The 71,580-nt window shown below is 48.4% G+C and overlaps 1 protein-coding gene across 1 annotated transcript; it reads right to left on the reverse strand.

Annotated features, from left to right (window-relative positions):
• Positions 1-3,747: 3,747 nt before the first annotated feature.
• Positions 3,748-38,383, reverse strand: Tmem154 (transmembrane protein 154). The gene is made up of 7 exons (XM_038347897.2): positions 38,259-38,383; positions 22,963-23,217; positions 22,832-22,870; positions 15,137-15,164; positions 14,141-14,226; positions 12,670-12,727; positions 3,748-6,390 (listed from the first exon to the last, which is right to left on the reverse strand). Exons 1-7 carry the CDS (start codon positions 38,320-38,322, stop codon positions 6,375-6,377), a joined length of 546 nt encoding a protein of 181 aa, XP_038203825.2. The 5' UTR covers positions 38,323-38,383; the 3' UTR covers positions 3,748-6,374.
• Positions 38,384-71,580: the final 33,197 nt, after the last annotated feature.

Consider the following 71,580-nt stretch of genomic DNA (forward strand, 5'->3'; position numbering starts at 1 on the left):
GCCTTCATCTCATCTACACCTTATGAGTCTGTCAATTCAGTCTCGTTCAGTTACAACATCAAGGTGTGGAAGACAGAGTTGGGATGAAGCCATGAAGAAGAGTCAATCATTAAGAGAGGTTTGATCTCTAGTATTCTTTTTGTTTTTACTAAAAATATTTTAAATTACATTTCTATAAACAGGGTTCCTTCATTCATATACAGATGTTTAGAAAAAAAGGATAAAGACAAGAATAATGTTATCTTACAGAGATGTAGAAAAACGAGTTTGGGAGCTAGGTGACTTTAGATAAAGCAGATTCGGTTCTGAAAGAATGCTTAGGACTGGGATTGTCTCATTTATTAAAGAGGTGCATGGATCAAAGCAGTGCGATCCTGAGGGTAGCCGTTTCATTTACAGCCACAAGATCGTATGAATTTTCCTTAGCAAGATGCACAATGAGCCCTTTACCTCTTGCAAGCAGCACATTTTGTAAACATGGTGTTAGCCCGTATGTTGATACCCATCAGCGGGTGTGGAAGCAAAGCCGTGACAAGCATCCCTTCTCCTATTTCATAGTTCTTCATTATTAAATTAATTTAGAAATCCTTTTCAACCCATCACTGCTGAGTGAGCAACTTAGCCTACAAACCCATGTGCTCTTATTTACTTTAAATAAAGTATTAAATGCCCCTGAAGGTGGCTGGAGAGATGGCTCAGTGCATAAGAGTGCTGAGTGCCTTTCAAGAGGACCCAGGTTTGATTCCCAGAACCTACATGGGAGCTTTCAACTCTGTCTGTGATTCTGGTGTTCGAAGACCTCATGCCCACTTCCGGTGTCTGTGGGCACCTCACTCTTGGTGCACAGACAAACGTGTAGGCAAGACCCTCATGCCCATAAAATCAAAATCACCTAAAAAAAAAGGTTTTAAAAATGAACGTGAGAAGAGAATGATACACACACACACACACACACACCCGACACTGATAAAGCCTCAATCATAAAAAGTGTTACTATGTATCATTCTGACATGTAAGACAAGAGAAGACCTAATTTCAATTCATCTTAAAACATTGATGAAGCCGGGCGGTGGTGGTGCACGCCTTTAATCCCAGCACTCGGGAGGCAGAGGCAGGCGGATCTCTGTGAGTTCGAGACCAGCCTGGTCTACAAGAGCTAGTTCCAGGTCAGGCTCCAAAGCTACAGAGAAACCCTGTCTCGAAAAATCAAAAAAAAAAAAAAAAGTTGATGAATTTACAAATCAGTTCTAATCATTAGCCATGGGGCAATTTTCCTGTCCTTGCTGCCATTTTCCTGCAGTGCTAGCGTTGATCCTCTGGCTGTGCTCATGCCAGGCAAGTGCTTTGCCGCTGACCCACATCTTCAAGTGGGCAATCCTTTAAACAAAAGCCTTTCTTATTTATGTGTGTGTGTGCGCGCACATGCGCAAGCACTGCGGTACATATGTGGAGGTCAGAGAACAACTTTCAGGACTCAGTTCTGAACCTCCTCCCACAGGTGGGTCCCAGGAACTGAACTCAGATAGTCAGAGCTGGTGTCAAGGGCTTTGACACTCCTCCCAGCCACCCCACCAGCACTGGACAGTTCTCATGTAAGGGCTAGAACATAGAATATGTACATTGCTAGGACAGAGGCAGGTGAGACTCTTCTCTTACAGCCATCTGACCTAACTGACCTCCTAAAGAACCAGTTTAGCTGCTTGTAAAATGAAGGAGCTGAACACAGCTCTTTCTAATGAACCATAAGTTCAAGATATATGTGGATATGCACTGATGGGTTAAATTACCACTGATGTACTGTATTATTATTATTATTATTATTATTATTATTATTATTATTATTGAATGCCTACAATCCCTGTGATTCCAAAAGCCAGCCTTTTAATCATGCACCCTTCAGGCTTCTGATACTATTTTATAATTTTGATGATTTCTTCTGAGAATAATGCAATGATTACTTTCCTCTGAAACAGACACTATTTCGTGGTAGCTGCACGTTGTCCATTCTTCACATGCAAACCCAAGGAGGGAAATGGAAGAATGTGCTCTGGTGGCTTTCACATATCCACTTATAAAGCACCAAAGAAAGCAGTGAGATGGGCTGAGAAGGACGAGCCCGCCTGCGTCTGCTCGTCAATCCAAGTTCAATCATAAAGAAACAAACACACTCCACCTTCGGCTGTGTTCAAGAGTTCTAAATCATCCTTCTGATCTCAGACAATATCAAGTACTTTGGTTTAGGTGTTTAATTTCTCAACCTACTTTAGAGTTTAGAGTATTACAGAGGTCATGGTTTTGTACAGTTATATTGATTACTATCTCCCAAGAACGGCGTGTTGTTGAGAAAAGGTAACAGGATTAACAGCATCCCTAAATGAAACACCAGGAGTGTAGAAGCAGTAAGTATCAGGAGGGAAGTCAGATTTCAGCATCAGACAGTAAGAGCCACAGCAATGAAAGGGGAACCTGAAAAGACCAATGGCTCGGGCAGCTGGTTGTCTAGGTTTTGCAGTTGCCGGCAGGTTAGACTGATGCCAGTCCTCAGTAGGCTACAGGTGCTCCTCCGGCCGTTGTGGTTGTAGCCATGTCTGTAAGGGGAGCTGCTCCTAACTGCTTATTGTAGCTATTAAAAGAAAACCCCAGCATGCTCCCTGAGTGTCTTCAGAATGTGAAGAGTCATGTGTGCTAATTGAATTCAGTATAAAATGCCAATGTTTTCCCCACAACATGACTTCAGCATTGTCTTCCCAGTGGGAAACCGTGTCTTATCACCACAAGGCTTAGAGTTTGCACTAATTCTCACAGAAGATGAAACTAGCACCCACAATTTGTTTACTCAACATAAGGCCTTTTTCCAGAGATGGTGCCAATTGTTGTTTCTTATAACCCAATTGCAAGATCACACTGAAGGCTTTTTGTTTAACTTTCCCAGTTATTTTGGTATTATTCCGACTGCCAGAGCTCTGTAAGTCAAGGAAAGTGCATGCCACCCGTGGAGGCCAGGGCTGATCCGGACTATCCATGCATGTGGGTAGTAATGCCCGTCCTGGAGAGAGGAGTCACGGCACTGAGAGCCACAGTGGTTAGGGTGGAGCACTCAACTGCCACTTATTCTCAGCACCGTGAACAGCCGTGGGTCTCTGCATTCAGTGCCAGCCACTGCTGAGAGAAGCCTCTCTGATTAAGGCTAATAGTAACATTTGTTTCTGCAGATGCTCCAGGTCAGACACCTGTAGAGGAAAGAAGTCTTGCGGGAGAGGGGGCAGAAAAACTGTTAGAGCCAGAAGACTGGGAGAGGGTTGTGAAATCCTATCTTTTTTGACTTGGCACAGCAGTACGGCCATGACCTCACGGTGCCTATGACTGCCTACACAAGACAGCCAATTAACAGACAATCAGAGACTGAAGAACTATTGACTACCTACGAATCCTTGGGGACAGTCGTTGTTTTTAATTATATGCCCACTTAATAACCCACATGTTCCAAACCCTGGGTCCCACAGACAATCCCGGTTAAACACAAGGTGTCTCGAAACAAACAAACGGCAAGTGTGGGCAGGGGACGTGGGGAGAGTGATGGGGTGGGGAAGGATTAGAGAGGGTGAGGGTCACAGTAACCAGAATGCACTTCTTCATATAGGGATGTGTCAAAGAACAAATTCAATACATTTTTTTTTAAAAAAGAGTCACAAATGGAAATTTTTTACATATTTATTGAAACAAGTTTCCAAAGGAATTCTCCCAGGCAATGCCATCAACCTACTCAACGAAACAAAACACCAAAGCATGTGTCTTTAAAATGGTTCTTTGTTTTTGGTTTTGGGGTTTTTAGACTGTCCAGGCTGACCACAAACTCCCTCTGTGGTGGAGAATGACCTTGAACTTATAGGAATGACCTTCCTGCAGCCACACCGAGATTATGCTAAGAACTGAACCAACCCAGGGCTTTGTGTGTGTGAGGCAAACAACCCCCAACTGGGATATATTCCCTGCCCATCTTTATTTTAAAATTTGATTTGTTCTGATTGGCTATCCAGCTTGGACAAACTGATGAGGTTTTTTTTTCTATTAATAATGTAAAAGATAAGTATTTTGTTTTAAGAATCCTTGGAGGGCTGGAGAGAGTGGTTAAGGGCACTGGCTATCCTTCCTGAAGTCCTGAGTTCAATTCCCAGCAACCATGTAGCGGCCCACAATCATCCATAATGAGATCTGATGCCCTCTTCTGGCATGCAGACATAGAAGCAAATGGAGCAGTCGTATACATAGGTAAATAAGTTTTTTTTAAAAAAAGAATTCTTGAAATTGTCATATACATATGCTGTGCTCTGATTGCCTAATAATAAAGATTCAGGATCCTAGGGTTAACGTGACAGCTTGACCCATGCTAACATTATGAGTCTTGCCAGAGCAAACTAGCTTTGTAGAAAGTTCCTGTGCACTGTGCAGCTAGAGAAGCCAACACAGTTCTTAGTTGTAAACCCAACATCTTGCAGGTCAATTGGTTTCTTTGGGAGTTTGAGGTTATTTAGCAGGTTGGATGAGAATTTAATTATCATCTCACAAAACACCACTTTATGCAGAGTAACAGTCCAAGACCTCGGACACTTCTGAGGACTTCCGAAGTTAGATATTGGACAGAATTAGACCAAGGTCAAAGGCCTAGGTAGTCAGCAAGGATCTTAGACAGCCTGAGAAAGAAGGAACCAGACTTTTCAGAGAAAGAGAAGCAAATTTCAAGGAACAGTCATGAGCAGAAGAAAGGACGAGCAAAGATGACTCGGAAGGCAGCATTTGCTGGGTGAATGTCTGAGAATCAGGACAGGTTACAAATTGATTGTGAATGTCCAGGGGCAGGGACTGAGCCATGCCAGAACGCTGAGGGCGTGACAGACCAATCTGTTGAGGATGCACTGTCGAACACTGTCCTTTGTCAGAGCACTGCAAAGTCCCAGGACAGCGGGACAGCCAGGATCCAATGCAACCAGAGTTGTCTTCCACCCTAGCCTGCAGTTCTGCCTATAAAATTATCTGCAGCACTCAGAAGGCAAGAGCTCGATGAAGGGGCCTCAAGGAGGCAGAAGGCACCCTGTGGAGCATGAAGGTAGCCTTTCAAACACAGACTCCAAATTCAGCAGCAAAAAAGTTCAGTTAGCTTCATCTCCCCTCGGTTTATACGTGGTTAGCAGAATAAAAATTCTCATTCTTTGTTTCTTTCCTGGAATAAAATACCAAGCATCCCAGGAGAGCTAAGGACTCGATTTGCTACGGCCTTTCAAAGGTCGGAGCTAGAAAGCTGAGGATTAAATGGGGCTGGCATGGTGGAGGAGAAGATATTAGTGGGCCCTTCTGCGTTTCACACCACAGTTTTTAGCACATGGATGTCCAGGAATCTCATGGAGAATGTCTTCTCTGATGGCCTAATAGCCACCTCCCGGAGTGTTGTGTTGAGGGCTGGGGACTCTTCCCAGCCCTACAGGAAGGGCCATAGCGTGCAGAAGAGACTGCAGAGCAGAGCAAGCCGCAGCTGCCACAGGTACAGATCTATCTTGTTCACCCTTGAGAATCTCCACGATGATCTCAGGCTGCACGCATTCCATGCCGCGTGCCCGTACAGGACAGGCCTGTGGCATGAGACAAGATCAAAACAACAGCTTTGAGATGTTGCAAGGTGATCTTGGTAGAGAAGGAAAATGTTGCCTCTCTCAATAAAGACGGCTTATTTCTTCTACATCGTTTTCAAAGGTGACTGAGATGTGGCTGAGTGTGGCTGGGTGCGAGTCTGTGAGCCACTCGAGGTTCTCCCGTGAGGGCTGTGCCCTTCCTTGTTGTATTTCCTTAGCAGGTGGAAAACAAGCTCAACAGCCCCCCTGGGGTGGTGTGGATATGAAACACTTGCTTCGTTCGGTGTCTTCTCTGTGACGTGGCATGACGTGAGGAAAGTCCCAGAAGAACGGAGTTGACCTGTCAGAGGACATGAATAACGAGACGATGTCATCCAAAGCCGGTAGGTAGTGAGGTGACCCGGAAGAAGACCAGCTTCCTTATTCAAATCCTCAGGGGTGAAGCCGACCAGTGATGGCGGCTTAAAGGTGATCAGAATGAATGAGGAGGGGACGCCCACTGATCAGTTGTGCCCCTTCTGCACCCCGAGTTCCACGCAGACGGTTACTCTGGCGGGCCGCCAGGCCTTTCCTAGGACTAGTCCCCGGGTGTCATTGTCTGAAGAGGGGGTGTGGAAGAAACAGTAAAATGGGTCTCGTGTCTACACTGATTTGAAACGGATGGAACCTGTCTCCTCTTCATCTTCCCGTGTCAGGCCCAGCAGGTGCCCTCAGGGAGTGTGCTCTTGGAGAACATCAACACCGCTCAGATTAGGACTCACTGTCGCTGGAAGAGAGAGAAACACAGGACAGAATGGTAGCACATCTCCAAGAAGCCAGAGAAAGGCGACCCCCTCGATTGCACAGGTGACTCGGGAGTCTAAACAATCAGAAAGCCAGCACTGTTTACCTTACAACTTCCCAAATAAAGGGCAGCTTGAATATTATATTTGATTCTTAAAAAAGAAATCCATGTACATCAAGAGACAATCCCTAGCTCTCCCAAACCCCTCCCCAGTGACGGAAGAACCAGATGGAGTTGGGGGTTCTCTCGTTTAATTAAATCTAATCCAATTCCCCATGAATAGATGCCAAATGTCTTTTCAAAAACAAACAAACAGACAAACAAATAAAAAACATGTGGTTTTCCCTTAAGAGTTTTCAACAGTGCGTCTTGTTCACGCCCACAGAGGGGCCAGGGCATGATCTCTGCACCATGTAGATAGAAATCCATCATAGGTATTTTGGGGTGTGAATAGTGGTAAGATATGGACCTGGTCATTGAACATAACCGTGCTGTTGGCTAACTAACTCGTGCTTCTTTGGTTTGCTGGTTTCTAGTTTGGCTATCTTTGTGCAATATCTGACTTCACAGCTTTTCCCCAGTATGGCAGGAGGCCACTTGATTATCCTGGAGAGCAGGCAGAGCCCCGCTTCTTGCTTCCTGCTTCTCCTCTGGGTTTGGTGTCCTCTCTACTACATTCCAGTGCATCTCTAGGTTGGCCAACTCTACTTCCAAGGAAGGGCATGAATGACCACAGTGGGCAGCTGTGTTCTCCCTTCTTGGCCCTCAGGTGTGTACATTCTACTGTAGTCTTCTAACTCAGTCTACAGATGCACAGCCTCATGTAAAATATAGCTAGCACTGCAGCACTTATGCTCCCAAATATTTTTTCTATTCTAAAGATATTTTCTTCTTTGATCAAAAATAGGATCTTGATATGCGCATTGTTCTGTAATCTATCTTTTCCACTCCTGGTCACACAGGGTGGGGTATGGTTCAGGGGTGTGGCTTCTCAGCATAGAAAGAACACTCAATCTGACTGGAGTTTGAATCAGGGCCCAGGTACTTCCTGGTTGTGTGACCATGAGCGAGTTAACCTTTCTTAGCTCTAATTCCCTTGTCTGCTCTCATCTGCAAAACGCACCTAATAATTATACAGCTTATAGGGCTGTTGTGAAGAATAAATGAGGGGCTGAGGTGTAGCCCAGAGGTAAAGCATGAGAGAGGCTCTGGCCGCAGTCCTGAGCACCACACACTTAAAGGAAAAAAAGAGAGAAAATGCAGGTAAACCCCATGCTACAGGCCTGGCACTTAGATCCATGCCTACTGCTAATGCTTATTCTGCAGACTGAGCTCTGGCTCTCCAGTTATCTGGAACATTGCCACAGAGTCTCAAAGGCTTTAAAATGTCTGTGGAAGCGCACTTTGAATTTCTAAGGAGAAGCGTTTTGTTTAGCAGTAGCGTTTACTTAACTCCTCAAAAGCAAAGTACTCATGACCTCTGGAACATCATAGAGGGCTGACAGAGTCCCAGCACAGACACAAGCTGCTTCTGCTTTGATGAGACATCAGGCCATTCCCAGAGAGCAGCTGCCCTCCCGGCGTTCTGTGTGGTACGATGTTCACCAGGTCAGCGAGTTAGTCAGAAACTTCCTCCCCACAGCCGACCCCCACAGCCCCACACCTCTACAGCCCCACACCCCACACCTCCACAGCCCCCCACAACTCCCACACCTCCACACTCCCACAGCCCCCCACACTCCCACACCCCCACACTTCCACACCCCACCGTCCCCCACATTCCCCACACCCCCACAGCCCCCCACACCCCCACAGCCCCCATACCTCCACAGCCCCCCAACTCCCATACCCCCACATTTCCACACCCCACCATCCCCCACACTCCCACAGCCCCTCACAACTCCCCACAGCCCCCACACCCTCACAGCCCCCACACCTCCAGAGCCCCCCACACAGCCCCTCCAGCCCCTCACAGCCCAGCACTGTGGCCCAGGGCACCCCCCCCCACACACACACACACAGGCTCAGTCTTTTATTTAGTTCGATACGCTCGCTGCTGCCTCTGGTTGTTCGTCATCGCTGGGAACCGATCAAATAAGGCATGCATTTTTAACTCTAGCAAACCCTGGAGTTCCCTGTTAAAAATACCTTGGCGAGCTGCCACCGAGCCTCAGCAGCAAACACAATAGCGGCTCCGCGCTCAGCCGTCCCTGCTTGCCGTCATGCGCACACGTGCAGTTTTAGCAACTTATTTCTGACAGCGACATTAACGAGCAATTTGTGTAGGAGTGTTGCGTAAACACGCGAAGAACACGGAACACCTTTCCACAGCACACACAGGAACAGAAGGGACAAGACTGTCAAACAGTCTTCAAGAAGGTACTTGACTGGCGTACTGCCAGCAGAATTGGGGCAGATTCGGCTCGAGTACCTCACTAGTAGCCGCGACTCTGGTTGTCCAGACTGGACAGCCACCCTGTTGCCCTGACAGTCTATCTGGCAGCAGTCCCGCCTTTGAAGATGGCACTTTGCCATCACTAAGCCCTTCCGAGGCCTTGATGCTCTGACTCAGTTTCAGGGAGTGCAGCGATCAGTTTGGCACGAAGTCACGGAACAATTAGATCGAGCTCCTTTCTCATCAATATAAAGTCCCTTCTTCCCGACAGAGGCCTGGCCTGGGTGGAGTTACAGAGATGAGGCTAGGAATCAGCCCAAGACACAAAGATTGTGCCTGCTGTGGAGACGTAATCTGGTACACACACACACACACACACACACACTTACACTCCTGTCTTTAACATTGCCCTGTCTGTCTGGAGGGCACAAACTATTATTTTGTATCCCTCATGATACTAGACCTAGATTTGAGCAAAACTAGTTCAATGTATATATTGAGACGGGGCTTCTCTGTGTAGCCTTGGCTGTCCTGGAACTTGCTCTGTAGACCAGGCTAGATTTGACCTCAAAGATCTCCCTGCCTCTGCCTCTCGAGTGTGTGTGCAACTACACCTAGCTAGTTCACTTTTCATAGTTGTGCACTTGAAGGATGCTGTTATTGGTTTTTAAAGGGACTAGATGGGGGGAAAAGGGAAGAAATTACCAAAGAAACATTGAAAGTGACCACAGACATCTCTTAATACCTTATTGTCTCTGTATTGCTGCACAAAATAAACCCCACCTATGGACAGAGATGCAGAGCAGACAATGGGCACCTCCCTGTCTGTGTTCACGTCGTCCTAGGTGCAGACGGAAGCACTAACTGTCTGCCTAGTGACTCAGGAGAAAGGAGCATGCTGTGAGCCCGGATAAGCCAGAACCAGGCGGACTCTGTAGGGATTGGACCACTCTCTCGTGGCATTTGGGAGATGGGTGTTGTACGGGTGGGGCCAGACAATGGAGGAGTACGCCTTCTCTAGAGATCTGAACAGTGGACTGTAAGACTCACCAAATGGATCTGTTCTTATCATCGCGTGCTGGCAGAACCCAACAAGGCTGGCGATGGAATTCTTTCCACTCTGGGTTATCCCTGTCCCCCTTCTAGACTGAATACCACTGAAAGGGCTTCTTTGTCTGATGCAAGTCACACAACAGGGGATTATGGGGAAAGGCCACTAAGGTGGGAAATAAGAATAGAGATCCCCCAACTCCTTTGCTTTCTTTTCCTATCATTATTTTGTTTTTGTTTTGGCCATGACAACCTCGCTGCAAAGGTCTTGACGTGTTCTGTATAGATCTGGTCCTTGCGGAAATCCTATTTGGGGGCTGAGCATGTGCACAGTAGCAGAACACTGGCCCTGCAGGTACAAGGTCCAGGTTCCATTCCTAGACCAGAAACTAGATTCCATAGTTCAAGAAAAATGTCCACTCTCAGGTAAAGGGCTAAGAGATGGTCAATGGGCGACTTGATCAAAGTAAACTAGAGGGATATATGAAAATATAATGACATCTATTATCTTGTGACATTAATGTATCCTAAAAGTAACAAATCTATATATTTAAAAAGTCAGTGTGTGTCAATACATCACAATATTCAGAAAGCTGAGGAAGGAAGATTATGAGTCCAAGGCCAGCCTGGGCTACGTAGTAAGATCCCAACTCAAGACAGAGGCAGAGATGGGGGGACTACGGGGCAGGAGAAAGGAAGGGAGGAGAAAGAGAAGGGGGAGCGTGAAAGGGGAGCAGGAAAGTACGGTCAGCGAGAACGGGGAAGTGAAAGTCAAGGGCTGGAATGGGCTCTGATGGAGCTGCCTTTCCTAGAAGCTCAGAGGACATCTGACAGACCCTGCAAACGGATTCCAGAAGTCTTCTTTCATCAGGGGGATGAAATTCACCCCTTATCTGCTGTCCCTCCCCTGCTTTCTGAAGCATTAAGGTCACCTTATGGGGGGGGGTGTCTCAGGGGTCAATGCCAACAGCTACTTGACAAAGACATATCAATTGATTGTACCAAGTGTGTCACCGGTGGGGAGGTGGTGACGGTGAGCTGGGCTGTGTGTGACAGTCCCTGTAAATTCATTCTGCTTTCAATATCATCTGCCTGTGGAAGTCGGCAGACAGGATGTGGTCAAGAGCTGGGATTGGCTTGCTAGAACTCCAGGACAGGCTTCTGGGAATGGGTGAAGCCCTGGCAGGTGTCCTGTGAGTCAAAGCCCCACGGTTCCAGACCCACAGCAGAGTTCAGACACTCACTTGCAAAACGATCAGTTCACATAGAACAACTCTCCGAACAGATAAGGGCTGCTTTGTCTTACAGGCAGCTTATTTCAAGACAAACCTCTCTATGGTTTAAAAAGAAAACCAAGATTTTTTAAATAGAATTTCTTTATAGTACAATCCTGTAAGAGCAGGTTTCTTCAGCGAAGGTGGTAATCGCGAAGAGTGAGATCCTGGTGCCTAAAACTACTGACATTTCTCAACACCGAGGGTGCAGCGATGATGTTAATAGTTTGAGGGTGATTGGTACTGACCTACACAGCGTCTTGTTAGGAGGGGAAGGTTAAAATATGTGAAAAAGCTATTCCTCTGGGATGTCCCTTGTCATACAACAGTGGCATTATTTTCCTTTCTTTTACCTTCCTCTTACTATTTGGAATCTCATTTTAAGTGAGATAGAATATTTTCCGAACTACAGATGAATTGGAACATATAAACACCCTAGGAGATAACACTGACTTAATCTCTAAGAGTGGACTTTAGGTTGAGGTGGGCCTGGGTAGGACTGTGTTAGTTCATGACTGAGAGAGACGCAGGCTGGTGAACTGTTAGGTAGCACCCTGGGATTCTAGGGGAATAGCTGCAGAGAGACAAAGACCCCGAAGGAAAACCTAATAACATCTTTGTGTGCAGTACTGTGGCCTTGGGAACGGCCTGGTGACGGGCAGCTGCATTCTGGAAGCATCTAAGACAAGTGCATTGATAACTCGTGTATTCACGGCCATCCACCACGCTCTCAAGCTTCACTCTGTGTTCTGACACAAGCGCTCTGTCTGTCACCATCACCGCTCAGCTCTGCTGCCTGCCCATCTTCCTGTCACCCAGCAGACAAATTGGTGACCCCCCCCCCAAACTATAGCCATGCTCTGAAAAGCTTGCCTCCTCCTTAATCCCTTCTAGCTTTCTCCACCTACTTAGCAAACAACTCTCTGTAAATCCCTCAAACTCACTAATTTCCCTCCTCACAAAGATGGTATCATTTAAATGATACCATCCAAGGGCTAATAAATTACACCTGGCCCCAAGGCACTAAAATTTTCTATCAAGCAGAGCCACCTAGTGGCAGAATGGAATACGTTTTTAATTTTCATTGAATTTCTCTCTGATAGTAATCCAGACTGGGTGGGTTAGGGTCCTTTGTTTGTTGGCTCGCTTTTCTAAATGTTCCTCCTAATCACGATTATTGAAAGCCACCTCCTTTGGGCCTGTCCTCTCCACCTGTTTCCTTACCAAACACCTATCCATCCAAGGCAAACAACCTCACAGTTCAATTTGCTATAACCAGCAAATTTTAGGACTAAAACGGAAGCCGGCTCAATAGTGTCTCTTTGAAACATCAAGGACACGTCAATACTAATTTATATCCAAGGACAAAGAGCTACTGGGACATTTTGTAGTTTCCAAAACACGCTTCCTGACCACACAATCCTCCATGTAAGCTGACAAATTAAATTGCCAGGCATAGGGAAGACGAACAAAACACCGTACTGTGGTTGTGGCCCGCTTCTACCCTCCATGACCCCCGAGAGAAAGCAGATGTAGACATACCTTGGGCTGAGGTTTGGCTCCTTTTCTTCCTTCAAAGTAGGTAAACATTCATGGTCGGCTAAAACGGAAGAAAAACAAGTCCATTGTTAGTCACCAGAATTGCTTTTCTGTCCACAAAACTGACACCGTTGGGCATGGGCTATACCCTCTATTTGGCTACCCGTGAAGAAACACCCCCGCTAGAGAGTTCTGGAGGTTCAAAGATTAATGATGCTGAGACTCTCGAAATGATAAGTGCCTGAGTCACACAGACACGAAGCCGCAATGTTCTGTGCCCCTGTTGAAAAGGGCACAATCCATCACGGCTTGCTTAGTTGGTCCCCTGAAGCCCACTTTGTTCTGAAAGCCAGAATATGCCTCCTGGAAGCCAGATACGGGAATAAGACAGCTGTGCCTCAGGTCCTGAAGTGTCTGCAGAACAACTTTACAGTAGGAGCATCAGGAAGGTGGGGAGTGGCCACCTCCCAGGGAGCTCCTTTCTTCTCTAACACACACACACACACACACACGCACACGCACACGCACACTCACACAGTGGCGTGGTGTATCGCATGCATACCCGTGTATGCCCACGTGGAGGGCAGAGTTTGGCACTGGGTGCCCTAACTTATGGCTCTTCACCTTATTGTTTGAGGCAGGGTTTCTCACTGAATACACAATACCCTCTTCTGGGCATCATGCACGTGCACAAATGCTCCTGCTTACACACAGATATGGACATACACACACATAAGTTAGTAGCTAACTAGGTAGCTAAAATAGATCTAATAAGTTAGACCTATTTTAAAAAATAGAAATGAGTGAAATGAAGAGATCATCCAGGGGGCAAAATGTCTCCTTAGTGCACAAGCATGGAGTGCTTGAGTTCAAATCCCCAGCACCCATGCAAAACCTCGGTGTGGCTATACATACCCGTAAGTGCACGCACGGTGTGTGTGTGTGTTCATGCACCTGTGTGTATGTGGGGGGAACACATGGGCAGAGACATCTTGCTGTCTGGACCGTCTAACCAAAAAGCAACAAATTCCAGGTTCAGTGAAAAATTCTCAAAGGAATATGAATGGAGTGTGTTAGAAGGCAGCTTTCCTCTGCACACACGCACACACACACACACACACAACTACACCACAATACACCACACACACACACCACATACACTACACACAAACACCACACACACAAACACCACACACACACATGAACATCACACACACGCACACACAAGCACAAACTCAGAAAGAAACAACTACGCCATCTCCCTTTGAAAAGTCCCATTTCAACTTGTACACAATTAAAAACAAGTGCTAACCACAGATGCAAAGATGATGATTAAGCTGGACACTTAAGGACCACTCAGACCTGTGCCAGACGGAGCATGGCTTCAGAACTCCTGAGCTGCTACTGAAGCCGAGGCAGCCTGCTAACCTTCCATCGCCAGAGAGGCAAACAAGCACTCCGGGTTTCCACGTACCATTTCTAGTCATGCTGCTCATCCACTTGTCCAGCTCTTCCACCTCTATTTCCATCACGGAGGGTGTGTCCTCTTCAAAAATAGGGCTAGACGGAGGGCAGAAATGCACGTTTTAAAAAAGAACAAGCCCCGCCGATGGAATTTCATCGGGGGAAGAGTCTAGCACATTGCCTAGTTAGAAACAACCTGATTCAGTGTGTGATGCCCCAGTCCCGCCAAAGGTCTGTCCTCAACAAAGGAGTATCAAACTAACAGCAAGAAAGGCAAAATCTGCAAGAACCCCTCATCTGTCACTCAGGCCAAACCGGATGGCATAGAGGCCAGGGGTGAACTCAAAGAGAAACTGCTCTCTGGAGACCAAAGCCACGGTTGCCAGGGTGCTCAGAGGCTGCCTCATTCAGCTTCCCTGCCTCGCCTAGTGACACTTCTCTTTTCTTGGAATTTTGATCAACGACCCAGATCAAGAGGCCAGTGGTCGGGCTACTTTTATCTGGTCTCTTTCAATGCCCAGGCTTTTCCAGCTAGGAGCAATGGAACTGCCGCTCTCAGAAATGCCCTGGCCCCATGTCCCAGGTTTCGAGGGTATGAATAGGGGACTGATGGAACCATCAGGATGGATGGAGCCAGGGAGGAAAGACTGCAGCTCTGAATGCATTGCAGACATCGCGCTGGGAAATGAAGCAGGTCATGTCCACTCCAGGAAAGACAATGGGAGGGGCAGGAGAGGCGTTGCTCCATGCTTTTGGTGTTCACCCGGGACCAGAATATTTACTGCTATGAATCAGGCACTGGTAACACCCAGACAAAAATTCCTTTCTGGCAGGTGACAACAGCAGAGACCACTGGGCAAGGTTTGGAGACTAAGACGCATCTCCCATGTGACTCTGGAGGCTGTCCGGGGGTACTGGCCCACAAGAGAACCACCCAGATGGTTAACGGCTCGGTCCTCGTCCACACAGCAGGGGAACTGAGGCCTGGTGGGGAGGGCTCACTCACACTTTCAGGTTTTCGCCAATGGGTTCGCCTGAAAGAGAACACACGGGGGTCATGTCAACGCTGACTGTCTGCAGGGATTACGGCAACAACCCCGAGTCTCCTTTACAATGGGAAGGAGACAGCCGTGAGCGAATCATCATTTCAAAAACCTTGCATTTACTGTATTTATTCTGAGCATGGGGACCCATAGCACTTAAGCGAAGACAAGGGGAGAGTTTGAGGAAGTTGGTTCTCTTCTTCTACCACGTGAGTTTCAGAGATCAAATCCAAAGCCTTTACCCACTGAGGCACCTTGAGTCCCATGGGTCCCATTTCTAAAGCAGCCGCCATTAGCCTCCAAGGCACACGGTGGTTAAACCAGGTCCCAATCCCCCACAGAACCTGGGCTCTGCCTTCTTTAGAGAGGAGTGCTCCCTGAGAGTGCTCACCTTCCTTATTATTGTTGTGTCCATGTGAAGAAGAAAAGCATGGGCCGGGAAAGAAAGGAAGTGTTAAAAACAACAAGCAAGCAAACAAACAAACAAACAAACAAATGAGTAAAGCCAGGGGTTGGTTCCTGACCTGCTTTCAACAAAACAACGTTCCAGATCACGTCCTTCCGACACAACGTTCTGAGCCTATGCCACATGGGCGACCCCATCAAGGGATGCCTTTGAAAGTCCCCTTCAGCCTGCCCTTTGAATGTCTACATCCCTCCACCTCTCAGGCAGTCATCCCCACCTTTATTCAGGAAGGTCCATCCATCCCACGGGTCACCGGCTCTGCATTTTGCTTGCTTCCTTCACAGTACTGGCCGGTTTCTCACCTGTTGAACCATCTGTTTGAGTCTGTTTCATCTGTCTTTCCCACTAGAGCATAGCTCCCAAAGGGCCAGGAAAGCCTCTATCTGCCTTGCTCACCGTGACATGCCCCAGCCCCCATCCTGCTAGCGCAGTACCCAGCCAACACCTAGCAAATACTCACTAGGCAGATGAATAGGTTTTAATCTCAGTTGTCTATGATGGAGTTAAATTCATGTCTGATCTCTTGGACCTTTCATTATTATAATAGCAGGACTTCCAGCCAGCTTGCCTTTAATGGCTGCTGATTGGGGTGAGTCAGGTGACATCCTGACAAAGCAGCTCTAACGAGGATGAGACTCCAGATGAGCAGGTGGCAAGAATCATAGCCTGACCCAAGCAAACTCTGTTTAGTTTGGCAGGGAGACCAAAATCCCCTGGGAAGGGAATCAAGGATGACAAGTGGGCGCACTGTGAGCAAGACAGATGCTCTGGAAAGCAAACCTTTGCCCAGGTCCCCGGATAGTCAGATGCTCCTGACCCCTGGCTGCAGAGGCTGCCTGGTGTCTAGACTGCTGAAGTACAGTTATCAGCAAGGAAACACAGCAGCGGGCACCTGGTACTGAGCTCAGGGCAGCTCAGGCTGCCATGTCCTGCCGGTTGGCACACTTCAGTGGCACGGCTAGTCCAGGAGAGCTGGGGCAGATGCAGGATTCATGCCATCACTGCTTGCCTCGAAGGCATTGTGGGTCCTGTCTTCCACCCCTGAATAGGGTCTGAAGCCTGCTGTGATCCTTGACTCTCCAGAAGCTTAGGAGGGGGCAGGATGGCTTCATCTTACATGTTCTGTGCCTCCAGTTTTGTTGCCGTTGTTTGGGACGGGGGTCTCACCTAGTTCAGGCTGGCCTCAAACTTGCTATATGTTTAAGGGTGACCTTGAACTTCTGACCTTCTTGCACCAGCATTATAAGCATGTACCCCCTACGCCCCCATTTCTGCAGTGCTTGGGGACTGAACCCTGTAGAGAACCCCCTGCCCCGTCGCCCTGCACTTCTGAACAATCCCTGCTTACTAACTTTCCCGCTAATTTCTCAGGGAGCAAGTGACCCCACAGCCCTGCTCTAATCTTTCCCTCATCTGGGCTCCCCACAGGCTTAGAGGTGAGGAGGAGCTGACCTGCATGCAGATGATGGAAAAGTTCAAAAATCCATTACTGAAATGCTCCAGATACACCAAATGAAAGGCTCTGTAATCAGTATTAAAAGAGCAAAAAGCCTTCCGTGGCCTCATCTTCCCTGAGCCAGGGCCATTACCTCTGCCCCAGCCACCATGGCAACAGAAACACATCCGGGGAGAGTACCGGAGCAGAGCATTAAGCCAGGGGGAGACCAATTACTTGTCCTCAGCAATCAGGTCCTGCCTGCTCCGCTCCACATGGCCTGCATCTCTTTATTAACTGCCACCAGTTCAGGGCACCCACCCCATTCCATCCTGCCATGTCACAGTCTCCCCCACCTTACTAGACCCTCCCAGCACCTCTTCTCTGGGCCCTGGACATGGGACTGTTGGCGCAGTGGCCGAGGGAAGGAGCCTCAGAGGGCTCTGCCCACCCCGGTTTCCTGATCGAGCCAGAGACTCTCTGAGCAGAGCCAGGCATCAGGCAGCCACAGCCCGTTCTAAGTGAAGACTTCTCGCCCATGCCACACAGCGGTTCTTTGGGAGACACCCAGTGCATCAACCTGATGCTGAGAAAGGCGTGCCCTGCCCTAGTTCAGTGAGAATCTTTTCCGGGCTGTCTTTCCCTCAGAGATTCCATTTCGCAAGTAGAATTGGCCCGAGTTTTGAAGCAGAGAAGGACCGTGGCCTGGGTAGCCCTAGCAATGACATCACCTGTCAGAACTACCCATAAGGCACACAAGGATAAAGAAGTTACTAAGAGTAGAAAGGGTACCACTGTGTACATTTATCAAAGCAGTCTGACACTAGCTGCCCTTGGGCCCATTAAGTCATGTCAGGAACACTAGGCCTCAGAGGTCACCTGACACACTAGGCTGAAGAAACGGTAGAAGTCGCTCACCTGAACCAAAAAGAGTGGACGGCGGGAATTGTGATGATAACAACCCGACCTAACCGTCAGCTGACCACCGTGTGTGTGTGTGTGTGTGTGTGTGTGTGTGTGTGTGTGTGTGTAGAGAGAGAGAGAGAGAAACAGAGAGAGAGAGAGAGAGAGAGAGAGAGAGGAGAGAGAAGAGAGAGAAGAGAGAGGAGAAAGAGAGAGAAGAGAGTGAGAGAGAAGAGAGAGGAGAGAGAAGAGAGAGAGAAGAGAGAGAGAAGGCGTTAATAGGCAGAGAACTCCAGATAGATCCCATTGCATTGGTGTCTGTCTGTTCATCTTGTCCATTCTAGCCCCTGCCCTGCCCTTTACCCTTGCAGCCTTCCCTGCACTACGCTTGGGCAGCTCGACTCTGGCAGTATCTCCTGCAGACCTCCAGCCTGCATCTGTCATTTCAGCCTGCAGAAACCGGTGCAGACCAGCTGGGTTTCCAGGTGGGGTGTCTCAGTCCCCTTAGGAACACCTTGAACTCTGCTAGCAACTATGGCCTCTCAGACACCCCTGTAGCCATTCAGTGACCTGGAAGGATGGATGGGTGGATAGGCAGGCAGGCAGGAAGGCAGGCAGGCAGACAGACAGACAGACAGACAGGCGGATAGATAGATTTACTGTATGACATACAATATATGATTGAAAATTAATATTATAGTAAGAGTTAGAATATAAAAACTATGTTTGCTTTAATCGGCTATCAAGAAAAGCAGGATCAATGGGGAAACTGTGGTCAAACACACTCCCCCCTTGTGAATTTACTATTATTCAGGAAATTCTGATGCTGTGAAAAGGATGCAAATATGTTTAGCTACGTTTCTGATACATAGGCATTCACACCACTTTACAGTTATTAAATAGCAACTGCAAATGTAACCCTGGAGGTCTAGGGCAGAGGACAGCAGGCTATCCCACTACACAGTGTGACCCTGGAGGTCTAGGACAGAGGGCAGCAGGCTATCCCACTACACAGTGTGACCCTGGAGGTCGAGGGCAGAGGACAGCAGGCTATCCCACTACACAGTGTGACACTGGAGGTATAGGACAGAGGAGACTAGGCTATCCCACTACACAGTGTGACCCTGGAGGTCTAGGGCAGAGGACAGCAGGTTATCCCACTACACAGTGTGACACTGGAGGTCTAGGACAGAGGAGACCAGGCTATCCCACTACGCAGTGTGACACTGGAGGTCTAGGACAGAGGAGACCAGGCTATCCCACTACACAGTGTGACCCTGGAGGTTGAGGGCAGAGGAGTCTCACTATCTCACTACACAGTGTCCCCCTTTCCTGGGTTTGAGACTGAGGAAGGTGATTTAGGGGCTGGGATGGACCTCAGTGGTGCAATGCACACCCAGTACCTCAGCAGTGCAATGTACAACCAGTGCAATTGAGGCCCCATGTTTCTTCCCAGCACACACCAGGAGACTGATTTCCAGTCCGAGGAGGGGCTATATAGACTGTGTGGGCCAAGTCCTCACCAGTTGATTCCCTGGATGTGGGGGGAGAGTCCAGGCTCCATCATGTGTGATGTACACAGGATTACATTTCTACCTCCTGAGGTTATCCTGTGCATAGAGGTCACCTGTTCCACAAAGCAAGCCTGCCTGTCAGACTTAATGGGATGGCTTTATTTTTCCTGAATTTATTTATTTTTCCCACGAATTTAAATAGAATTTTATTTATTTAAATATCCTTTGAATTGAAATTGTGCTAAGTATAAATGAGTAGGCTTCTTAAGAGGCATTTAACCTGTCAGCCTTTAGTTTTAGAAAAGGAAATTTGTATTTATATGAAAGTAGCGCTTAGTATAAAAATCAAGGGTCTCTATCAAAAGCTTTTCTAGGGCAGAGGAGATGGCTCAGTCATCCAGGCACTTGCCTCACAGACACAAGAACTTGAGTTCAATCCCCAGGACCCATGGCAAAGTTCTGGGAAAGAGGCCACGCTTGCAATCCCGGCCCTGGAGAGATGGGGACAAGAGGATTGGGGGGGGGGGGTGAGACTGTCTGCTGGCCGCCCAGTTAACCCTATAGCCACTGCAGGGCACCATGTTTCTGAAGCAGACGCTCCAGCTTGCCCTCTGACCTCCACACACATGTGGTCATGCATGCATATGGAACAGCACATATGGACATACACCCACACATATCCACATGCGTGTGTAAAAAAACTTCTCTGAAATCTATGGTTTCAGAATTCTAAGTTTTCTATGCTGTATTTTCTTAAAGCGGGGCATATTTAAACTAAGACAACGCGCCAATCTGTGGTAGGGATAATGTGTAAATCCGGCCTTTGTTGTTGTTGAGACAAGTCTTGTTTTGTAGTCCAGGCTACGCTGAATCTCGGCCTCTTCCTGCCTCAGTTCCTGAATGCTGGGATGATAGGCTTCCCTCACTATGCAGGCTTGTAATTTTGCTTTTAACCTCTGAAAGTGTGAAGTTTTCTTTAAAGGGGATCTTGGCATTCATTCGTTCGTTCATGCACACCTTCAACACGTATCAAGCAGCAAACACTACAGACTGAAGATCATGTTAGGCAAACATCATAACAATAAGTGAAGGGGATGGAAGGACGGCTCAGCAGTTAAGAGCATTTATCTCTCCTGTAGAAGATCAAGGTTCAGCACCCACAAGGTGGCTCACAACAGTCTGTAACTCCAACTTCAGGGGATTTGATGGCCTCTTTGGGCCTCTGAGACACCTGTGTAAACCCACACAGGCGTTGATTGTTAGTATTTAATAATCTAGGCGTGTTTAAAGACACAACTTCATTTAATTTCACAGCTCTATGAGGGTGTTGAATTCACCAACGGACACGACAGCTGAGTCGGAGGAATCCGTAGAGCTAAGCGGCAGAGCAGTTTGCTTTCATTGTCTGTCACACCTCGATGAGAGGTCACCACATCTCACCGTGCCCGGCAAACAGGAGGGTAGAGGCAAGTTCTCAGTCCTTTTGACCTTCAAGCAGAGCATGATGTGGCTGGCCAAAACAGAACAGGAAACAACCTACGAGTGCCCTTAGGAGGCCAGCGTGAACCCTGCCAACGGTGAGCGCGGATGCAGAGACGCAAGCGGGGCGGCTATGGACTCAGCCCAAGGAAGGGGTGGAAGTTTGCCAAGCGGACAAGAAGAAAGTCCAGACAGAAGGAGTTCTATAGTCACCAGGCCTCTGGCCTCCCTGACGTCAGGTCAGGCTCTGGACCAGCAGAGGCTTGGACAGTGGCTGAGTGTGGGATGCTTGGGACATGCTGGGGCCCAGACGGAGGGCGGGGCTGCTCCTCGCATGAGAGCTCCAAAGGCTAAGCAAGAGCTTTCCGTGAGACTGGAGGCCCCGGCCCTGGACTCCCCTGGGTACTCAGGTTTCACAGGGAACTCCTACTTCCTCTGAGGTTAGAAAAAGAGGAGAGGAGAGAGCCAGGTGCGGTGTTACATGCCTGTAGCCCAAAGCTACTTTAGAAACTGAGCAGGAGAACCGCTTTGAGGAAGGCGCTCAAGTCCGGCCTGGGCAAAGGGGGTGGGGGTTGGGCGTGGTCCGGGCAACAGTGGGGAGCGTGGTCTGGGCAGCTCCACTGGGTCTTGCTTTAACCACAGATTACAGAGGAGTTCCCACAAGACCACTGTTGCTAGGTTACTCTAAAATATCAAGCGGTAGAGAATAGGCTTCCTCTTCCTCTTCTATTTTACCAGTTCCTTCTGTGAGAGAAGAGGTTAGCACTTGCTCCCCAGCTCCATTTACCTCCTCTGTTGGCTGTTCCCTGAGCTCAATGACTGTCCTGGAGCGAGACAGAGCGCAAGGAAATCAAGACGCATGGAAGCCTGACCACGCATCTTACTTGAGAAGCTCCTATCCCTGAAGTGAAGTTTGAAATGACTTTTAAAAGCTTCAATTTAAAAACTGAAGCCTAGGTCAGTGAGCTAGGTAAAGATGCCCCTGCCAAGCGTGAGAACCGGGTTTGATCTCTAAGACCCACATGGTGGAAGGAGAGAACCAATTCCTGCAAGCTGTCCTCTGAATTTTACACATGCACCAGGGTGTGTGCATACTTACACACACACACAAATATAATTTAAAACAAACAAACAAAAACTGGAGCCAGTCATAGTTTACTAGTTTGGGATGCAAAGAACCCCGAATTCTAGTTTTCTGCTCATTCTTTACTATACTTAAGAGTGCACCTGTGGCCACACACCTTTAATCCCAGCACTCGGGAGGCAGAGGCAGGCGGATCTCTGTGAGTTTGAGGCCAACCTGGTTGAAAAGAGCTAGTTCCAGGACAGGCTCCAAAAGCTACAGAGAAACCCTGTCTTGAAAAACAAAAACAGCACACCTGTGACCGGGAGTTTCCTACCCCGGTTCCAGTCAGTCATCTTTAGCCGGTTAACAATTTTCATGTGGGCGTGCAGCTTCAGTGGGAACAAGAGGAAAGTTTCTCTCAGCCCTCTTCAAGGTCAAACTGAGGTGTGGGGTGGGACAAGAAATATCCATCATAGAAGCGTGTGCCGAAGACCCCTCATCACGGCAGAGTGAAGACCTCTTCAACCCTTTATCCTTAACGCCAATCTGGCTCACACCTCACCTGCCTGACCCCTTCCTCCCACAAAGTGAAATGTCAGATTCTCTAGTGGGCAAGGTTCTCCAAGACCCTGGTCTCAAACATGCTCCAATAACAGCAGCATATTATAATTTCAGTGTAGACTGAAAACTTAAAAAAAAACCACACAGAAGATGGCATTACTAACTTCTGAAAGCTTTAGTGGGATATATCACTCATTAGTTATACTTCACCCCTGGCACCAAGCAGATACTCACATGTCTGCAGGACACTCTGAGATCCTTGGCTAGAAGGCTCTGCGTAAGTAAAAGGAGAAAGCATATTGTTTCTGGCAGCTCGTTGAGGTGTAAAGTCATCGTCCAAAAACAGAAATGCAGGAGTTACCTACCTTGCTTGTGTCTCCTGCTTTTAAAGTAGACCGCAAGGAGAACCACAGATAAAAGAATGACCAGAGCAGCCAGTGGGACCGCCACCATTAGCACGAACTCCTGCGAGCCTAGGGCTCCCTCATTGGTGTGTGTAGAATTTGTATCTGCAGGTAACACCTCTGTGCTCACCAGAGCCAAAGCGCTGGTTGTCTCTTCATCTGCCTTTTCTTCTTCTGTGGTGCCGAACCCTGAGTGCTCTAACTCCTCCTCGGTGCCTGAACGTGAACAAGACGGAGAATGACATGGAGACAGGCTGACATGTCACGGTTCCTGTGAGTTTTAACTATATCCTAGATGTGTTCGGTGGTGAACGTGATCCACTGGACTTGGCTTTCCTGTTCTGTGTGACATGGAGTATTGGTTAGACCTCAGTGAAGCTCAAGCTGGGAGTGTATTGAACATGGAGTCAACGCCGGAGGTAAGCCTTCCACAAACGCAGGCGGTCCAACCTCAACCAGGCAGTTCGACACACTTACAGGGCATATTAGGGGCTTTGTCACTTCATGAGCTATTTCCCATGTCATAGGGTATCAGGTTATACGGTTTCTGAGTAAATTCAAATGTATACTTATAGAAGGTGAAATACATGCCATAAAGAAAACATCTAGATGTAAATAAACAGGCCTGGAGGTATAACTTGGTGTTATAAGTAGGGTACATCCTTCCCAACATAAAGCCTGGGTTCAGTTTCTAGCAACACAAAAGGATGAATGGACAGATGGATGGATGGATGGATGATTGGATGGATGGACGGACGGGTGGACAGACAGACAGACAAACAGTAGACAGCTAGAGATAGGATGCATTTTGCAGTAATTTTTAAGTAAAGGGAACTTATCCATGCAAAGGAATTCTTTGCTGTTGAGATGACTTGGGTTTGGGTGCTGTGTTTTACATTTTGCACAGCACCCAGTCTGCCCTTGAGAGGGTCTGACATATCCTCCTGGATTTTAAATAAGGACATGATGTATATCTCATTTGTAAGGACATGATGTATATCTCATTTGTGAAGTAAGACTCTCAAGGCAGTCTTCTGGAGAGTAAGAAAACCCACCGTGTATAACTGTTTGGGGAAACGCACAGGTAGGGGTGTCACGGTTAGCATCAATTGTCAATGCGACAGGATCTGGAATCAAGCGGAAGACAAACCCTGGACGGGTCTGTGAGTTTCTAGGTTAAGGTTCATTGAGGTGGGAACACCCACCCTCACTGCGCTGTGGTTCCAGGTGAGTAAAAAGGTGACTGTCCCTCTCCATTCTGACTGTGCACCCAACACCACCGGCTGCCTCCCTCTCCTGTCATGATGCCTCACCTGCTCTGATGGACCTGAATTCTCGACCTGGGACCCCAGATAAACTCTTCTAAGTTGTTCTTGTCAAATCAACAAGAAAAATTACTGCTGCTGTGTAACTTTCTCTGCTTCAAGGCCTAACAAAGATGACCCTGTCTGACCTTGCCTGCCATTTAAAGACCCTTCACAGAATGGGAAGATGTGGATGGAGGGAGATAGTTATTATTTTTACTCTTTGCTCTTCAGGGGACCACCACTAGTTCTCAAATAAAAATAAGGAGACTTATTCTTACTCAGGAATGCCCAGACATAGCCTGGCTTGTTTCTAGTCAGCTTTTCTTAACTTAAATCATCCCATCTACCTTTTCCCTCTGGGCTTTTACCTTCTCTATTTCTGTTCATCTTTCCTTACTCTGTGTCTGGCTGTGTGGCTGGCTCTTGGAAATCTCCTCTCCTCTTTTTCTCCCCCCCTCCCCTTTATCTTCTCCTTCTCTGCTGTTTATCCTCCCTGCCTCTCCTGCCTGACTGTTGGCCATTCAGCTCTTTATTAGACCAACTAGGTGTTTCAGGCGGGGAAAGTAACACAGCTTCACAGAGTTAAACAAATGCAACCTAAAAGAATGCAGCACATCTTTGCATCACTAAACAAATACTCCATAGAATAAACAAACGTAACACATCTTAAATTAATATTCCACAACAGAGGGACTTTGTCCTGTCGTGGTGTGGGGCTGTCTTGTACTCATCCTGGTCCAGCAGAGGAGGACACAGCAGTAGGTGAAAATTCTTTCTAAGGAGAAAGCTGTATGCCCAGGGAGAGGCAAGTGGCTTTAAGCTGCACTCTGGCTAGGCCATGCCTCCACAGGATGACCAGTGGGCAGCGCAGAGCCATTCAATAGCTTGTCTCTGTTTGTAATTGCATGACAGGGACTTCCTCTGATCCACATTACAAGACAAAGAACGGTTTGCTTACAGTTATGAACTGCTGTGGATCCCCTTCCGATTCCCGAATTGATTCCTAATCTCCTACGTGAGGTATTAGGAGATGGGGCCCCACACTCAGCATGCATGTGCAAAGCATGTGCTCTACACTGAGCTATGTTTTCCTTTCTTTTGCCTACTCCTACTGCCGCTGTAGGCGCCATCACCTATTTCAAGCTAATTTTTCTTATTTATATATTCATTCATTCATTTATAGAAGGTCTTGCTATGCAGCCCACACTTGCCTCCAATTCAGGATCCCTTGCCTCAGCTTCCAGAGTATTGGGGTTGCAGGTGTGTGCCATGCCTTGCCCAGTGGTGGTGATGCACACCTTTAATCCCAGTGCTCAGGAGGCAGAGACAGATGGATCTCTGTGAGTTCATGGCCAGGGGTGGGAGGGAGAGAGAAGGAGGGAGAGCGAGAGAGATGGGAGAGAGAGAGAGAGAGACTTCCACCTGCATCACCCCATTTTATCCCCTCTATGTTTGCAGACAGATACTAGGACAGAGTTCACATAGCTTGCTCAATATCATGGAGTTCACATGAAGAGGAGAAGCTCTGTATCAACATGGATTTGTGGTGGAACCTGAGATTTTAGCCTGGTAATGCATTTTCCCTCCTGTCGGAGGGTGGGGATATAACGCTGACCATCATGGAATTTGGCTCTCAGGCAGAGAGCAGGAAACGGGACCCAGGTTCTTGTTCCTCAGCCTAGGACAGGCAGTGACTTTCTGGCTCAAGGGCAGATGAGGAGATGGTTCTGAGGAAGCTCAGCAACGCTGGGTCCTTGCTCTCTCTCTCTGCTTTTCAGGTCTTTATTCTGCAGGCCTACACTTTCAGAGGCTCCCGTGACACCCCTCCCATAGCTCTCCCCCTGTCCTAGCCAGGCCTAACCTCATGAACAGTGCCCACCCCTCCAATAAATAACAATAAACAGGCTGAAGGAAGGCTAAGTGTGCACTAGGCACTAGGATAAACCCCATGCCCACAGACACAAAGCCCACCCACCCCACCCACTCCTGTCATCTATTCTGACCTTTGGATCTTTCCTGTCCACACTTTGCAACGAATGGGTGAGAATGTCTTCTCCTGGGGAACGGGTCCTGTTGTTCCGCCTACATTCTGAAGATGCACAAGGGATTCCTTTTGTTTGCTTGTTTGTTTTTCTTTTTGAAAAGGGGAGCAGCTGGTTGTGGTGTTGCGTACCCTCAATCCCAAAGTGTTCGAGTGTTGTCTTGTTTTTCTCCCACAAACATTGAGCAACGAGCTTTTAACCCAGCGGGCGTGGGGGAGCCCGTAAACCACGACTTAGCCTCTAGGTACCTCCACAAATGCTAGTCTTTTCTAAGGAACACTGGCCTGTGCTTTGGGGATGACATTTTTCACAGCACTAGGGCCTAGCACAGCCGTGGAGGATGCGAGATGCTCAGGAAGTGAGTCCAGCTGCGGGCACCGCCGGGGCTAAGCTTCCCAGGGCTTACCGCCTTTCTCCTTTTGGCCTCAGACCCATTGTGCACCCACGACTTCCCTGTTCTGTGCCAAGGGACCTCGGAAGAGTTTTCTCCATTTTAGAACCTGCTCCCTGAAAGTACCCCCAAAAGGCCTTCTCACCTGCCCTTCCCATAGCATCAAAGGCAGGCATGCAATGCATGAATGCTGAGTGCTTTCTGGGCCCTGGAGTGCACACACACCAGGGTGGCACAGCTGAGATTGCCTTTGTCTCCTACCCATCTTCTTTCCTTGTTTGCCTTCTGCTTCCCCCATGAGTCCCTTCTGCCTGCTGTCACTTCCTCATTTATAGTCTAACGCTGGATATCGTTCAGGACGTGAGCCGTAGGGACGACGGGAATAAAACTGGTGAAGCTGGGGGTGGGGAGGAGGGGTGTCAGTAAGCACATGGCAGAAGAAGTCCTGAAGGCAACGTGTGCCTTGCAGAAGGCCCTGTGGAGATCACCTGTGCCTGCCACCTGACTGCGGGTCTATCAGGAGCTCTCTGAGGCGGCCTAGTCGTGGTCTCAAGTGGACCCTGTCACAAACCTCCCAGGGCTTTTCCATTTCATTCTTTCTCCATCTCCGCTCACTGAAAGGGGGCAGGAGCCATCAGTCACTTGACGACGAGGTGAAGCTGCATTTCTTCATCTGACTGCTGAGCCCCAAATCGCCAGGCTCACTTACAACTTACTCGTTGGCTGTATCCATGCCAACACATCTGGGGCTCACAATGCAGACACCTGGCGAGGACCCTGGGGGGAAATCTTCATGAGTGGGGGATGAAATGAGGTGAGATCTAGAAGCTCCAGCATGTGTGCTGTCGTCACCATGTTGAGGACGGCCACTGAGTGGAAATGACTTTGCTTCTTGGTGAAGCAAGCCAGTTAACTTCTCGTTTTTGCGAGTGGAACAAATGTGTAACCGAGATCTAGGTTTTGCGGTTCTGCTGTGCTGTCTACTTGGTACTGAGAGCTGGGGAATGAAGACCGTTTGGCTCTGGGGTGCTGGGGAGCTTCTGCATGTAAGCATATGCTCTACCTCTGAGTTACACCCCAACCCCTCTTGGTTTTGAAATGGGGGTGTATTTTATACCAACCGACAGAATACCACACTGCTGAGGTCCTCTGAAATAAAGCGCTGATAAGAGAATGTTCCCTAACTCGGGAGAGCATGAGATGCTGTCAGCCCCACCCCCTGATCTGGCCTTTGTTGACTGGGTAGAGGGTGTGCCCACATGATTTCAGTACTTAGAACGCGGACAACGTACACCCGGCGTCCCATGCTCTTTCTCCTGCTCTGGAGTAACTGACCGTCTACGTGACTTGAGGATGCTCAAAGATACTAAATGCAAGACTCCCACCCACATGTCACCCCTGACATCTGTAGAGAGCAAAGAGCAAAGAGGGAAAAGCCCAATTTGTGATAGAAGTAGAAAAGGAAAAAGAACAGGGAACTGAGGGGGCAGACCATGAAGCCCTGGGTGCAACTTTAGCTCTGGAGAAGCTTTGTGTGCCTACAATTCCAGCTCTTTGGAGGCAGAGGCAGGAGCATCACAAGTTCAAGGTCGTCCCTGGCTACATGAGATTCTATTTCAAAGAACAAACTTTAAAAATCTAAGGGTACCTTTGGCAGTTCTGCCTCAGCTGCACATCCCTCCTCCTGTGGTGATATTTCATTTGTATTTTAATAAATGAAGCTTGCCTAAAGTTCAGAGAATAAAACAGCTGCACTGGTCAGCCTTATAGACGAGGCAGTGGTGACACACACTTTTAATCCCAGTAGCCACACTAGTTTGTCATAGAAACTTCAATCCCAGAACTAGAGAGGATTATAAAACAGAAGGAGACAGCTCTCAAACATAGCCTCACTCTGAGATTCCTGGAGGCAGGATCGCTTTATTTATTAAAATAAAAATGAAATATCACTACATCTCCCCCCCGCTGGGGCACTTAAAAGCCTGATGCTCTGATCTCACCCCTACCCATGGTCTCTATAGCAGAGGCTGGGGTGAAGGCTTTGGTGCTCAGGGGACTCCAGGGCACAGCCAAGGCTGAGACCATCTCTAAGGTCTCTCACTTCTAACCCTCCCTTGGGCGACCCCAACTCGCTCTTGTTCTACCGTTCGTTCTGGAAACATGACAACGACCAAAACTCGGGTCCTGGGAGCCTAGTACCCAACCTATGAGCAAACGCAATGACTAAAGGACTTCATTGAAGGCTGAGCCCCTGGAGATGCTGGCCAGGGTATGTTAGGGGAGAAACATGGCAAGCACAGAGCACTCCTCTTGCTGATTAAGTCTGAGAGGTATGAGCTTGGCTTTAGAACCTGCACCTCCCAAAGAGGTCTGCAGATGGCATGGCATGGTGGCTTGAGCCTATAGTGGCTGTAACTAAATGGGAAGGTTCACAAAGCATGGATTGCCGGGTAATTCTCACTGTGTTCCGATGTAGTGCTCCCAGTGTTCCCGTGCAGTGTTCCCAGTGTTACCATGCAGTGCTCCCAGTGTTCCCGTGCAGTGCTCCCAGTGTTCCCGTGCAGTGCTCCCAGTGTTCCCGTGCAGTGTTCCAGTGTTACCGTGTAGTGTTCCCAGTGTTACCGTGTAGTGTTCCCAGCGTTACCTTGCAGTGCTCCCACTGTTCCAATGTAGTGCTCCCAATGTTACCGTGTAGTGATCCTAGTGTTACCATGTATTGGGCTTCAGTTAGCTCCCAAGACAGCAATCTGATCTGGAGGTTGTGGCCTGAATAATTGTTTTGTGGTTAATAATGATCAGCTGTCCCTAACTGTCAGTGTCCCTCAGCTTCACGGGTTATTTGATGTTATCTAGAGATGTAGCCAGGATAACAGGGCATGTGTTTTGGAGTCAACCCGAGGGCCTTGCTTCTGCAGCACACACTCCGCTGCCAAGCGACAGCCCTAGGCCCAACTGTGTTTCTTACAATCTTCCTAGTTACTCTGGTAAATACACTTGCTAAGCTGAGACCTACTAAGCTAAATAAACGAGTGGACAGAACGTTAATTTTCCATTACTCCCGATGACAGACTTACTGACCATATGCAGAAAGGAGCCTTAGGAACGAAGTGAATAGATATATACACCGTTAAGCGGTTGAGGTTTTACTAGCAGTCACTTTTTAAAAAATTAATTGTTCAGTATTTGTGCAACCTGATGGTAGGGTGGCCAGAAACAAAATTGGGACAATGGCCATACCAGACGTCCTGAGTACCGGCCTGGTTGTGAAGGGGTGAACTGTGTGTGATGCACAGAGTTGCTAGTGCCAAGCAGGACACCACCCCTGGGCAGCTATGCTCAGGGATCTAAGATGGTACCCAATGCCCTGACCTTTCCTAGTTCTCTGCCCACAAAGCAGCGCCAAGTTATTATAATCCATGCCGGGCTGTGGTGGTGCACACCTTTAATCCCAGCATTCAGGAGGCAGAGACAGGCGGATCTCTGAGTTCGAGGCCATGGTTGGTCTGGAGAGTGAGTTTTAGAACAGCCAGCGCTACACAGAGAAGCCCCTATCTTAAAAGAAAAAAAAAATTGTTATCACCTGGAATTATTCCCACCATGAACTTCTCTATGGTCTGCTCTTGGCTGTTCTGTGCTCTCCTGGCCCCTGGGAGTCTGGTTAAAACAGCTGTTTACAGACTGAATGACTGACAGAAATGTCAAATAGGCCCATGGGGCTGGGACTGCTACTTTGCGGCAAAGCACGCAGGAGGCACTGGGTTCCACGGAGGGCAGGTGGGTCTGGGGTGGTACTGTCAGCCACTCGTTTCCTGGCTACCAAGTTGGCTACCCTCCTCACCCTAAAACTTTCCTCCTGGGAGCATGTGGTGTGCCCCTCATCACAGGAACAGAGCCCAACGGTGGTTTTCTTTCCAAAGCTACCTGGACTGAGAAAACAAAAGATGGAGCCACAAACCCTTAATGCAAAGCTGTAAGCCCCCTGTGAGGAAAGGTTGCTCATGGCTTTGTGCCCCGGGGTGAATGCTCACACGTGAAGGCCACACGGTTCTTCCCCTCTGGTGCAGAGGTGTTGTTGATTTCATTGGCTACTCTGCAGTCCTCTGGGTCTGATCATTTTTATTCAATGACGGTGATCACTCAGGATGTTTGCCCACACCTGTCTTGAAGAGGTAACCAGACCACGCAGTCAGCCGAGGCAATGCAGGATGGGAATATGGAAGCGGCTGTCAGGCGTGGCGTCTGATGGAGCATGCGGGAGACCCAAGCCAATGCCTTTTTCATTTCAAGTATTTTGTTATTTCTTCCTTTTCAGGAAGCTTGCTTTTATTTAACCTAAGACTGACTCTTGTTTGAGTTTTTCACTTGGGAAATCTGTGGTTTGGGCTACCTGGCCACTTTTTATACACCGGAATGCCATTCTAGCTTATAACACTTGCCAAGTCTTTAATAGATGAACATTACATAAAACAGAATACGAAATTCTTACTTGCACACGGAGGCACATGTCTGCAATTCTAGTGCTCAGGAAGCTTGGGTTTGACCCCAATTTAGTCTATGCACTAAGCTCTGGGCTCTGCTGTCTAGCTCCATATAATTGGTTCTCTTGTTTTTATTTTCTAAATCTGGCAATGTTAATCATAAATGAATAAGCGAACAAACACAATTTTTTAGAAAGGGTAAGCTAACTTTTAAATAAATCAGCCAGTGGTATCCTGGCACAAAAACAACCTCGGCAACCACTGGGATCTGGATTCTGGAAATAGCAACTGGGTGAGGAAGCAGGAAAAAGGAAGATGGGGCTAATTCACATAAAACAGAGACATTCCTGAGCCAAGAGAGATCAATTGTTTCTGATTTAAGGGAAAGAAACAGAGAGTTGTGTTGGAGATGAAGCTTGGAGAGCACTTTCCCGCCCGAAGGAAGGAAGCCCTGGTTCTACCTGGCACTGTGTAAACCTGGACATGCTGCCGCAGCATGCCTGTAAACCCAGCCCTCAGAAGGCAGGGGCTGGAGAACTGGGGGCTCAAAGCCATCCTTTGCTACAAAAGGAGCTGGAGACCAGCCTGGGGTACAAGAGAGCCTATCTCAAAAAGCCAAAGAGACCAAAGACAGAGGCCAGCCCTGGAGGCCTTCCTCAGCCTCCTGTCGTTTCCCAGGCTCTCCGTGTGGTCCTCACCAACCGAGGCAGAGTCTCTCCTTCTTTTTATGTTCCATACACCTTATTTCAAGTTTTCAAAACAATTTTTACTAGATTGAAAGCTAATGTCCCTGGAACTTACATGCAGTGTGGTCCTCGCCGAACTTCCCCCCCTAAAATGTTAGTAACTACTGTCCTTTCTAAAAATGTTCCATACAAATTTTATGGATCCGAAGTTGCTGCCACTTCAAGAAGGTGAGTACAAAGGTTTGTTTTCTCCAACTCAGAGTAGGGGAGGCAAAGACTGTTCCGAGTTGAAGATGCAGAAGGGAAGCTCTCACGCCTTAGAAGAGTTGAGACTGTTGCGTGGTATGTGCACACATGTGCATGCGCTCACCCATGCATACGAGTTTGAAGGGCAGCGCTGGGCGTTTTTCTCTACCGTTTTCACCTTATCTTTGAGACAGGATCTCCAACTGAACCTGCAACTTGTCATCTTGGCTAGGCTGGCTCACCATCAAGTCTCTGGGGTTTACTTGTGTCTACCCACCAGCGCTGAGGTTACAGACTTAATGCCTCCCTACCAGGCTTCTCCACGGCTGCTGGAGATCCAAACCCAGATCTTCACGCTCACACAACCAGCCGTTCGCCCACTGAGCCATGGCACTAGTCCTGCGATTGCTGTTTTAGTGTTAACTATCTCAATTGTTGAGTTTATAGGTTTAGGCCAGGATTTAGGATAGTTAACATTTTGGAATAGAGTTGTGAAACTGGATAAACTAAAAATGACATTGAGCCATTTATTACTAGTGTAGAAGCTGATTATAGCAAGTCGTAGGCTGTAAGGTGAATTTCACGTCATTCTTTCACTCGGCCAGTCAGGCACCACATTTATTGTATGTCTGCTAGACCCATGCTAAGCACTAAACTAAATCTCAGGTACTAGAGTAAATGAGACCAAGCCAGGCCCTGGCCTCCCAGGGAAAAGACTAAGTCAGAACAATAACATCCAAACCTGGATTTATAATGCCAATGAATTAAAAAAAACTGGACTGTGTTCATGTACAGGGAGCCATGAGGATATGGAAGGCAAAGAGATTTGTTGCATCTGGGGCTGCACTGAGGACATCTTCAGAAATGATGGAGTCTCAGCAGCCCCTTGAGCAAAGACTGCAGGAAAAGGTGTCAGAGTTGAGGGCTAGGCACAAGGAAAGCCCAGTATTCTCACACCACTTGGCATCTTTACGTGGTTGCCTCATGAGGCAAATATGAGATGTGGGGACGGCCAAGTGAGGAAAGAATTCAGGCCCCATTCACACTGGCGTTTTATCAGACGCCAGAGCACGGAGAGTCTAGCACGGGGGAAACACACGGAGAGTCTAGCGCAGGGGAAACGCACGGAGGGTCTAGCACAGGGGAAACGCAGGGAGAGTCTAGCGCAGGGGAAACGCACGGAGGGTCTAGCACAGGGGAAACGCAGGGAGAGCCTAGCACAGGGGAAACGCACGGAGGGTCTAGCACAGGGGAAACGCACGGAGGGTCTAGCACAGGGGAAACACACGGAGAGTCTAGCGCAGGGGAAACTCACGGAGGGTCTAGCACAGGGGAAACGCAGGGAGAGCCTAGCACAGGGGAAACGCACGGAGGGTCTAGCACAGGGGAAACGCAGGGAGGGTCTAGCGCAGGGGAAACACACGGAGGGTCTAGCACAGGGGAAACGCACGGCGGGGTGAGGGCAGGACGGTGACTGCGTTTGTGCTGCAAAACCATCGCGCTGGGTTTAGGTGGAACAGGGTGGAAACGATGCCAGAGGCAACGAGGCTGCTTAAGATGTGAGCGGGGTGTCCCAGATAAGATGCAGGGCAGGTGCGAGCCACCAGGGAGCACGGAATGAGTTCTGTTCCGGACATTTGAGCTGGCAGCAGCCATGATGTACCCAAGGGGAACTGACATCAAGTTTACAGCTGGATGGAGGTGCCTCGGTAGAGCAGCCTCGGCCTCAGAGAGGGATGGAAGTCACAGGTGGGATGATGGCCCGGGAATACGGATCGAGGAGAAAGAAGGGCAGCAGTGAGAAACTGGAAAAGAAAGATCTGTAATCCCAAACTGAAAAGGATAGCAAAAAAAAAAAAAAAAAAATGTCATAAGACCCAAGGAATAGGGCTGATTTGAGTAATATAACATTTAAAAGTACAAAGGCTCCTTGAAGCTCCATGGCCAGGGAAAGAAACAGGGGTGGGGTTAGGGTGGATCCCAAATAGCCTATTGCTCAGATTTTGTTAGGTCCTGGATTATCATTTTTAAATGTTTCTTTTCTTTTTAACTTTTATTTGTGTGTGTGTGTGTGTGTGTGTGTGTGTGTGTGTGTGTGTGTTGTGTTGTGTTTTCTTGGGTGCCCTCACAGACCAGAAGATGACATCAGATCCCCTGGAGTCGGGGTTACAGGTAAATATGAGCCATCTGACTTGAGGGCTGGGATCCTAATTCCAGTCCTTGCAAGAACAACAAGAGTTCTAGTGGGGCTTAGCGGCACACACACTCAATCCCAGCAGTCAGGAGGCAGAGGCAGGTAGATCTCTGAGTTCAAGGTGAGCCTAATCTACAGAGGGAGTTCCAGGACAGCCAAGGCCACAGAGAGAAACCTGTCTCAAAAAAAACCCAAATAACCGAACAAACAAAAAGAGTTCTTATCTCAGCCATCTGTCCAGCCCCTGCTATCCTTTCCATCTGAAGGAAACAGCACTAGAGATATTGTTACAGGATGGCTCTAGAATGTCTCCCCAAACCCATGTATTGGAGGTTTGGTTGCCAGCTTGTGGCACCATTCCTGGTGATGGAATCTTTATTAGGACACTGGAGGCAGGGCCGTGAAGGAGCTACTGGGTTCCACTCTCCTTCCCATCTCTGCTTCCCAGCTGCCCCACGGTGAACAGTATTCTCCACCACAGACCCCACTGTGATCACGCACCTCCTCACCGAGGCCCACTGACCCTGGACTCAAACCATGACCTAAAACAAACCTTTCTTCCTTAGACATTCATTTCTTCAGATATTTTACTTTGGCTTTGTTCATCTGATTGTCTCTTGTGTCTTTTTGTTTATTGGTCGGCCGGTTGGTTGGTACTGGTGTTCGAACCTAGGGCCTCGCATGTCCTAGACAACTCTGCCACAAAGCTATGTCCCTAGCCTTGCTCGTATATTTATTACAATGACAGAAAGCTCAGTAAGACAGACATGGTCATACTTGCTATAATTTCTATCCCTTACTCCCAAAGGTCAGCACTTTAAGTTAGTGTGTATCCATACTTTTAAATACAGCCATGACTCTATCTAAGCCATGCATAGCATTGTTTGGGGAAGCTTAAAAACTTGAGATAAACACAACTATTCTTTGAATAATAATATTGAGTTAAGGGTCTGTGTTGCCCGGGCTGGTCTCAGATTCCACAGTGTAAGCAATCCTCCTGCTTCAGCTCCCAGTGTGTGGTACAGAGGAGGATGCTGTACTTCCCAGGAGTTAGAGGTCGGTGGAGAGAATCTGGAGTTCAGTTAACCAGGCGAGCTATTCCCTGAACGCCAGGCTCTACCCTCAGGGCACTCAAGACTTTCCTCATGACTGGGAAGCCGAGCATCCAGCAAGCAGCGAGGTTCAGTCTATGTAAATGGTAGAAGAAAACCATCCAGTGGATGACAGTAGATACAGGTGAATAGAAGGGGCAAACAGCCAAGCTTAAGTAAAAACCAAGGAAAACATACATATGTCAGACTTTCTAGAAATGCAAATAATGATCACTAAAATCAAAAGCTCAGTGGGCGGGTAAAGCTGCAGACAGCCCTGCAAAGTTCCTGTTTCTCCACATCGTGGGCCGTACTTGAGCAAGGGTGGTGCAAGCAGTAACAGCCAAGTACGGGGCATGCGTTTTCCCAGAACTATGCATCCTGAAGGTCCTCCTCAGTTTCCTGGAATCTGGGGCGGTAGACACTTTTAAGCCCCATCCTCTGTTTGGTTTGGTTTGGTTTGGTTTGCTGTTGTTTTTGTTGCTATTGTTGTTGAGGCTGGGTCTCTCTCTATGGCCCAGTTAAGCACTGACCTTAGTCCTTCTGAGTTCCCACCCCACCCCCGTGCTGGGGTCACAGGCATCAATATCAGTATGTGTCTTTTTCCCTCCATTCTTTTTCTTTGTCTTCTCCCTCTCCTCTCCTCTCTTTTCTCTTGCTGTAGCTTTATATCTCTAAGGGTGTTGTGACCCTGGAGTCAGATCTCAGCTGTGTGCGGGCCATTCTTTCTCTTCCGGTTCCCATACCGCAAAGCCTCTCGCCTAGTGGCTCTAGCATCCTGGTCTTTTTCTTGCTCTTTACTCACAAGCTAGTCCCCCTGCTTCTCTGCTCACCCTGCCTCGACTTCATCTCCTGCTTCCCCCCCTTACAGCAGCCCACAGTAAACTCAACTCTCAACGTTGCTTTTCCTGTGGACAAGCATCAAATCCAGTTCTGTTACTAATATTCAGATCCACAAAGATGGGTCTTCCTCTATACAGACCTCAGTTCCAGCTTTCAGAAGATCCTGCACTGACTGAGATGTGCTGTAGAGGCTTCTTTTCAAATGTGCTCATCAATTTGGCCAAAATCCAAGGAAGGTTATCTTCCCTACTTGCCTCCTGCTTGTTTCTCGGGGGATAATTTCACTTGAGACGGTTCTCAATTCTGAACCAGCCTGTCCATCAGAAGGCAAGCTGACCCACAGGTACTGAGGCTGGCCTCCTGAAACTGTACCATGTCATCTTGCTTGTTTGTTGCTGGAAAGGCTTTGTTTTGGGGGTAGACCTCAGAAGATGCTTGCAATAAAGAAAGTGGTACTATCCAGGAGATTGGATTTTTCTGCTAAACATCCACAGATACTTTGTTTTTTAATAACTAGAGGTGTAAAATAAAACTAATCTAACTCATATTCTTAAGCACCACTGGCTCAAAAGGATATGCATAGATTACTTTAAAATCTAAGCTTTAATGTGGAATAGCCTTCCCCTGTAGTAATGTCGTAATATGCAGCCTTTATCATCTAGCTTTCTGCGAGTGGTATTTTTGCATCTTTAGATGGGGATATAGGCAGGGTCCAGGCAGCACACTTAGAGATGTCCTCTGCACAGTACTGCAACCACATTTTCCTCTCTGACTTCTGCTTTCAGGGTTCTGTGCTTCTTGAAGACCAGCCTCATAGGCATTCCAGGGATGGCTTTAGTAATTCAGTAATTAGCAATTTAACAATTACTGAGTTCCTAGTGTATGCTGAGCTCTGACAGAGTTTAGGAAAGTCAAAGATAAATAAAAGACGATTTTTCCTGCAAGTTCTCAAGGTTCCTTCCAGCTTCCTCCCCGCTCTAAAGCACAGGGCACAAAACAAGTATGGACTTCCGGTCTCACTTTGAAAGTAACGCACCCACCCCTCTGGTGCTACTTCAGACACTAGGGCACACCACCTAAACAGTGTCCTACAAGGGAGGCCGGGAGTTTGGGAGAGGCGTACCCACCAACCTCTAGAGAGCTGCGTCTCTGTGACAACGTCAATACCCGATGTCACCCTCCAATCTAAATAACAATAGCACATTTTCCTTCTGCTTTAGACACAGCCCTTCCCTAGAAGCAGGCATTTCCCACCTATCCTCAGAAACCGTGGGCTGCACGTGTATTTACAAAGGGAAAGTCAACAGATACAAGTGAGGGAGCTTGTTGTAGCAACGGCCAAGAGAGCCAGTCAATGGCTGCTCAGCCTAGAGTGTTGAGATAGAGTACTGTCTCTCCTGGTCGTCACATCAGCCTTTAAAGCAAATATTCGTGAGTAACAATGGGTGCGAAGGAAACATCCCCTTTAGTACCAAGATCAAAGAACACCAGATCAAAGAATTACCTGGATGTTAAGGCGTGGTAACTCCTTTCCCATTTACATCTTTCCCCACATCCTCACCGAGAGTAAAGTTCCATACCCTAGTTGCTCCCCTCCCTCCCACAAAGAGGTTTTTGGAACCAGCCGAGCTCTCAGCTATTAAAGCGAAATCATTTCTTCTGTCTTTTAGCAGACTGGAACATTCCTTTCCACGAACTGCCAAAAAGTTTATGGTTTTCTTAATATGCCCTGTAAAGCTTATTAATTACAGGGGTCATAAAAGGCAAAGATAGCCAGGGGTTTGGAAGAAGCGAGAGGGCGCGATGAACTCAAGATCCGCCCTCCAGTCTTGCCCTCCCAAACACACTTTTAATTTTCTTCGCTCTTAAATTTCACCGAAAGGATTAGGCTTTCTGGGTGGGACCCTCCCCGAAAGAGTTCCGTAGCTGTTGGCACCCACAGGCTTCCTTATCCTCGTTCCCAGCTGGAGGTCGCTTACCCTGGTCGGAGTGACCGAGCGCCAGTCCTAGGGCCGAGACCAGGGCAATGCACAGCGCGGTCATGTCAGCTGGCTCGCCTGCGCTCAGGATGCTGCGGAGCCCCGGCCGCCCTCCGACGCGCACATTTCCTGTTTCCTGCTCCTTTGGGTCGGTGCTCACTTGAAGGAGAGGTGTTTGCCTGATTTTTAGGAAGTGATGTAACTCTGCAGGAGCCTGTCAGACTGGCAAGGGTTGCAACAGAGTAGCTGCTCGCCCAGCACTGATTCAGTTAGCACCTCCCTAGCCTTCGGGAGTCTGGGCCTCCACCTTTCTGTCCCTGAGAACCGAGTCCGTTGCTCCGGTGTCACTCAGCATCGGGAGGGAGCCTGGACCACAAAGACGGTCTGACTTGGCAAGTTTGCATAGCATTTATCTCTGGCAGATCTCTGGAACTGTCCAGAGCCTTGGATAGCGCTGACCTCAACTCAGTGCTGATGGCGTTGTCTGAAGTCAGCGCTGTCTGGTAATAGCCATTAGCCACATCGTGTAGTGTGCACCGGACTGGGCCTCGAGCGAAGTGAACTTTTACATGAAGTAAACTTAATTTTCAATTTAAACAACTTCACGCACTTAATCGCTGTTGGGATGAACAGCACAGCTGTCCAGACAGCAGAAAACAGCCAGTCCGTTGCTCTCCAGCAAGCCAGGCTCATTCCTCTGCCGCGATCCTCCAGCGCCTGCTTCCCTCACAGGTCCCATCTGGACCTACCAACAATACTGCGCCGCAAAACAGGATTGGATAGGATTAGGATAAAGCTAGAAATCCTACCCAATGGAAACAGAGTAGGAGGGAGGGTCTTTTGCATACTGGGGCGGCTTGGAGGCTTTGGAGCTCTTCTCTTGGGTGGATTAGTACCTAGGCACACCACTGATTACTGCTTTTGTTGTGATACCTAGGGAAAGGGAAGCCAAGAGGCAAGCGTCAGATTCCTCTAAGGCCCTGTGTCACCCTCCTTCCCATCCTGTCCCAGGGGAGCTGCTGGGAGATTGGGGTTGGGGTTCCTCAGCCACTGAGGAACAGCTTTTCTGTGTCTACCTCAGTTCTCATTCACACGACAACCAGTGTGTTCATGGACTTACACCATGCACTTCGATGCCTTAACGTGACTATTAAAGCCCCTCTTGACACACTGCACTTTTGCACTTCGGAAACAACGCAAATATAAAATAGATGTGTTCGAGATGAGCCGGGTGAGGTCTGACAGCAGCAGAAAAGGAACCACTCATCCCAGGCTCACTGAGAGTCAGTAGGCCCCTGGCTCCAAGACACTGCGGTGCAGGGTTTGGGTGGCAATTATTCCAGTGGGAGTGAGTTTTTCTTCAGCTGTGACACACGCCTGCAAAAGAGATGAGCCGGGACCGGGTGATCCGAGCTGCATTTTGCCATTGCTATCCTCTGAAATGCAGCTTTGGCTCTTGCGCTGATGCTTGCATTGGACAAGGGCAAGGTTGTCTGTCCAATTCCTTCCAGCCAGGGTGGACACACAGCTTAGTTCTCATACACAGGCTAGGCGTCATTTCTGGGTAGCGTGAGAGTTACTCTGTTAGAATAATGAGCCATATAAAGCCAGACTGCAGAGAAACCCTGCACAGCATGTCATTTTCATCTTCTGACCTCTCTGCTCTCCAAGACCCTCAGCCTGAGACAGTGGATCTTAAGGCGGAGAAATACCATCATTTATTGGAAAGTGGGAACACCCCAGAGATCGACCCACTGCAGCTAAATCACCAGGGACTGTGTTGCAGGAAGGGGCTATTTGCCTGTTTGTTCTCATTTCACCAAACATTAATTTTGGTAAGTGACTGCCAAAGGTCTCGATTAAATTCTGGTACACACTCAGCAGGAAGCCAGGGCCTCGGTCTTCACCCTGAGGCGCTGATCTTTATGACTGGCAGGTCTACAGGTGCCTGAAGACTACTGTGGAACAGCAAGAAGCAAAGGGTCATGGTGTCTAGGAGATTCCCTGAGGCCTCAACAGGCTCAAGGGGTCTCAGAGGTGAGCCAGCTTCTAGCTTTTGTTCTAAGGTTGCTGACTCCTTTCCCCAGAGAGTGGCTTTTCCAGCCATCCATTCAGTCTACAGAAGTGACTCCCTGCCACTGCCATTGCTTTCTGTGTGTGTCCTGATTTCAACTCCATGGACCACAGAGAATGAGGAAGCCCGAGGACTCAGCTGGGAAGCACAAAGCTCTCGCTGTGAATGCCAGCCAGCTTTCTGTCCACAGCCCCTTCTGCCCAATTTGTGTTCTTGCCAACATACCCAGGTATGTGCACATGTGCACACACACACACCCCTCACGTAGTGTTATACATATGCAACACCACCTCACACATTCATGCACAAACACAGTTGTGCACACACCACACACAGGTGTATACGTGCTTGTGCACACACTCCCTCACGTCCTCATAAATGCACTCAAAGCTCCCCCTCCACACACATTCCTACACACCATGAAATGGAGCAAACAAGAACAAACAGTAGCCAATTAATTCCAAGCTCGTTCTAGCAAGGGAGCTGGCTACTATCTTTGGCAGAAACTTTTAGACAAGCCAGGGCTGGGAAAGCTTCCCGGCGTATCAAATGGAAGGCAGCATGCAGGCAGACTCTGTGGAAGGCTGTTGGCCAGAGACACTACAGCAAGTTCAGGCTGTTGTCTTCCACAACTGGTGAACAGTCCGCCCTTGGCTTCTTCAGGATCAGACGATGGGATAAAACTCAGGGTCTCTGTCAGATGGTGACCTTCCTGTAACTTTGCTTTGTAGCAGGCTGCCTTCTGATTTGGCTCCTGGAGACAAGAGGGAGGTTTCCCAGGCTGTCTCAAGTCCAGAGTCTGAGTGCTTTTGCCCATATGATATGGTATCTCCATCTGCATGTTCGGCCTTCTATGATCACTCCGTGTCTACACTCACATATGTCTACAGTGTTCTCACGCTCCTAAACACCCACACCCACACAAACGCAAGCTTTGCTTTTCGGACCATTTTTCTCTCTCCAGAGAAGGGGCAAGCAGCTCCTTGGAACTTACTAATCAGGAGCAGGCCCTCAGACAAGGTTACTGAGGGCAGCAGAGGCTGTAAACCCTCTCAAAGGCAGCTTGAAAGGAGAGGGGGAATCCAAGGAAGGCCCCAGAACCAAAGACACCCCAGAGAGAGCAGGTGGGGGTAATGGCTGGAACAAGAAGAGAAGAAGCCCCAGTGTGTGCAGAAAGCTGCAGTGGGGGGGAGGGAGTAGCAGGTAGGGAAGGGGACTGACTTGCCCCCTGCCTTAGGAGGGGCAGCACCTGACCCTGCATGGCCAGCTTCTTCCTGTCAAATCCAGCTGCACTGTGAAGTCTCTGTCTGCTGCCAGCCCTTGTCCCACACTCTTTGTTGGTCATTTAGGGAGCTGATTCCTAACTTCTCCCTGGGCTCTGGGCATGGGTTAGGTATTATTGAAGCATGTATTAGGTATTATTTTAACAACCGTTGGAACTCCTGTTACTTGCTACCGACAAACACTGCTTCCAAAGCTCATTTTCTATAAGGAAGCAAAGACACAACGGGACAATTTGATACTCTAATTAGCAAGTACTGAACCCGTTCTTGCTGGCTAAGCTGCCCTGAGCGAAAGGACTATAGCTTTTATAGCCCGCTGGCCCATCCTTATGTTAGCACCGGTGTTCTTGAACATTCCACAGAGGACTAAGCCTCCTGGACCATTTCCACCAGAGGGGGATCTCTTCCCCTGGTAGAGGAACTATTATGATTTGGGGGTGGGGGGTAAGACCATGTCCTATCCAAAACACAAGCCCCCACAACTGTGATTGGTTAAACCAACATCTGTGACTGGCCAACCAAATGGTGTGATGAGTATGAGCCCCCCCCCCTCTCATCACCTGTGACCCCAACAGCAGGCTGCTCAGGCTCAGTCGGGGAGTCTGCAGCCAAGGGCTTTCCTGTGCTGCCCCCCAGCACTGCAACATTGAGGCCTGGAGGGGTCTTTCCGTCCCCGCTTTCCATGGTGTTAGAGAAGACAGGCAATGCAGCTTTACACCTAAACAAGCATCCGCCAAAGTTGCAGTGACTCTGGCTTGGTTCTGTAGGCACGATGGACCAATTGTGTCTGCATGTGCACAGCTTTCTCCCATTGGACAGCTAAAGGTCTTGAAGACACCACATGGGAATCCAGCACACTGTGCTGCGTGCTGCATGAGTGTTCTCACATAGAAGTAGAGAGCTGACAGGAGAGAGAAGACCGCTTATAAAAGGATAATGGGCCGTCAGGGGCCAGAGAAGAGAACGCGCAGGCCCTGGTCTCTGAGACAATTCCAGAGAGGTGTCATATCTTCAGAATCAGAAGGTCTCAGGCCCAGGACTAAGAGTGATAACTCTGCTGTCACCAAGGGCCAAGGGTTCCAGTACCCAAGACCACAAAAGAACAATGGAGGGTGTCACTCAGTGTTGCCCCACCTGCTTGCTGCTGCTGCTCATGGCTGCCCAACACTGAGAAGAAAGGAAGCTTGGAGACTGGCATCTGTGGAGCTGCTCCTTTGACCAGACACGGTGTCTATTCAAGAGAGCAGAGATCCTTCGGCAGCTTTCTGATGACACCGGGGCTTCCCCACAGACCCCAGCCCTTGCCTCCTTCCAAGGCAGAGATGACAGCCTGGCTACCAGAGCTGGAGTTCAGTGGACCCTCGGGCAGCATCGGGGATGAGGTGGGATATCGGCGGGCTGGCCTCAAAAGTTGACGTCCCTCTGCGATTTGCTAGTCTTCCCAAGGACAGGGACTTTCTGTCTTCTCCAGTCTGACCGCAGCACTTGAGGGCAAATGAGTAAGTGAACAAATTTGCTTTTGTGATAGTATTTCTTAACAGTGGGCTTTTCTAGGGTGGACACCTGCATTAGAGCTATTTCGGGTAACTTAGCAGGGTTCAGCCCTGGGCTACACCCTAGAAGAACCGAGTGACAGTCTCCAAGGCCGCAGTCCAGAACTCGGCATTTGTAATGATGTTGAGGGGGTTTTTAGACAGTAAAAATAAATCTGAAAAACCTGCTCTAGAGTTTCATTTTTAGTTCCTGGGGGAAAAAAATGTGTCTCTTTTCTCAACAAACAGGAACTAAATAGCACCCATTCTTTCCCCTTTGCCCTTGCTGAAGGGAGCTTGGAACTAAAGGTGAAGCTTCCTTCGTGTGCCCGGGTTTCTTTACTGGATGAGCTTTCAAGACTTTCAGATAAGTGCTTCCCCAGCTCCTCTCCCCAATCTCTCCCCCAGTTCTCCTCCACAACCACCTCCCCAACCCCCTTCCTAAGCCCTCTCCACAGCTCCCATCCCTGACCCCCCAATTTCCCTCCACAACCCCCCTCCAAAACTCCTCTTCCAACCCCCAAGCTGGCCCTACATCCCACCTCATGAGATGGGAGACTCATCATGAGACTCATCAGAACACAGCAAGAAGCTCTATCTGCTTGTATCTCTAACACCATCCCCAACAGTCTTAGTCATCTGTGACCTCCCACGCCTCTTAGAGGGAATTAAGCCTCCCTTCCATGGCAGTTTCCTTTTTGATTGCATCTTCCTGTCTTCCCCTCAACTCCCAGGTCTTAAAACATTCTTGCAAGTGAGGCATACCTAGTATTGATGCCGAGGTCTATTCTAGACCATGCATGCTGAGCAAGAATCTCAGTATCTTCTTCTCCTCTTTTCGGTGTTTGTTTTGTGTGTAGGAGGAGGAGGGATGGATCCCAGGACCGTGTGCATTCTTGGTAAGAGTTCTCCCCAGTCCCTGTTTTCTGCTTCATTGCGCCTTCCACCTTTCAAACAGCAGATGGTATCCCCAGCCAGCTAATTCCTCAACACCAACAAAACCCGAAAATATAAACACACCAAGGTTTGGGGATACAGCAACAGTCAAAGAATGAAAGAAGCTGCTACAAGGAACAACTGCAATGCCAGAGAGCTTGTGTGGGCAGTGCCTCCAATAAGCCACACTTCAGAGGATGTTGTACCCACAGAGAGGGGAGTGGAAAAAGATGAATGGGTAATGTTCCTTTCACCAAAATATTCCTGGGAGTGCGGCACAGCGGCAGAACATTCGCCTAGCATGGGTTCCATCTCCAACACTGCAGAAGAAACAAAAAAATCTCTTTCTCCCTTAAAGAAATACGAGATGTATTTGCAACAACATGATAAGAATGCATAGATTCCAAGTTAAGCTCACTGTTAACTCTTTCTGTCTGGGCTGGAGAGTTGGCTCAGAGGTTAAAAGCACTGGCTGCTCTTCCAAAGGTCCTGAGTTCAATTTGCAGCAACCACATGGTGGCTCACAACCATCTGTAATGAGGTCTAATGCCCTCTTCTGGCCTCACTGTATACATAAACAATAAATCTCTCTGTCTCTCTGTCTGTTTCTGTCTCTGTCTCTGTCTCTCTCTCTCTCTCTCTCTCTCTCTCTGTGTGTGTGTGTGTGTGTGTGTGTGTGTGTGTGTGTGTAGGACTACACACTATAGCCCGCCCACACAGGAGTTCAGAGGACACCTTGGAGTCAGTTCTCCCCTTCTACCTACAGGTCTCAGGAGTCTGATTCACACTGTCGGGCTTTGCAGCAAGCCCCTTCACAAGCTCAGCCATCTTAACCAGGTTCTTGAGCCTGCCCAACATCGCCACGATCTAGAGATTAAAGGGACTCAGCGACCCCCACACCAAAGTGAAAGAGAGAGAAAGGAGGAAGCAAAGCAGCCTTAAACCGTAAACATGGTGGGTCAGAGAATCTCACAGTTGTGAAACCCAGGGAAGAGGAAGGAACCGAGAGTAGAAGGGGCTGTGAGGTGAGTCCTTTCCGGTCCGTCGAGCAACAGGTGCAGAGCTTATCTGAAACTAAGAACAGAAGTTTTCAGCTTGGGCAGTGTGATCGTTTCCGTTAATAGCCACACAGGATGCCCAGCCCTGGTGGCAACCGTGTGCTTCAGCTGCAACTCTCCCGAGTGGCGAGGAGGCATGGGCTTATAAATCTCATGATACTCTCTCTGTGAAAACCGGTGCCCCTTTCAGGGTACTGATAATGACCGTTGTCCGTGCATACCCTCGAAGGCCTTAGCTCTTCTGGGCCCGGCTTCTTCATGTTGGGCCAGGCTGCTGAAGGCTTGCTCTCCTCACCGAACTGTGAGTGGAAGAGTCAGTATGGCCGGTGTGGACAAAAGTCTGTGAGAATCCTCCCAACTGTGTACCTGTGACCTTGTACTTCCGGGAACTGCCTACTCAAGCCCCAGAATGTGATACTGACTCCAATGAGACCAGAAATCTGGAATCCAGCTTGGGGCAGCCGGGCTCAGCTGACCGTATAGCTGCCGGTGATGAGGAACTACGGAGGCCTTTAGGTTGTGTTTTGTGTGGACTTAGAGCAGCCACAGCCCTGGGAAAGAAGGTTGTTCAGCTCAACAATGTCACCTCCATCCCTCCTCCTTCAGGAGCCCCTCCTCAACTCAGAGCCAGCTGCTACAAACCATGGAGGCGTGCTCTGTTCATCCACGGACAGTTGCAGGAGGACCCACGTTCCCAGAGGCGGTGACTGGAGCTGTTTGCGCTGCGCTCGTGACCTTGGTCGCGAACTCCCGTTGTGTAACCCAGACAACCTCCGCACCCACGGGCCGTAGGCTTCAGGAAGTGGGACCTTGTCTGGATTAACTGGATCACCTCCTTCTCCTCAAGGCCTACGGCAGGGCCCGCAGTTGACTGGGGCACACAGAAAGAGCAGGACAGAAGGGGCCGGGTGCAGATCTGGGCTAGGGTTCTTGCCTAGCATGAACTGCGGTCTGGGTTTAGGCCCTCAGTGCCGCAAAAAGAAATAATAAAGGAAAACTAATCTAAAGCTGGCTTTAATTCACATGTCTCTCTCTCTCTCTCTCTCTCTCTCTCTCGTGTGTGTGTGTGTGTGTGTGTGTGTGTGTGTGTGATCCTTTCTTTGTGTTTGCACACCTGAATTTATAAGTGAACTGAAACAAAAGCTTCTCGCAGTCCTCCTGCGGGGAGTTTAATTCCTGAGCCCTTGTACGGGAGGCATTCACCAGAATGAGCTTCACTGTACAGCCAGCCTGTTTTGTTTGTTTTCCCCTTGGGAGAAGAGCTGCTTATTTCTACCGCATAAGCCCGTTAGTCTTCTCTCCTCAGGGTCCTTGACGGAACACCTCCTTGTCTCATGGTGAAAATAAGCTGGCACAATAGGACGGAGGTTTTACTGTCTTGGCCTTTGTCTAGGAATACCTGGAGGAGTTGGGTCCTCAGAGAGTGGAGGTCAGGCCCAGTACTTGCAGCTGCTGGGGAGGGGGGTGGGTGGGACCTGTTTTAGAGGTTCAGGACCACCTGTGGGTTTAGCGTTCTGTCTGGGGATGGAATAAAAGGAAAGCATTGTCTCTGCCTATCAGTGTTAGCAGGAAAAAGCAATGGGAAGAAAATACTTGCCAATGCAAAGAAAACTGGCAAGATAGCACCCACCAGGATAGGTGGTATCTCCGTGTAGGGAAATGGAACATTGAGTGGGAGGGGCAGAAGGAGAACGAGAAGTAGGAGACACAGTGTCCTCAGAACTCTTCTGTGCTACACAAAAATATAACAGTAATGCCAGGTAGTGTTTGTGTAAGAGTGTGTGAGCATGCCCATGCACGCACGCGCGCACACACACAGTCTCAGCTCTCCCGAGAAACCACGGCACAGCATGGTTCTGCTACAGAGATGCTGGGGTCCCCTCCTTGGGTTCTTTGTCTCCTTGATAAAAGGCTTTAGGAATGGATTCAGAAGAAGCTTAAGGACAATGTTATTAGCTTTTAAAGGAAAGCATCAGGGCAGACAAGCTGTGGATTTTGACAGCCACCAGGAAGAGCGGGGTGGAGAAGAGGAGTCAGGAAGGAAGCACAGGGCAGCGTGTTAGCAATGGTGGTCTGTAAGGAGTCGTGGCAGGAGGCAGTTACATGGTAAAAGCAATGTCACTTCAGAGAAAGCGTGAGAAAGCCCAAAGGGACAGAGAAAACATGCTTAGGCTTTAGCCGTTACCCAAGAGAAAGAGGTAGAAAAGGGAAAAGGGGGAAAATTTAAAAAGAGAGAGAGAGGAAGAGAGAGGAAGAGAGAGGATAGACTTATCAAAGCTGCAAGGCCATTGCCACTTAAGCAGCTGCACTAATGGCAAAAGTTCTGGGAAGGACGATGAGGGTATAATTATTCCTCCCACCCCTTTAGCACAGCTTTAGTGAATCAGCCTTCCTGTGGGGTGATCTCTTGGCCAGGTGATTGATGGGAGCTGCAGTCACACCTCGGTGTGACTATGTACAGATAATCTTCCAGGCAGAAACTAGGAGAGAAAGTACAAAGAACAAAGCTCTCTCCCAGCACTGCTGGGCTCTGGCCCGGACAGTCAAAGGAAGAGCGGTTTACTTTGGGGATCCTCAGCCCTGAACGTCCTAGCTGCCTTCTTCCCCATCCTTTCCTCATCACAGCCGCTGTTTGAACTGCGTGGTTGGGTGAAGATGTGCTGAACTCCAGACCATGCACAGGGAAAGAGGCGGTGCAGGAGTGAAAGCAGAAAAGTCACAGTCCAGGGCACAGTCGCTGGGAGAAACCGATGAAAAATGAATGAAGTGTCAGCAATATTAGTATCCAGGCACACCTGCCCCTGCCTCTTGGGACTGGACAGAGTACGTCACCCCTGCCCCCATGGCAAGCAGTACCCTGGCTCTGTATGCAGGCGTAAAGGTCCCTTTAAGTAACAAGCTCCACCTGTTATTCTTTTGGCCCTTTAAGGGGCAAGCCATGCCCACTCCCAGCGACCCCCCCTGACCCCTGCCCCGCCATCTTGGATCCCTCTCTCTTCCTGTCTTTTCTTGGTGTATTCACGTGTGTCTCTCTATCTCTCTGTCTCTGTCTCTGTCTCTCTTCCTTTCCTTTCCCCATTCCCTTCCCAATAAAACTTCCCACATAAGCTCTGTCTGCACGGCATGTCTGTCTCTCACCTACCACAATGCCCACTGGCCCACCAAGGCCCCTCTCCCACTGTATCTTAACAAGTAAGATGGCGAATCTTTTCTCTGGTAGTGGCTGGGGTCACGTTTTGTCACACACCCCCAAGAGGACTTTGGGGTATACACAGATTTGAAAATTGCCTGTGTTACTTGGAAAGGAACAATCTCAGGTAGTTTGTAGAAAGATACGTGGGCACCAGGCTTGGAAAGGAATGCTGGAGCAAGCTGCTGGCCATGGGACTTGATCGTGGGACAAGAGTCGGGGGTGTCTGCTCCATGCACCACATTCTCCTTCAGGAAACACTCCCTATCCATGTGATAAGCTAGGCTGCTTCTAATAGCAGAACCTGTGGTGCTGGAGGGTTTTCATTGAAGGCGGAGTATTTTGCTACCATTTGGATGGCACAGCCGACTGAGAAACTGGGAGCCGGTGAAAATAGCAGCTTGCACAAGCTGTCCTTTTGGGTGCCTATTTAAGTACACAGTGAAGTCATAGCACAAATATTCGTGTGAGTAGTTGTCATTTGACACGGACCCAAATAGGTTTATTACTACAACTCCACTCTCAAAAAGATCAAATTAGGCTGTAGTGTCTGCACGGGGCTCTCAGAGTCACGTTTGCCTGCGCTGGAACCCACACCATCACCCTAGAAGTCACGCGAAAGGAAAGCAACTGATTATTCACAGTGACACACTGGCAACTAGTGAGAGGAACTGCCCTTTCCCTGTTAGGTACTGAAAATTCATATATCCATACGTGTGTGTGTGTGTGTGCACGCACGCACGCGTGCATGACTACAGTCTACTGTACACAGGGTGACTACAGTCTACTGTACAGCTAGGTGACTAACAGTAAATAACAATTAGTCTTTAAAAAGTGCTTTGCAAAAGCAGAAAGCTAGAAAAATCACATGGAGTAAAAGCATCAGAATTAAAGATGATGAGAAAAATGTAGATAAAATAGAGACTAAGAAAACATTTTGATGCTGAATAAATAATGAACAGAGGAAAAGGAAGACCCCACTGAAACACGAAATGCAGAAAAACAAGGCAGATAATGAGATAGGCAGGGACCAAGCAGCAGATAAACTCTGGGTCGTGAACGTTACCCCTTAAATCATGCCTTCAACAGCTCTGTTGTAAAACACCAGATTAGGCCACAGAGTCAGGATATTGGCAGACTGGGAGCCCAGTAGTAATAAACCAAACTAGAACTAGCGGGGTTCACAATGACCACACAAATGGTAAGCATAGGGGGACTGTTACCAAAACAAGCATAGGAGCCAACCCTACACAGGTCTCTGGCTTCACTCACTCTGATCCCCTTTAAACACACTAATTTTGAAGGTCACACAGGTGAGCAATGCGTTGTGAATCTCCCAGTAGATCTGAGCCAATGGTTCCTTCAGCATAGCTTAGCAGCTGCCAAGTTTAACTTCAGCAGAAATCTGAAGACCTTGCTTGCTGAAAATACTGATGTGGTAGGAGACTTCTCATTTGTTTCCAGCTGTGCAGAACCAAACAATTACACAGAAACTATATTAATGACAACACTGCTTGGTTTATTAGCTCAGGATTCTTATTAGCTAACTCTTACATCTGATATTAACCCATTTCTATTCATCTGTGTATTGCCACGAGACCATGGCCCAGTGGTACGATTCCAGCTTCCTTCTTTGGGAGCTATGTGGCATCTCCTTGACTCCGCCTACTCTCTATGTCTCTGTTTGGCCTACTGACCCCTGGACCAGGCTCTACTCTGACCCTCTACTTCCTCAGTACTGAACACCTCTAGCCCCCCAGCCTCATTGTAAGACCCAGACCAAACCATGAGGCCAGGACAGTTACACAAGATGATGGTAACTGTAACACAGAAGTTGTTGAATGAACTTGACAGCCCGTTAAACATTCTCTACACACACACAAACACACACACACTGCCAGGGTGTTGGTGTACAAGAGAAAGAAATCTTCAAAAACCACACCCCATGATTAATGGGCAAGGATCAAATTTTAGGTCCCCTAGAAAAATCAAGACTCGCTGCCTCCTTTGTTGAAACGAGCACCCTGGGCATCTTTCTTTAGTGTTAGCGGTATCCGGCTCGGTCTGGGTGAGTTTGTGGCCTGGTCTCATTTTTACCGAATTCAATGGTACATTCTTCTTCTGTCCAGAATCAAGGGGACCAAAAAAGCTAAGATTGGTAGTTCTGAAATAATGGTTGCTGGGGTAGCGGCAGCTGCTGCAACCCAAGGAATGACTAGAAATCTGGGAACCAGGGCAGCTGAGCCAGCAACCTGGGGGTATGGCCGGTGATCTGCCTTGATAATCCCAGAGATTATAGTGTCACTGGGAATTTGAGAGTCTGAAAGAAAAATAAATGAATATTTGAAAACAGTTCAAATTGTAAAATTTGAAGTTAATAGGCATAACAAGGTTCCAGGGCGGGTGGGAGCTACTCCCAAGTCGGGAAAACTAGGTCTGATGTCAGGAGGCATTCCCAGTCCCTCTCAGCTTCTCAGCTGCTCCACTAAAGCTAAAACCTTATGTCGGGTAGGCTTTAGAGCCGCAGGCCCTGCCGACAAGACAGAATCTCTAGGCTTGAGGAACTCACATCATGAGGTGATACCAATGTACCGCTGTGGTTTTGAACCATTGCTCTAGATGGAACCCCTGGACTGACAGGCGCAGCTGTCACAGCCTTGACCCCCATAGGAGAGCAGAGCTTTGCTGGGTAGTGGGGAAGGGTCCTAGGCTATGAGGTCATCCTCCCAGAATCCTCTCTGATCTTTGATGGACACTAGGATTCTGTATACAGCCAGCCCTGAGTTCCAAAAGTGAGAGGTCCGAGCGCCAACAGGGACCGTGCATGAAGGATCTGGAGAGAGTTCAGAGAGGAGAAACAGAGATGACTAAAGAAGGGGACAACGGAACCTTTAGGAAATGTGAAAGGAATGGTTAGGCCTGGAAGGCTGTCCCTGTGTGCGCGTGCGCGGTGCTGATCTGCCGGTCTCCATTTCACTAAGGCTGAAACAGGAGAACCAATAATTGTCTCTCTACCTCCCCAGATGCACCCACCCTGTGTCCACGAGTTACTGAGTGTGGCAGTGGCCGGAATAAACTGAGAAAATGCCTGATGTTTCTAGAGCAGCAGATTAGAGACGTCACTTTTCTCTCACAGAAGGCTCTCTTTGTTTACCACATGGCTTTTAGGATTGTGTGATTAAAGGCTTGGCGAAATGGCTCATGCAGGAAAGGCACTTGTCTCTGCGCCTGATGACCTGAGGTAGCGCTCCAGAGCCCACATGGTGGGAGGAGAGAAATAATTCATTCCTGTTGACTGTTTTCTAACCTCGCAAGTGAGCTATGGCATGCGCTCACCCACCCCCCACCCCCACACACAGACACACACACAGACAGACACACTCTCACACACACAGATACACACTCTCACACACAAATACACACTCACACACACGGACACACACACAGATACACAGACACATACACACACTCACACACAGACATACACACAGACACACACACACAGACATACACACAGACACACACACAGACACACAGACACATAGACACACACACCACAGACACACACACACACACACACATAGACACACACACCACAGACACACACGCACACAGAATTATATATTTTTGTGATGTCAAAGTTAAAAACACACACACAAGATTTATATATTTTTGTTATATCACAGTTAAACTATTTTAAACACTGATTTCCATTATACCATTGTTGGGCCTCTTATTATTTACTAGTGCAAGGAATAATAAGGATATTCTACATTACATAATTTCTTAGCTATCTTTTACTTTGGTGAAGGTGTTTGGTCTATGAAACAATCGTCGGAGGTCTCACAGAAAGACATCATCTTTCCATTTTCTAAATAAGAAAGTGGAGCCCCAGAGAAGGAGAGCAACTTTGCTCTTGTCTACAGTAAGCCGTAGATTTGGAGCGTCCTCCAGGCTGAGTAATTCTTGGTTCCAGACCCTTGGCCATGCTAGCACACACTTCTTTAGCATGTACCAGAGTCTTGTTGCAACACAGATCACTGGATCCACCCCAGAGTCCTGACTCTGCAGGTCTTGGGTGGGGTCTGAGAATTCACATGTGTAGTGAGTTACCAGAACTGTTGGCCCTGAGAGCCACTGGCTCACACTGTTCATTTTACACACGTTTCTGGTGTCTGCCCTCCTCGTTCCGTGGTTAGTTCTTCTCCAAGAGTTCCTTGAAGCAGGAAGGTAAAGCAGCCTCCCTCCGACATCAAGTCAAGGAGAAGTAAAGCTGCCTGCCTCCCCTGGGGCTCGCATTTCATATGCTTGCTGAGAACCCCATTCAAGGACACCTAAGCACTGAGTGTGCATAATGATTTCTTCGGGATCCTTGGGCTCTGCGGGGTAGCAGCGAATGGAATATGCGGACTCATAAATCTAAATGATTCATAACAACAGCATACATAGCACAACAAATGCTTCAAGAAATCAATGAGCAAAACTTCTCTGTTGCAGCAGCACCTGAACACACTCAAAAATTAATAGCTGGAGTTTGGAGGCCACAACAGAGCAGTAAATTGTCTGTAAAACTTTCCCTGGGCAAATTTATAGGAAACCCTGGAACAGTGGAGGCCCCGAGCTGGGGGCTTGCAGGAGGCACACTCTGCAGAGCCAAGTCACGGTCTCTCTGGGATCAAGGCTCAGGTCCAGGACTATGGGAGGCCACTCTCTAGTGAAAGATCAACCACATGGGTGCCCAGTCCCAGTGAACCTGCCCAGCCACACCCAATGTTCTTTGTCAAAGCCTGCACCCAGTTTAAGGGAGTGGTTTTTTCCCTGTATGCTCAACAATGGAAACACCTGTGACCTTTAAGGCTGTTGGGGTGGGAAAGGGGAGGAACACCTTTCTTGAGGTGTGGGAAGGGTGAGGGAAGGAAATTTCTAAGGAGGCAGTGAGAAAAAAAGAAATATTTGAAACCTGAATACCTCCAAGCCAGCAGGTAACATTCCGAAAGTCTCTAGAACAGGACCAGGGACGAGAGAGCCATTTCCAGCTCAGTCAGGGCCTACCCTGGAAGTACTTCACCCCGGAAAACAACAAAGTTACTCCTCAAGGAGCCCACCGTGGTTGGCCTGACGCTGGTTAGTGGCTTAACAGCATTGTTTCCAAACAAACCCTCAAGAAAGCCACAGAAATAAAACTATTTGGGGTTCTCTCTCAGGGAGAGAGCCCATTCTGGGCTCTTCTGAGCCTTGATCTGTCTCAGTCAGACCATCCTATGGAGTGGAATAAAAAAGAAAATCTGATTCCCAGCGCCTACCCTGCAGGCTCAGGGCTCCAGGTGCTCTGTGTCTGGGCTCCTGTTGTCTCCTGCACTCTGCCTCAGGCCTGTGGCTGAGCTGACTTCTCCAGTCTTGCTTACTCCTGAGACAAACTGTTTTGTTTATTTTATGAGACAGGGTTTCTCCCGGTAGCCCTGGCTGTCCCGGAACTCGATTTCTAGATCAGGCTGTCCTTGATCTCAGAGATCTGCCTGCCTCTGCCTCATTAGCGTTGGGATTAAAAGTTATATATATGTTATATATATATATATATATATATATATATATATATATGCCACCATTGCCCCGTGTTTAAGGCAAACTTCAAGCATGCATATATTGTGTGTGTGTGTGTGTGTGTGTGAGAGAGAGAGAGAGAGAGAGAGAGAAGAGAGAGTCCAGCATGAAGGAAGAAGTGCAATATTTTGTCTTTCTTTGCCCCCGTTAGCCTCTCATTTTCCTCTCCCTTTACACCCCTCTTCCCATGCGTTCTCCCTTCTACTTTTATGTCTTTGGAATATACATGCATAAATATAGATATTCATATATAAGTCTAGATTCTGCATATGAGAGAACATACGTTTGTCTTGCTGAGACTGGCTTATTCCACTGAACACAATGATCTCCAGTTTTGTTTTTTTCCTGTAAGCGGCATAATTTGATTTTCTTATGACTGAATACAATGCCATCATGTGTCTATTCAGCCAGGCCTGGTGGCACACACTTTCATTCCTAGCATTTTGGAGGCACAAGCAGGTGGATCTCTATGAGTTCGAGATGAGTCTGTGCTGCATGCTGAGTTCTAGAACAGCCAGAGCTATGTTGTGAGACTCTGCTAGAAAGAAAGAAAGAAAGAAAGAAAGAAAGAAAGAAAGAAAGAAAGAAAGAAAAGTAAAAGAGCCATCAAGAGATTTCTTTTGTACTATCTGCTTTTGGAAAAACTATGCCTACAGTGAGCCGTGCTGTTGCATGCATTAGCGATTCGCTCCATTTTCTTGTTGTGTGCTGTGTCTCAGGGCTGCACCACGAAATGTTTATCAGCTCATCACTGGTGGAACTATAAAAGTGTTTCGTGATGGGGGCAGCCTGCTCTTCAGCCAACCAGGGCAGTGTCCTGGGATGACAGCCTTTTGCCGGGCAGTGATGGCTCCCGTCACAGACGGCGGGGGTCTTGTGAGAGCAGCCTTCATCTTCACAGAACCCCTCAACTCCTCTATCCCTCATTTCACCCCCTCCTCTGAGCCTTGTCTCCAGCATCTTCTCAGATCACAGCCGCCCCTAGGAAGAGAGGGAACCAGAGGAAGCCTGTGAGGTGGAAGGCTTCTGAGGGGACTGTGCTGCTTTGAGACAAGAGTCCCCGCAGAGCAGGACACCTGGCAGCTCTTTTTGTGGCGCAGGCTCTCGGAATCTGTTTTTACGAGGCTTTCACCTTAATCTTTGGCGTAGATACAAATCACTAGAGATCTTGTAGGAGGAAGATTTCCATGCTCTAGGCTTCCATGGGGATTCGAACCTTTCCAAACCCAGCAGGTCTAGGAAGATTGGGCATTACTCAGCTTCAGGCCATGCTCTCTGAGGGGCCAGTCACAGATGCTTAATTAATGATTGCTTTTGAACAAGGCTTTAATTGCTGCTTATAAAACTCAGCTGAGTGCTGGCTAACACTGGCTTTCCTTTCTCGGAGATGCCCTGTAGCTACTGCTAACACCCAGGGCCCCGGAACACCCCCAAACACCCCAGGGCACTCCAAAAAACGCCCCTAAAGCTGGAAGATTCCTGAGCACAAAATCACACTGCTTCTCTTCTTTTTCTACCTTGTATTTGGTCCCTGGAAAAGACGGCATGAGGCTGAGGTTCTGCAGGTGCGTGCTTTAGACAGGCCTGGAGCTTAGCGAGCAGGAAGGGAAGCCAGGGCACTGACAATTAGGAGGCATTCTTAACTATTTTCCCAATTTTGATCATGTAGGAGCCCAAGAACTGAATGGTGCACATGAGATAAACTCTGAGTTTAAAATCTGAACCCAAGGAAGGTGTTCCAAAGTCCTTGCCAGGCCCGCTGAGGCAGTTAAGTGTTAAATGCTCCAGGCTGACTCCAAGGGACTCTTTCTTCACAGGGACCCGTTACCAGCGACCTTTCCTGGCAGGAAATGAGCTGGTAATGGGACCCACGGAAATCAAGGACGCCTGGGCACGAGGCTGTGATAAGGTGATTCATTTATAATCATGCAAATGAATGTTTATCTCCTGTAATTTGCAAGGCACCCCCCCCACACACACAGCCCCTTCTCTCCAGGGAGAGCCAGAGGAGAGCTGATGCGCGTGCGTGCATCCGTGCATACTCATTCCTATCCTGGAGGAACAATCTGGATGTGTTGGGGACAGGGACAGCAGGAAGCCTGCAGCTGGAGGTGCTTAGGACACTTGAATGACGGATTTCTGGGAGCATGTTAGGGAGGACAATCGCAGTGGAAGCAAATGGGGAGGGGCTGCCCACTGCACCTTTGGGGAGAGGAACTTGTTCAGGCCTCTCTGGAGGAAGAGAACTGGAAGGAGGGAGGGAAGTGAAGGCCAGCCTCAGTCCCGACACTCCTTAAGCTACATTCACTACAGTTGTAGCCGGTTGAAGGCACAAAGGTGACAGACCGTGCTGTTGCTTCCAGGCTGACTCAAGTGCTGGGAAGAAGGAGATGGAGGCATACCCAACCTTCTGACGTTGCGAAACAGCTCTGTCACCTACAAGTTCAAGCTCAGTAACCCATGAAACGAGTTACAAAAATCCAACAGAGAAAAAAAAAATCTCAGGCTGGGCGGTGGTGGCGCACGCCTCTAATCCCAGCACTCGGGAGGCAGAGGCAGACGGATCTCTGTGAGTTCGAGACCAGCCTGGTCTACAAGAGCTAGTTCCAGGACAGGCTCCAAAGCCACAAAGAAACTGAGTCTTGAAAAACAAAAAAAAAAAAAAAAAAAAAAAAAAACAAAATCAAACAAAAACTCAAAATGTTTTGAGTCCTTTTATTACTTTGTGTTGGGCCACATTCGTCGCTGTCTCCAGCCACAAGAGACTCGATGTGGTCCTTCCTTGGCCACAGGTAGAAAACGGTGGCTAACGTGTGTGTGAGGCAGTGGGCCCGGATGCCACCAGGTCCAGCTGAGAGCAGGAGTGTAGCAGCAGGGATTGGGTGCCCGTGCTGGCCGCCAAGGGAAAGCCGTGATTGGGCTGCGACTCTGGAATTCCTGGGAGAGCTGCCGCTCCTAGCTGTGAATCCGGGCTGCATTATAAACTGAGCCCCTTGGATGACATTGTCCCATAGGGGCTTGGGTCTGTAGCATTGGAAACAAATGCTTCTTGAAGACTGACATGGAGGGACCCATAGGGTACCTCTGTATCTGTTACTCAGACGAGCAAGCAGAAACGTGGGGTGCTCATACTCCATATTGTCCTTTCTACCTGCTGGTGTTGTGTTCTCACGTTGCTGGAGGTCACCCCTTCCCTGTGTCAGCAGAGATGGCAGCCCTGCTGGTAAAGGATAGACCTCTGGTTGCAGGCTGGAGGAACGGATCAGTGAGTTTAGAGTACTTACTGTTCTGGCAAAGATTCCAAGTTCGGTTCCCAGTACCCACATCAGGCAGATCACAGCCACCTGTAATTCAGAAGACACGACACAGCCTCTTTTGGCCTTCAAGGGCATGCACACAGAGACAAACAGAGCATGAGAGAGAGACAGAAAGACACCGAGAGAGAATACAGAGGGAAGAGGAGGAAGTGTCCAGGGACGGAGGGCAGGAGAGTGAGCTGCCGGGGACAGCTCTGATGTCAGTGCCATGTGTTGTCAGATGTCAAGAAGGTGACAGATTTGGTAACTTAGAAGTTACCCTGAAGTTTAGAGAGATTTGAAACAATCCAGTCGAGAAGTGGTAGAGAAAGGGGAAAAAAAAAACATGTTTAGGAGGACAGGTGGTGTCTATATGGGGATAGGTGGGGGTATATATGAGGACGGGGTGGAGTCTATATGAGACAGGGTGGGAGTCCTCAGTGAACCCTATCATCCTGCTCTTTTGACTAGCTTTTACTGGACATCTCTGTATTAGTCAAGGTTCTCTAGAGTCACAGATCTTATGGAATGAACCTCGTGTGTGTGTGTGTGTGTGTGTGTGTGTGTGAGAAGATGGTGTCTGACCTTTTTCCTTGGAACTGGAGTCACAGGTTTTGTGAGTCACCTAATGTGGTTCTAGGATCTGAATTTGAGTCCTTATGATTGAACAGCGAGCTCTCTTAACATCAGAGCCTTCTTTCCAGCCACAATTTAGAGTGTTTTTAAAGAGCCTACTGGCACTTTGGTATTCAGGGGAAGCAGGAAGCAACGAAGTGGGCTGATGAGAGATTGATACAGAAAGGCTGGGGTACAGCGCTTGCCTACCTGGCCCCGTGCTTCTTTCTCAGCAACAGGTAGGGGAACACGTGGAAGCAATTAGTAGAACAGAAACAGCAGGAGAAGGTCAAGGACCACGTGCCTGGAGGTACACACCTGTAATCCTAGCCCTGGGGAGGCTGGTGAGGAGCATCATGAGCTGGAAGCCAGGCCTTGGAGAGCTCCTGCGGGAAGTCAGGAGCCCAGGTCAGTGGCCCTGGTCAGAACATCGGGCCCTGGAAGGGAAGACTTGCTGGTCAAACAACTAGCTGCTGTGCCGTACTCTGGCTTGTAATGCACTCAGCCAAACCCAAAGATCTCCAGACACTGGTTTTTCTAGTCCGGAATACCAACCTTCCCCAGAGCAAAGGACACACACACACACACACACACACACACACGGCTGACACACATAGGGCTGATTGCTACGGGATCCCAGCCCACTTTATGCCCACACTCTAGATAGAGGATTTGCTTGGACATTTTTACTAGTTTTCCGTTTTCCTTCTCCTATGTGACTATTTGGAAAACGCCCCTGTAATTCACGCCTTTTGCGAAAGAAAATGTAGTCTGGGTTGTTTGCACCTGAGAGCTTCCTCTGGCCTGGGCTTCAGGGCTGGGGGAGGAGGGGTTGAGATGAAGAACCTGGGGGAGGAGGGGTTGAGATGAAGAACCTGGGGGAGGAGGGGTTGAGATGAAGAACCTGGGCAAGCGGGCACCTTCTACCTGGCAAACTTCAAGGGAGGGATGGACGAGGGAGTTCAGGCAGGTCGACCTCGACCTCCAACATCTCCACAGTCATCTTCCTCTCTATCCACTCATCTCCTCCTCATTCCCCGACCTGTCCATCACGTCTACAGCAGCAGGAGATGAAGACAGAAATCTGCAGGAGAGACTGAAACCACATCACCGTGACTCAGGCAGAGGCAACGCCTAGATGTTCTTTGCTTTCAGCCAAAGAGAGAGAGAAAGACCCGTTCTAGCAGCTTACCTCACTGCCTGTCTTCTGCTGACCTCCTCCAACCTCGGGCCTCTCTGCCCTCCAGCGTTCTCCCTCCCTCTCTCCCTCTCTCCCTCTCTCCCTCTCCCTCTCTCTCCCTCTCCCTCTCCCTCCCTCCCTCCCTCCCTCCCTCTCCCTCTCCCTCCCTCCCCCCCTCCCCCTCCCTCCCTCCCTCCCTCTCCCTCTCCCTCTCCCTCCCTCCCTCCCTCTCTCTCTCTCTATCTCTCTCTCTCCCTCCCTCCCTCTCCCTCTCCCTCCCTCCCTCTCTCTCTCTCTCTATCTCTCTCTCTCCCTCTCTCTCTCCCTCACCCTCTCCCTCTCCCCCTCCCTCTCCCTCTGTCTCTCTCCCTCTGTCTCTCCCTGTCTCTGTCTCCCTGTCTCTGTCTCTCTGTCTCTGTCTCTCTGTCTCTCTGTCTCTCTCTCTGTCTCTCTCTCTGTCTCTCTCTCCCTCTCTCTCCCTTCCTCCTTCCCTCTCCCTCTCCCTTCCTCCCTCCCTCTCCCTCTCCCTCCCTCTCTCTCTCTCCCTCCCTCCCTCTCCCTCCCCCCCTCTCCCTCCCTCTGTCTCTCTGTCTCTCCCTCTCCCTCTGTCTCTCCCTGTCTCTCTCTCTCTCTCTCTCTCTCTCTCTCTCTCTCTCTCTCTCTCTCTCGGACTCAAACACGGCAGTGAGGAGGAGGCTTTATCTGCCTGTTCTAGGCAGTAAGGCAAGTACAGAACGCATAAAGACTTCACAAGAACACCAGTCTGGAGCTCTCCCATATTCATTCTTGCTATCCACCATGGCCACAGGAAAATGGGAGTTTGTAACTAGAAAACGTGACTTTAATTCCAGCTCTAGGGAGGAATTGATTTGAGACTCCCCATGCCCAGTGGCTAGACACCAGGCCTGGCTACCACTCTGCTCAAGGTCTAAGTGGAGAGGACAGAATTGGGAGCTAGAAGTCAGGTTGTTATGGGATTTGGCAAAGTGCTAAGTGTCCTGCTGTATTACTCCACATCTTGTTCTTTTAAGACACAGTATTTCAACGTGCCTGGCACCTTTCTAGAAGCCAACAAGCCAGCGAGGTTCCCGGGTTTCTGATCCCCACAGCACTAAGGTAAGACACTCCAGTAAGACACTCAGACAAGGATAGCACAGCCACGCCCAGCTATTTACGTAAACACTAGGCTCCAAACTCAGTCCTGTCGAGGCAGCAAGCGCTCTTACCCCGTGGATCCACCACTCTGGTCCCTGATGCCCCCACCCAACTCCACCCCAGGAATGTTGGTCTCCAAAGGGAAAACGAGTGCTGGCAGTTCAAGATGAGAAGCCTCTGCGTGTCTCCCCATGACGTCACCGCCCTGCACAGGGCTGCCGCAGGACCCAGAATCCCACCTGCTCCACCAGGGCCACTGCAGGGCTCAGCCTTGGGCCACAGGGAGGGAGGACAAGGTGTGACATAAGGGTAAAACGGGGTGGACACATGAACAGAAGAGCGGGGTAAGTGTCCCCACCCCACCCTGCCACCGTCGGACAGAGAACCGTGAAGCAGGCCCACAACCTAGGTACAGGCATTTAAGAATAGATTCATATTTCTAAAATTCCTGATTAAGAACAAGATTATTGCTATGTTTGAAATTTGTGAGATATTAAAAACAAGAAGATACAGAAGTCTCCCCGAAACTCCACCACTCAGATCTGAATACTTAACATCTGGTCCCTTGCCAGTCTTGTTAATGTGCCTGTACTTTATGCATTGACTAAATTGTCAGTATTTCAGCCCCTATTCTGTAACCTCCTCTTTTATTTCATCTAATATAACACGCTTATTTCTCCATGTTTTTAGAGCTTCTCTTACAAGACATTTCCTGGCCATGGCCTAGGCCCAGAAAGGAGCATAACAGATGAACTCTTAAAATGTAGCAGGCAGTTCTCACAAGCAGTTCATTCCTCGCGACAGCTTAGTGAGGGAGATGCTGTAAGTTATCTTCATTTTACAGAGGAAATGAGGGGACTGCTGGGGAGCTCCCCTGCTCTCAGGCGGGGCCTCGGGCTCAGAACTCTGCCCCTGAGTGCCCACACTCTCAGCCGTTCCAGGATACGATTCGCCCCCGACCAGTCACTGTCTACCGTGGAATATCTACCTTGACTCAACTTCATGTTATCACAAGCAACGCTAAGCTGAGGATCCTCGAGTACAAACTTGAAAGCGTGTATCCCATGATTTGCTTGGGATGCCAGACTGAAGGTTTTTGACACATACTGACAAACAGAAACCTGTCAAATAATATTTCCCGCATCCTTATAAACGTGAGCCAAAAAGGACCCTTCCTCCCTAAGCTGCTTTCATCAGACTTTTTGCCTGAGAACGAGTAGGTGTATGAGAAGAGTAACTAGCATAATATTAGAGTATACTGACATACACGTAGGCAGATATTAGAGTATACTGACATACATGTAGGCTGATATTAGAGTATACTGACATACATGTAGGCTGATATTAGAGTATATTGACATACATGTAGCAGATATTAGAGTATACTGACATATATGTAGCAGATATTAGAGTATACTGACATACATGTAGCAGATATTAGAGTATACTGACATACATGTAGGCTGATATTAGAGTATACTGACATACATGTAGGCAGACATTAGAGAATTTTATATGCTAAATTTAAAAAATAATACAAATAAAAACTCAAAAATTTAAGAGAAAAGAGTTTGTTTTCTTATTTATCTTACCCTGAGGAACTTCCTTCTGTAATGTGGTGAAGCGGTCAGGTTGACCCGTGAGGAAGAGTGTTGTAAGGTTAAACCCGAAGGTCCCAGGCTGGAAGACACACTGCCTGGCCTTTGGTGTGGCTCGCTGACTGTTCCAATCCCCTTGTCTGCACTGTCACTCAGAAAGGGCAGTCCCTGCTCAGAAGGTTCTTGCAGCAGCTTCTCAGTTGTGTAGGAATTCTTGGCTCTCAGCAGTGGGAATCTCAGGGCCTCGGGGCTCCTTTCCCTTCCCTGTCTTTCCTGGCTTCTGTTTGGCCTCAGCTACTGGAGAAAGAGCCTGAGAAGGGGATCCAGGAGTTTGTCGTGCTCAGCAATGCTGTCCCACAGAGCTACATTCTCCTTTAGACCTTCATTTTGAGACGGGGGTCTTGCTAAATTCTCCAGGCTGGCCTTGCAATTGATGTCCTCCCCCTCTACCTCTTGAATGGGGTTTACAATCTTCATTCTTTTAAAAGATAATTATTTGTTCATATGCATGTGTGTAAGCCTGGCTGTTCTGTGTCCGCACCGCGCATACACAGGTGCCTCTGAAGGTCAGAAGAGGGCGTTGGATCCCTTGGAACTGGAATTACAGGCAGTTGTGCACCTCTGAAATAGACACTGGGAATAAACCTCAGGTCCTGGTATCCTCTTAACCACAGAGCCGTCTCTCCAGCCCTCAACAACAACAAAGAATGAGAACCAAAATTATTAGCGAGGTCTTTCTAGAGCAGTGGTCCTCAACCTTCCTAATGCTGTGACCCTTTAATACAGTTCCTCGTGTAGTGGTGACCCCCAGCCATACAATTATTTTCCTTGCTGCTTCATAACTGTAATTTTGCTGCCATTATGAACTATAATGCAAACAGCTGTGTTTTCTGACGTCTTAGGCGACCCTGTGAAAGGGTTGTTTGTCCCCCCCACACACACACAAAGAGGTCGAGACCCACAGTTGAGAAGCATTGTTCTAGAATGTTCTAGGAGAATATCTCCTTTTGATCATGAGGGAGATGTGTTGAAATCTTAGAAAACAAGCATGTGTCAGTAAGAATTTTCTTCCTCTTGACCTTGCGGAAGCCCACAGTTAGGAAGAGGTGAGCAGCTTCTTTATCTGTTTCTCTGAGGAAGAAACCACCATGAATTTCAGCTTTGCAGTTTTCTGCCTCTTCCTTCTCCGACACAGAGGGCTTCGGTGCAGAGAGTCAGGAATCAGCACAGGGTCAGCTTTAAGCTCTCTAATCTTAATCACCCACCGTCCTTATCAGTCATGAGCTCGGGAACTGGTTGTGGGGGCAGAGCCCCTAGAGGGAAATGAGCATCAGATTCATCTGACCTTGTGCTGATGGTTTTCCTTTTTTAAAATTCATTTTCCACTTAAGACACTTAGATTTGCAGAATCGGTGTGAAATGGTAGAGTTCTCATTCGCTTGGCTCTTGTTTATTTACTGTGCTGAGGGTGAAACCCAGGACTCCGTGTGTGCTAGGGAGTGTTTACCCACTGATCTACATTACCAGTACTGTCTCCTATTACTAATATATTCCATTAACGTGTTATTTTTATACTTAAAGAATAGTCCACTGGATGATTAGTGGCGCACACCACTTGGGAGGCAGAGTCAGGTGAATATCTGTGAGTGCAAGGACAGCCTGGTCCTAAAAAAAAAAAAAAAATTAGTAGTCATTGGGAATGGGTATTATTGAAATACACTCGTATGTACACATGAAATTCTGAAAAATTATTGCATATACACTTTTTTCTTTTCTTTCGTTTTGTTGTTTTGTTTTTTTGAGACAGGGTTTCTCCGTAGCGTTGGAGACTGTCCTGGAACTAGCTTTTGTAGACCAGGCTGGCCTCGAACTCACAGAAATCTGCCTGCCTCTGCCTCCAGAGTGCTGGGATTAAAGGCGTGCGCCACCACCACCTGGCTACTTTTAAAGCATATTTGGGGCCAACTGCTGGCTGCTGTGTGGCAGTTTGCTCTGAGATGGAAATCTTCCCATCTTGGAGTAGAGCTTGCTGAGACCTGAAATGTTAAGGAAGAGAAAGAAGACCTGTATGACCTAAGAAGAGTAGGTAATCTCAGGAAGTAAACAACAATCCCTGAAACTGACCAGATTCACAGAGCCCCTCCTACAAGTATGCATAAGTTGTAAGGACAGCTGAGAGACTTTTTCAGACACGCGGAGCTACAAGAAAGAAGCAGAGAGCAGCCAACTGAGCTGCTTTCCAACCTACTGAGCTGTCTACAGGCTGTGCAGGGCTCGCCAGGACTCTACCGCTGGTGGGCTGTCACCTATACTGGAATGGGCTTTGGTGACATAATTGTCTTTGAGTCATTTATGCTCCTATAATAATCCCTCACCCATATTTCTGCAAGTAGCCCCAATAAAACTCATAGGTCACCAAGATGGACCAGGTGACAACCATATTTTGGTCTGTTCCCTTCCTCATCTGAAGTGAGTAGACATTGCTCTCCCCAGAGTAGAGTCACGTAGCGATGGCTCCGCTTGTCCTGCAAGGCTGGTGACCTGATCCTCAGAACCCATCTAAGAGTGGAAGGAGAGAATCCACTTCTACGGGCTAACCCCCTCACCTCCACACATGCGATGCAATACAAAAAAAAGCAATTTAAAAAGCATTTTAGGTTATGATATAATTACATCATTTCCCTCTTTCATTTCCTCTTCCCAAATTTAAAAGAAGATTCATACATTATGATTAACTGTAGCTTTACATGGTTCACCTTTTTCGGGTTTTATGTGCAATGCATTTTCTGTTTCAGGGTCTCACCCAGGATGCATTTGTTTGCTTTGTTTCCAGAGACTCCCGTGTGCTGTGACAGCTTCTCAGACAGTTCATATGTTTTGACGATCGTGACAGCCTTGGAGAGGCATTTTATACAATGTGCTTCTATTTCAGTTTGTCTGATATTTCCCCCCAAGGTTAGACAGAACCGGTATGTTTTCGGGATGTATCAAGGGCACATGCTGTCAATACAAGCTGTTGACCTTCTCCGTGATCCTGCAGCTCTGGATGCTCATCGTCTCCCTCTTCTTCTCTGCTTTTCCACCACGTTCTAGAAGGAAATCACTCTGTGGAGCCTGCTTTTGGGAAGTGGAGGTCCTTGCTCTTCCTTCTGACAGGCCACGCCGACGCTGGCCGTGCAGAGTTAGGCAATGAAGCTTTGTCTCCTCCTTTCTCATTTGTTCATAACCCTGTTAACTGGGGCACATTTATTTTATCCCTTGGGTTATAATCCAATGCTGCTTTAACTGATGGTTTAATAAACTTCATTATGAAGGATTTTGAACTTATACAAAAATAGATAAAGCTGTTTAATAAGCCCTCCTGTACCAGCCCTGCAGCAAATTGGCTCTCCAAACACTGTCATTTTGTCTGTAAATATTCCTATATATATCTCTAAAAGACATGGGCATTAAGAATATAACTGTAGCCGGGCGGTGGTGGCGCACGCCTTTAATCCCAGCACTCGGGAGGCAGAGGCAGGCGGATCTCTGTGAGTTCGAGGCCAGCCTGGTCTACAAGAGCTAGGTCCAGGACAGGCTCTAAAAGAGCTGCAGAGAAACCCTGTCTCGAAAAACCAAAAAAAAAAAAAAAAAAAAAAAAAAAAAAGAATATAACTGTAACCACATGACTAAAATTAACAGTTGAATCAGTAACAAGAATGACCATTTCCATCTCTTCTCAGAAACACCACATGTGAATGCCAGGCCCTAGGGTTGGTGCTTAACACACAAATAAGGTAGACACATGCACGCAGACCACAGCATCATATCGAGAGTTAACAACTGCTATACTGGGAAATGATGCAGGAGTCGGGGGCAGGGTTCTCGGGTGGCCGGGGAAGTCACTCTATTAAGGGGAGTTATTGGGAATCTGGGGGAAGAACATTTCACTACTGAATCCATTTGAACAAGACTTTGACCACACTGTATATCAAGCCAGGCAGCTGGTGAAGGCAAAGTCTAAACGCAACTTGGAGTTCAAAACCAGACAAGCCTCTCTTATAAAGGCGACTTTATTTCCTTACCTGCTCATCAATCTAATACTTGCCCTGCACTGTGCCTATGTGTCTCCCCACTAGGATTCTAGTCCTATGGAGGAGGAGTCTTGTCTTTCCTTTCTCTGTGTCCCCCTCACCGCACCCCCTCCCTTCTTGCCAATGGTAGGCAAGACCTCCACCACTTTTGTGACTCCAGCCCTTTTGTTCTGGCCGTTCGGAGGGCTGTTTGCTTTAGGAAGAAATCATATCTATTCAATATACTGCAAGGAGAAACACGGGTGTGGTAGGAACAGAGTTGCTGGCTTTTCTCTTTCTGGTTTTGGTTCTGAGACAGCTCAGGTAAGTTGCCTGAACTTCCACGGAGCCTCCTTCACAGCATTGAATGTAGGCTTCTCCTGCCTCTGTCTCCTGAGTAGCTGGGATTTCCAGTCCCATCCCGTCACGCCCCACTGAGTGCCACTTTCTTTTATAGCTAGAACCACCGTGGCCCAGTGCCTGGAAGAACTCCGGCAGTCAGAGCTTCGAGCGTGTGGCGGCAGGGTGGGTGGCATTGTATAAGTAATCATTTAGCTCAACTGCCCTCTAGGATCTGTTTCTCTCTCATGCACAGTGCTGGCTCAAAGGGAGAAAAGGAAGCCGAGATGCCAGCCCCACAGATCGATAATCTTCACAGGAGGTGAGATGCTTCAAATAAGGTAGAGGGTGCTATGTATCACCCTACGGTAAGTACCTAGGGAGATGCAAAGGAGTAGGCAGACGGGGAGGGGAACAGAGGGCTCACTTTTCTCCTTTTCAAATCACATGGCAAAAGCAGGATTTTGATGGGACCGACCCTCTCCTTTGCTTCCCCCGTGGCCCCTCTTACAGATACGTATGAAGATAGAGGTGGTGTTGGCATGGGCAGGATTTATTCTTAGCCAGCCGTCATTTCTCATCAGCAGCAGGGATTCAATAGTGCCAGAGTTAAAATGCCATGCAAGCACCTCACCAGTTGCCCCAGCGGGTGCCCCGACCATCGGAGTTGGTCCTTTAAAGCTCAGGTCTAAGCTGCCTGCTGATTTTATTGTTATTAGTTTTCTATCTGGAAACACGGGACAGCGGGCCTACTTTAAAGGAAGATTTACACCAACTGGCATAGAATGTTGATTGGGTAGAACACATTGAAATCCAGGGCTATCCTTTTTTTTCTTCATCATTTTTAGCAGACAGCCAATTCTGCTGCCAAGTAAAACGAAAAAGAGAAGCAAATGAGAGAGAAAACAACTGGGTGGAAGGTCAGCTGGAATGATGCTTACAGATGGTAAACCCCAGGGCTGAGTGTGTGCCAGAGGGGCCAGGCACGCTTGTTAAACAGCAGGCTTCCTGAGCACCTCACCACACATGGTGCTGGCAGATCCTCAAGCTGGGCTCCCAGTCTTGTGGAAATGTGTGTTTACTCATCCCCAAACACCCTGAGATTGTCAGGAAAATGACTTGTTGTGTCCCAGAAGCAGGATCTGTACCCCAGACACTAGCCAGGATGCCAGGAGCAGACCCTGAAAGCATCTGAGGAACCAGACGCCTAAAAGCTTTAAGCTTTTTATATTATTCTCCAAAGCTAGGAAAACACAATAAAAACACATCAACTCATTCCAAGGTTCCTCTTTTGCCAGTAAGCTAAAATAATAAAAAAATTAATAAAGAAAAAATTCCACCCGTTTAGGCAAAAGAACACAAGTACTTTGACCTTGGCAGAGGTTGTGTGTGTATGTGTGTGTGTGTACCTATTTAGAGAGAGAGAGGGTCTCATGTAGTCTGGGCTGGTCTCACACTCAGGTCAATGATGACCTTGAATCCCTGACCCTCTGCTCCCCTGCCCAAGTGCTGGGAATACAGTCTGAGCCACCACACCCTGCTTACAGAAGTAAAAATTCTGAAGTGATGTGGCTCTTGGCCTCAGATCAAAGCTAGACTCACTCAAACGACAGAATTATGAAAGACGGCTGTGGCCCTCCAGGTCAGACATCAGTCTGGCCGTGTGGCAAAGGCACAGAAGAGAACCTCGGCTCTTGTCAACAATTGTAAACCGAGGCACACAGGAAGCACAGTGCTTGCCTGCTGTGTACAAAACTGTGGGTCGCAGCCTCAGCGTGGAAAACCATCTTCCCTCAAATCCCCAAAGAAGTCAGCTTCATGGCTTCTCTCCCACATGGACCAGGGAAATTGGCCTGTATTCAAGGGTTAAGGTTCCAGGCAGCATTACAGGACAAATCCAACTCAAAACAAACCTAACGTCTCACAGATAGCTTCCTCACAAGCTTTAAGAACAGGCATGAAGATCAACCCTCGCAGTCGGCTTAAAAAGGTTCTACAGGGACAGGAGAAGTGGCTCAGTGCTAAGAGCATTTGCTGCACAAGCCTGAGGACCTGAGTTTACCTGAGTGGGGATACATCTGAAGTGCTGTGGGGGATACAGACAGGAGGGTCCTTGGGGTTTGCTGGCCCTTCTCGCTGCAGCTTCCGTGAAGGAATTTGTCTCAAGGAAACAGCAAAGCCGAGAGTGAGAGAGTAGCACACCTGGCATCCTCCTATGGCACGCACAGACCCATGCAAAAGGGTCCAAGATTACCACAGAATCAAATGAAAGTCTGAGTTTGCTGTTTGTTTTACTTAGAGACTGGCCTGGCTGTTCGCCTGCTTGCCCGCTTTTCTTCCCTTCTTCTCAGCTTCCCTCCCTCCTTTCCTCACTCTCTCTCTCTCTCTTTGTTCTGGTGTTGGAGATGAAATGCAGGGTCTCTCACACATGCTAGACAAGCACTCCACCACTAAGTCACCCCCTGCCCCTCCTCCCCTTCTCTGTGGTTCTTCACTCCTCTCCCCTGTGCCTTCAGCCTGAACAAGTCTTTTTTTTTTTTTTTAAAGCAGTATTCAAACAACATCTGAGAAACAAACCAACCTGCTGTGTCGTCCAGCCAGGCCTTGAACTTGAGTTCGTTTTGCGTCTGCCTCTCAAGGTCCTGGGATTCCAGGCTTCTACTGGACCTGGCTACACCATCATTTGTTAGGCTGAAATGATCATGCCCGGCATGGTGGTGCACACACGCCTGCAATCCCAGCATGCATGAGACTGAGTCAGGGGGAATGCCACGAGTTTAAGGGCAGCCTGGGATACTAGCACCCAACTAGACAAAGTTACATAGCAAAATTCTGTTTAAATAAAGAAGAAAAGAAAGATAACCAGATGTCTTCTTGAGTCCATCCTTGGGTTTACTTATTAATCCAACACATACTGCATTCACATTGTAGGCAATTTCAGCATTTGCAGAAATAAAAACCAGACTCCACGGGCTTATTCACTTGGCCCAGTTATAAGACAAAACTGGGTTGACCCTGGCCTGGGCCGGTCCTAAAGCCAATGGCTGTCCATTATCTGTGAAATAAGAACTACAAAATCAGCAAGGGAGTAATTGAGCACCCCTCCCCCACAAGCCCCTTGTCTGTATGAACCTGCCACGGCATGGCTCTTAGAGACACCCATCTAGCCCCCATCTTTAGAGCAAAGAGGTAGTCAAGCACACTGATCCGACTGCTCAAGAAGAGAAGAAATGAACTGAGGAAAGCCGACTTAGCATGGAGCTACTCGACAGTAACCGTACAGAGAGTGTTAGCTCTGCTGACCGTCTTGGTCAGCACCGAGAAGCCAGGCATCAGCAGAGAGTGCCGTGGAGCTGGGAAGAGCTTGAGGCTTCCGGGAGAGCTGAGCTTTTGGAGACACGGATGGCAAATCAGAGGCAGTTACTGTGCCGAGCTCGAGGGCTCGGGAGTCAGATTCCCTCTGTTTAGATCGTACCCTCTGTGACAAAGCATTGAACCCTCTTGTGTTTGATGTCGGCTCTGCGGAGTGCTGATAAGCTCACATTTTCACCGTGCCCTTCTGAGGACAGACTAAGATAATCTGTGTAAAGCCGTAGCCTTTGCTTGCCTCATACTAAATGCTCAGTAAACGTTTGCTTAAACTATGAGGAAAATTTTATTGGAAAGTTACAGGGCAATCCCGTAATTGTCAGAGGGCAGGGTAACCCGAACAAGAAATGAAGCAGGAACCATGGGCATCTGGGCGGCAGATGCGGCAGACAAAGCTGTATGTGCCGGCAGGTGGTGGCGCACGCCTTTAATCCCAGCAGAGGCAGAGGCAGGTGAATCTCTTTGAGTTGGGGGCCAGCCTGGCCTACAGCGCGAGTTCCAGGGCAGCTACACAGAGAAACCCTGTCTCAAACAAAACAAAACAAAACAAAAACGAATCAAAAAGTGACTTTGAAAAACTGCGCGGCTAAGAGATACAGGTGAGCAAGATGCGGGCGTGCGGTCTAATCCCCGAAGCCCTCTGAAGTGAGAACTCTTGTCCAACTTTATGGCAGGAGATGGATTAAACAATAATAGAAAGTAAACCCAACAGGGCTTGGTGAGAATGAAGGCCTTAAGGTTTCAGGTCATCCCCAGGAAGAAAGCCGAAGAGCGGAAGGGTCTGAGGTGTGAACGTGGAGGGGGAGGATTCTGAGCCCAGCGGGCTCAGGATCGCAGCAAGCGGGCCTGGCGTGGGAGTTTGGACTCAGGATTCCAGGCCAGAGCCAGCTTTTGAACTCTGGATCTTCTCAGGCAGAGGTCTCACCCCCTCAGGGTGAACGGAATTGTTTTCTAGAGCTCAGAAACAAGAAGAGATTAGAAGTGAACTTCAGTGTAGGCGCTTGATAAATCCCCAGCTGGTGCCCTCAAACTCCATGAGTAATATCTGTGCTCTGAAGGACTTTCTCAAATTTATGGCTGGAAAAGCGGCCGGCTTTTGAAATACTGCTTTAACAGTGACCCCTAGTGTTAGGGAGAGGGAGCAGCACCTGAATCATCGCATAGCTGAAATCGCCAGCCGGCCTTAATGCATTCTGCAGCCGTCCTGCCTTTGGGAGGCTCGCACTTGAACGATTCCAGGTCAACTCCCTTCCAGGAAGATGTAATGGAGAAAAGCTCCGAGAAGGGCAGCCAGCATAAACACGGGACAGAGACTGAAGAGGAGGAAGACAAGGAGAAATGACAGACTAGGAAGCTGACGAATAAAAATACCAAAATAACAGCAAAAGCATCTCTGAGTGACAGCTCTTCCCTTTCTGTTGTCGTGCTAAAACACTGTGCTAAAGCAACTTAGGGGAGGAAAGCATTTATTTCTGCTTGGAGGTTACAGTTCATCCTTTAAGGGCAGTCAGGGCAAAAAAACTCTTGCAGGAATTAGATGCAAAAGCCACAGCAGTTTCTGCTGATTGGCCCCCTCACAGGCTCCGTATCTAACTCTCTTCTACAGCCTAGGAACACTGGCCTTGGGAATGGCGCTTCCCATTCACAGTGGGCTGGCCCCTTCACCAGTTAGTGGCTGAGACAACTCCCAGCCCCAGGCATGTCCACCACCTATCTGGTCCAAGTGATTTTGAACTCTGGATCTTCTCAGGCAGAGGTCTCACCCCCTCAGGGTGGAATGGAATTGTTTTCTAGAGCTCAGAAACAAGAAGAGATTAGAAGTGAACTTCAATGTAGGTGCTTGATAAATCTCAGTTGTCTCCACAGCTGCCTCAGAGGACTCCCAGCTGTGTTGTCAATTAAAGCCAACTAGAACACACCAGTCTGAAAGCCTGAGAGGTTCCTTCAACATTAACAAATAGTTACCTTTCTGAGCACTTTTACTCTACCAGGCCAACTTACTACCTCTTTATCCCAAAGGGAAGAACAACTATCATCTCTATTG

The sequence above is a fragment of the Arvicola amphibius genome, chromosome 11 (genome assembly GCF_903992535.2).
Source record: "Arvicola amphibius chromosome 11, mArvAmp1.2, whole genome shotgun sequence".
Classification (NCBI taxonomy): Eukaryota; Metazoa; Chordata; class Mammalia; order Rodentia; family Cricetidae; genus Arvicola; species Arvicola amphibius.

Coding starts and splice junctions, on each gene's coding strand:
- Tmem154 (XM_038347897.2), bottom strand. CDS start 38,322: ATGACCGCGCTGTGCATTGCCCTGGTCTCGGCCCTAGGACTGGCGCTC. Junction 22,871..22,962: donor AAGCAGGAGACACAAGCAAG/GTAGGTAACTCC, acceptor TTACTTACGCAG/AGCCTTCTAGCCAAGGATCT. Junction 12,728..14,140: donor GAGCAGCATGACTAGAAATG/GTACGTGGAAAC, acceptor CTTCCGTTTTAG/CCGACCATGAATGTTTACCT.